Raw genomic sequence first — 72,089 nt, 5'->3', positions numbered from 1 at the left:
CAGTTTCCAGTTGAGAGTTAGATCTTATTTCGGCCTCTTGAGGCAGGTGGTCACTGAAGTCGCTCGTCCCTATTCTGAAAGTTGTTACCCAACAAAACATGTTTAAAGATATGAACATGTAATCAAGATGAGAGGATTGTTTGTAGGAATGGAAGGTGGCTACTGGTGGATCATCATCGACATAGCGACCGTTTAGGGCCCTTAAGTTAAGTTGCTCCAAATGTCGAAGTAAGTTTTTTGAGGGCTTCGTTGGTTTCTTGTTTTTTTATTGGGCCTTGTGTTGGCATGTCCCACGCAGCATTCAAATCTTGGATGAGGTCGGTGTCTTGATCTTTATTAATGAGGAGCATATTAAAGTCGCTGGCCAAGATGAATGAGTCGGACTCCCTTGCTTCCATTATTTTTTCCAGCACTTTTGCCAGGTCGTCCGATGCTTTTTGTTTCTGTTTAGGGTGAATGTGTATGTTACTTTTAATTACTTCCTGGAACTGCTACTTTAACCGGAGTGAGATCTTTACCACCTTTATGGCACTTGGGGGAGGTATATGAAAATCTATTGCATCAATTTCGCCTATTGTTGGTATTGAAGCAAAGAACATCAGACCTCCTGATCTTCATCCAAAGGTGGAGTTTTTATTTGCTGGAATGCAGCTAGACATGAACCCTTGGAGCTCAAATGCTTTTTCTTCCCAGGTTTCTTGGGGCAATAGAAGGTCAAATGTACTTAGGTGCTGAAGAAATTCGGGATCATTACTTGTACTGGCTAAGCCGTTGATGTTCCAGGAACAAATTCTGATTTCCCTGCGCTTAGCTGAGGGGTTGGTAAGTTCTTTCCTTTTTTGTCAGTTATCGACAGTCGTTGTGACGATTGTACGTTGAATTGACTTCCAATTGTGGACGGTTTTTGGCGAAAGGTAGCTACTGTGATTTTGATTTTGTCCAGATCACGGTCTTTTTGTTTCTCGGGGGTACATCCTGGGCAAGCTGCTCCTAGCTCCCTTTAGTATTGAGTTAGTACTTTTTTGTACCGGAGGTCTAATAAGTGGTAGCAGGGGTGTCGGATAGCGAGGTCGCTTTTCAAGTCTCAGTTCTATCTCCCATTGCTGGAACGTTGCTTCTTCTTCCATGATTTTGTGGCATGTCTCTAATGAGTGCCATGATGCTTTTGTTATATCTGGACGATGAGACTCGATGTTTGGCTGAAACTCTATTTGCATGAGGTCAGTGGAGCTGATGTTTGCTAGGTTAGTTACTGAGTGCAGGAGTCTTAGTATATTTCCCCTATTCAGTATGTCATCCCTACCTCGAGAAGTGTATTCAGGAATGAAGAGAATTGATGTTGGGCTATTCAAATGCTGGGGTATTGTTGAATCAGTTAGAGGTCTCTCGTAGCCCTGTTGAATCGGTTGAGGCGTATGACTTGGGCATACCTTGTCCAAGTAATTTGGTTGCTCACTTTGATCATTGTCTGTCCTCAGTTCCCGGGTTTTACTATTCAATTTACGTATAGGTTGCTGAGATGACTCCGCATTGGTGGCCATGACATTGTCTTCTCTTTCGGTTATTGGAACATTTTCAAATAGTGTTAATTCAGCATTATACGTATTATGTGCTGATTGAGTTGGTTAAAATTGTAAAAGTATCTGTTTGAGTTTTTTTGGTGCAAGTTTCTTAGTAACGCTGGTTGTCAGTTTTACACAACGTGATGGGGACACTGATGGTGTACTTTCAGAGACCTTGTGCAGGGGAGATGATTGTTCGTTATCTTTTGATATCCTGCCGTAGGTTGCTACTAAAGGAGAAGAGTTTGATTGTGCTTCTATGTTTTGTCTTGTGTCTATTAGTAGCCGATTTCTTCCTTTCCTTTTTTTCTTTCTGCGGGTCCTGCTAGAGGCCTGGTTATTTGTTAAAGATGGTTCAACTATGGTCGCAGTAGCAATCATTAACTCTGTTTCCAGTAATCTGGGCGATGATGTTTGCACTGAGGGCAAAATGATAATTGAGCTCTGCTCAGCCGGCTGCTCGGTCACTAGGCCTGTTGGTGCCACTGAGAGCTCTGGAGATAGGTCCGAGGTTTGCGGAATCAGGGTTTGTAGAACTGTTGATTTTAGGTCACTTATCAAGTCCCCTAACATAGATGGCAAAAATTATAATTTATCTAAAATTGGATCACAGGATAGTGATTGTGCTGGAATTATTTGAGCCACAGAAACAGCGTCTTGACCCCTCCTTATGAGACTGTTTAATTCCGAGATTTTCCAATCAATTCTTGAGATAGAATTGGCCATTGTCTGCAGAACAGAAAGCTGAAAGTCCATTTTTTGTGACTGAAATTCCAGGGCTGTGGCCGAGTGTTGCAGGGTGTTTAAGATTGTTATCCATATAGATTCGGGACTGGCTTTCCTGGGTTGCTGCTCCTCTCAAGTCTCGGCGATACATCAATGAGTTGTTTCCCTTCAGAAGGTTTGAGGCTATAAGTAGCAACTAATTCTTCCCACTCCTGTGCTGCTATGGAAGACATGTCATTATTTATGGAGTTGTTTATGGATTGGGAATCGTTGTACGGTAGTAAGGTGCAGCGTTGAGATGGCGTTTGCACTGCTAACCTATTATTTGGTGCTGTTTGTTCAGAAAAGCTGCTCAGGTTTAATTGGGGTGTCTTGATTTGAGTCAAGGGTGTGTTTGGCAATTGGGGTGGTTGAAATCCACTTCCTTGCTCTTCAGTTATCGTGGATGGTTCTGTTCGTGCATCTCGGGTTTCCTTCATTGAGTTTGGTGTGCTACTAAGTAGTTGAGGAGTAGATAGATCTTCTCTTTCCTCCTCTTTGTGGATCAGTACCTTAACTTCCACTAGCGTGTCTTGATTTCCAAAGTGTGGTGAGCTGAACTTCCTAGAATGAGTCTCACCCTGATTCACTGAATGTGGGTCAATTACTGTCTCTAGGGACACAGCTTTCTTTGGTAAACTCCTGTCTTTGATGGTAAATTTTCTAGTAGACGCCATTTCCAGAGTATTGTAATTGGTAGGTTCTTGGTCTACTAGGTAAGTGTGTGCTGCCGCTCTTCTTAATTCAGGCGATGTTGATATTGATGTGGCAGCGGCAACTTCGATACCGAATGAGTAGAGGACTTCGGCTAGTCGGGTGGGTCTTCTTGGTTATTATTCGTGCGGCTGCAGTCAGGTTCGCTTTGTAGAAGCGGTGTATGAAGACCTCTGATAGTCCCTGTCTTGGAGTAAATAACTGTCCCAAGGTCTTTTAGGAAGGAAAACTTTGTGTGAATCTTCGGTTGGTGGGAGCATATCCTGTTCTTTGCTGGCATTCCGTCAATGGTTACTAGATTATCTGAGTCCGTTGGTGGTGACTTTGACACTGGTGGTAATAAGGTTGGTGTTAATCTCTGTGGTTGCTGAAGGGCTGTAATTAGACAAGGTGATGCGGCAGAGGCCTTAACTGGGACTTTTTTGTTTATAGGTTGAGTTGAAGTTGAATTTTGATTTGCTACTAATGTCGACATTTCCATTACTGCCAAGATTGGGCCTTCTTTATTTTTATTTTTATTGCAGGCGTTTTGGCTGATTTCATGAGAGTTGTTTGGATATGGTGGAGATACTGGCTCCAGTTTCCCCAGTTTCCTTTTCCGTGATTTAGATTTAGAGTTGGATTTTGTTTTTGTTAATTGCCTAACTCTGCCTGATCTCATCGCTCTGCTTTTTTCCTGCTCTTTCCCTTGCTTTTTCCTTTTTGTGTACTTATTATGTTAGATCGCTGGTAGGTTTGGGAGCTAGACAAGCAAGGGCTTCTCCCTCTTTCGAAGCCCTCCTGGTGGGGTCTGTTACAGGAGTTCCTGCTTAAGCTTCAGTGTTTTTCCGTTTTTTAAATTTTTTTATTTCAATTGATACTCTGATTTTGATTGTGGTGCTGGAGGAGCAGAAAAACGCCTTTTTCCGCCCGCGAACTTACGTCCACCATACTAGTATAGTATAACATAGCTCATTTCCCGTCCGACACGGAGCGACGCGCACCGGCATTAAGGTGCGCCCGCCACCGCGGCGGTTGGAGCCAATCGAGACTCACCGCCGTGCGGAATGACGTCCGCACCGCTCCACAAATTAGGATGGCCCAAACAGGCAGACGCACCGCTGCGGAGACACCGCATAACCAGAGCCGGCGGAAAGTCGATAACAGAGCACTATAGCTGAGACCCGGCCCTGAACGCCATGGACCCAGCCCTCCACATGCATCCGGTCATGTACCTGCTACTGCACTACCATCAACAGGTCTGCCACTGACGACGCCGCAGGTACGCAAATACACCAATACAACACACAACACCCAGCCCAACACAGGGTCCAAGTCCACCACAGACACTCTGCTGGGGGTCACAACACATCCACAAGGGCCCCCCTATATTACTCACCTGCCAACAAGTCACCCATCTGCATCCGGGACACACATCGACTGCGAACTAGCAGCAACGTCCCACTCCTGGTCACGTCACCGCCACGGTCAACAAATGGCACAATGCAGAAGGCAGGGCCACTCCAAGGCATGGGCAGGGCACTGACACCACAGGGACACACCACCCCCAACTACACATCAACACACACCATCAAGTCACATGCCATGTGCCCATCCTGTACACCCCCATGCACATCAACAAGCACAGGTACAAGCAAGCACAATACACTCCATGCACCACACAACAGACAACCAGGGAGTCAGCCACTGCAGGAGTAGCTGACAAGGAACACACTACACCAGTGCCACACACACTCAAGGCTGACAATACTTCCCAGCACATACACACAACCTGGGTGTAACCACAAACAGAACACACACACACAGGGTAGCCTGAACAGATTCCTGCACAAAACTATACACAAACACCACAGGACATCAGGGGATGCACATCAGGCAATACCAAGCACACAGCATCACAACCCTGTATGCACAAAAGGCAGTGTGTGCACAACAAGCACAACAGATACACATAGACATGACTGGCACAACCACAACACACACCACAAAGCAGCACAGCACACAAAGAACAGCACACCCAGGAAGTGAAGCTACACCACAGCCAACACACAGACACCCAACACAAGAACAACAGGATGCACCACTCTGGAATACAACAGCACACCCAGCAATATCAGAGCACTGGGCAACACACACAGCTCAAGTGCACAAGGGCAAGCAACACTGATGAATACCACAAGAACATCGCACATTAAACAATGGAGCCATGTCCAGAGTGGAACAGCACACTTGGCCCAAAACCTCCACCACAAGGCACAGTCTCACAAATGAAGAGATGGGGAGGCACATACACATGGAAACAAAGGGGACAGCTGACATCAAAATCAACTGATTTGCATGTCAGTATCAGACATGTGAGGTGTGTCCAATACAAAAATAGAGTGAATGCAGACCCACAATGTCTACGCACAAGTGGCACACATAGGGGATGGCATCACACCACACACCATGCCTTACAGGAGGAGAATAGGCACCATGTGCCTGCAGTGCCTGCACACAGTCCACACAAACACACACAACACACATTGATAATCAAACAAACACAACAATGATGTGCAAGTCACACACTTTGCACACACATAAGTGACAAATACAACAAGGAGGAGTCACACAGAACTGCATTGGCATACCTACACACTGCACAGTGCACAACAGACAACTCACACAGAAGCATCAAATCATTTACACAGGGCAGGACAATCAAACCCCCAGGCACACAACTCCTGGCTGACACATGTGTGTCTATCACAATCCAGAGGCACACACACATACCCAACAACTACAAAATCACACCCTTCACACTGCACACCTCCTCACCACCCAAGAGCACACATCACATGTATGCCAGGGGACCAGGACTACGGGCCAACACAGGATGTCCATACACATACACAGCTGGGCATATATACAGGAATAACACATATACATCTTGACAGTGCGCGGCCAGCATCCTAACCTGTGCACAGCATCACACCCTGTGCTGGCAGTGTACCACAAACTGACATGGCAACCACGTAGCCAACAACAGAAAACCACTCAAAACATAACAGCATGACAGCTAAAAGAGCCAACACAGGTAACACAAGTATCAGTGTCAGAATGGACTGTAGCTCCTGTCACCCCTGTCTATAAATGTGATGTGGACAAAGAGCCTTGCAATGTCGAAGTGATACATAGAGCATGGGGCCCAGTCAACTTAATGCACACACAAAAAGAACTTTAATCAGCAAGGACACCGACAAAAGACACAACAGGAGTAACTGTATTTATTCACATATTGCACATATGTGAGCGTATAACAACTGTACACAACATCAAGGTACACAAACCAGCTCAAAAGCAAGTTATCCTGCACAGGCAAAGTACAAACAGGAAGGCCAGTGTCCATGGCACAGGGGAGACTCCAACACAGCAGACCAACAGGGTCAGTGTCCATGGCACAGGGGAGACTCCAACACAGCAGAGCAACAGGGTCAGTGTCCATGGCACTGGGGAGACTCCAACACAGCAGAGCAACAGGGTCAGTGTCCATGGCACAGGGAAACTCCAACACAGCAGAGCAACAGGGTCAGTGTCCATGGCACAGGTGAGAGTACAACACAGCAGAGCAACAGAGTCAGTGTCCATGGCACAGGGGAGACTCCAACACAGCAGAGCAACAGGATCAGTGTCCATGGCACAGGGGAAACTCCAACACAGCAGAGCAACAGGGTCAGTGTCCATGGCACAGGCGAGAGTACAACACAGCAGAGCAACAGGGTCAGTGTCCATGACACAGGGGAGACTCCAACACAGCAGAGCAACAGGGTCAGTGTCAATGGCACTGGGGAAACTCCAACACAGCCGAGCAACAGGGTCAGTGTCCATGGCACATAGGGAGACTCCAAAACAGCAGAGCAACAGGGTCAGTGTCCATGGCAGGTGGCCCAGCAAGTACATGAGAGGCTGCACAGGCAAGGCCAGAACAGCAGTGAACGACAAGGCCAGTGGGCAGGGACAAGGGCAGAGTCAGGGCATGAGAAGCTGCACAGTGAGTGTGTATGACTGTACCCTTTCATGGCCAGCAACACAACCAGGTGGCAAACCATGGTCAGGACTAGCAGGAGACAGGTGTATGAGGGGGACTAACACTCACATCTGGCTGTCATGTTGACTTGGAGCTGGCTGTGTTTCGGGCTCAGCAGGAACACCTGACTGGGGAGACAGAGAAACAGGTGGTGTAGGGCTATCAGTCGTCTGGCAAGCTGGAGGGCTGTTTGGACCAGGTGGTATAGTGGCACATGGAGGTAGAGTCATGCAGACCTGGGACACAGTGTGGGTGGGAGAAGTTGGTGGGGTGCCCTTCCACTTTTTGGGAATACGAAATGGCTTCCCTGTCTTGAGGTTAATGGGAACAGGTGATGACACAACAGGTACACCCACCGACTGGCCCGCAACTGGGTCAGACACTGGCACTCCTTCTGGTGATGTGCTGGATCCTGCAGGACGCTTTGTCTGGCTACACCTCGGGACCACCTTACCCTGCTTGCCAGGTGTTCCACTTACAGTGTCTTCCTTTGCTTGTCTGCTAGGTGTCCCACTTACAGTGTCCTCCTTTGCTTGTCTGCTAGGTGTCCCACTTACAGTGCCCTCCTTTGCTTGTCTGCTAGGTGTCCCACTTACAGTGCCCTCCTTTGCCTCTTTGCCTGGGGTGGCACCTTCAGTGCCCTCCTCCACCTGCTTCACTGGGCATGGAATTGGAGTTGATGTGGTGGGGGTAACTGGGCCTGTGCAATTCCTAGGTGTACCCTTGCTATGCAACACCTCCTCAGTGGACACAGACACTGCACGCCTAGCTCTACGTCCTTTGCTGGAGATGCTTCAGAGGTTTGTGAGGCTGATGTCTGCCTCATTGCTTTTTCAGCCTTGCTCTTCCTTGACGGGCTCTTGTCTATGCATTCTGGGCTGGCTCTGCTCTTCTGGGGGGATGGTGTCTGTGGGCGGGACCGCTTGGCTTGCGTCAGCTTTGTGCTCCTTGTGCTGTATCGATGCATGTGGACCGTGGTCACTGTCCTCTGATGTGGCCACTGACTGGGGGGTGGACAAAGGCACCTGAACAGGAATGTGAGGATGTGCCTGTTGAAGGGCAGACGTCACTGCAGCTGACAAACCCTGGCCTGTACGGTGGAGCCCACCCACGTCAGAGTGTATGCCCTCCATGTAGGCAACCACCTGCCCCAATTTTTTTTCATGGTCGCTGAAGGCATTGAGCAGGGCGGTCTGGCCCACACAAAGCTGGCACAGGAGCTCTACACACTCAGCATTGATGGCAGCAGGGGGGACAGGTACAGGCTCAGTGGTGCCAGGTGTGAATGTAACATGTCCCCTCTTACGGACACGGGCAGCACCAGAGGAAGTGGATGGGAGGCTGGGCACTGGCCATTGAGTGGCAGACGATGTAGCAGACTCCCCGTCCCCTGTGCCTGACAACATGGATGCATCCCCACTCGCATCATATGATGAAGTACTCTGTGTCTCTACTGACAGTGTAAGGAAAGTGTTTCCCACAATGGTGTGGGAGCACTTAGTGTTTTTTAAAATACCCCTCACACACCAAAAGGCCCCTTGGTGTCATGCTTCATCATAGGGGTCTTTGCACCCCTCTAGCGGGATGCGGCGTGCTACGACCTATGACTACGCGGGAGCACTTGTAGTAATGAATATGTGTGGTGTGTGTGAGGCAAGTGGTAGGGATATAAATGTGAGTGGTGGGATTTAGTGAAGAGTAAAAAGATACCTGGCTCGTGGGTATTATGGAAAAACTTTATTCACAACACTGAGCTGGTACTACTAAAAGAAGTGAAGTGCGAGGTTGGACCTGTCGTGTTAATAGACAGTACCTCGTGTGTGCGTCGACATGTTTCGGAGCTTACGCTCCTTCTTCAGGACGGGGGCACAACTTCCCCACCTTACTCACGTTTCACTAGTTTGTAAAAAAAAATTTGTGTAGATAACAAAAGAGTGAAAAATTCAATATGTGTATAAAAATACAGGCTATAATGTGCCTACAGCGGTTTAGCTCAAGTTCAATGCAAATTGCATCACCAAAACTCAGTGACATTGACATGCCTCCAGGGTACCGGATGGGAGAACACACACACCTATTAGGACATGACAGTCCACAATGCCAAGCAGGCCATACTAAGCAACATGTGCTACTCAGGGGCACCTTGTAGTCATACGTGTGAGCCATAACAATCATGTCGCATGAAAAGTAGGAATACATGAACTCACACTCAGATAGTGGACCCTTCTGTTCACCTCCTAATACATTTCCCACACCATCACAATGCAGAATGACCATGTGTATCCCAACACACATGGCTATGATAAAGCACAGCATGGATGATCAACCTTTACATGAGCTGTTAGGCACAATGCCTGACACTAGCACACATCCCTGCAGCCACTCACATGACACATCACTGCACCACACCGCAAACATTCAATGGCACACCGCTGCAACTGGCTCTGTACACATGCATTGGCTCCCAGGCAAAGTCACCCTCACCAAATACGCACCCCTGCCTTGCTGCCTATGCTCCTTCAGACGTGCATCCAACTTCGGATTAGTCACTGCCAATATGCGGTACATCAGTGGTGTTAAGTTTCGCCGTGCCAGACGCCCAGTGCGTGGTAGCAGCCCCAAGGTCATCTCGGCCACGTTTTTTGCCAGCCGGCTGATGTCGCGACTCGTCCCACCAATTGTGGCAGTGGGTGCGTCGTCTGTTGGATACCCCCAGGGCCAATACCTTGGCAGCAATAGCCCTCCACACGGCCTTACGCTGGTGTACCTTGAGATGCAGGTATGGGAGAAAAGTAGGGTAAGTTACCAGTTGCACAGTGTCATGTTCCCACATCTATTACTACAGTAGCATTATGCAGAGTCTCGACCTATTGGAATCCCACAAATACCCAAACTGGGGAAACCGCACAAGGGCACTCTGCATGGGCCGAATAGCGATCATAGCATGCAAACATGAGGGTGTACAGGCTACATGCCAAACACACACACATGCAGGATGACTGCAATGAAAGTCCTCTGTGTGTCGCACACATCACCAGTCCCATGCATGTATGACCCCCCCTGCCCAACAGCACACTAAATGATAACTTACCACTACATTGGGGCCACCATACAGCCCGGGTACTGTGCCAGCACCTCGTCCACTAGCACCTCCAGCTCCTCGCTTGTGAATGGGCTGGCACAGATCTTCTCTGTTCTTGCCATCCCTGTGGACAAGTGACACCTGTGGTTGAAGTGAGTGTTGATGAGTCCCAGGCGGCAGGCACTTCAGGCAGCAGCAGGAGAGGGTCCCAGGCAGCAGCAGGAGAGGGTCCCAGGCAGCAACAGGAGAGGGTCCCAGGCAGCAGCAGGAGAGGGTCCCAGGCCGCAGGCACTTCAGGCAGCAGCAGGAGAGGGTCCCAGGCAGCAGCAGGAGAGGGTCCCAGGCAGCAGGCACTTCAGGCAGCAGCAGGAGAGGGACTCGGGCAGCAGCAGGAGAGGGTCCCAGGCAGCAGGCACTTCAGGCAGCAGCAGGAGAGGGTCCCAGGCAGCAGCAGGAGAGGGTCCCAGGCAGCAGGCACTTTAGGCAGCAGCAGGAGAGGGTCCCAGGCAGCAGCAGGAGAGGGTCCCAGGCAGCAGGCACTTCAGGCAGCAGCAGGAGAGGGTCCCAGGCAGCAGGCTCTGTGAGCAGTGGAAATGTTGGGCTCACTCCCACAGATTTATAGCCCCATGGGCTCGTTTGTGAAGTGCAAAGCTGCAATTATTGGTTGTCCAAGTCTGCCTCATTCAAAAGCATCCAATGACTGGCTCCACGGTGACGGAGCACACCTTCCGCGATTTTCATACCTGCATCATGCCACCGCAATCGTCGCTACCATTGGCTGTAGGCTATGCCCCATGGCGGCGATGCACTGCCGTGGACAGGCGGTAGCAACTGCCATATGTGTGGCGCAGCATGCCCACCGCCAGCAACCCATGCCAATAGCTACCGCACCTCTGCCCCCTCCTGTTGTGCCGCAGGATGACAGTGCACCATCCTCCCCTGCGCCAATAGAGAGGGGCGAGTCCTCTGACGCCGCTGGCCAGTCAGCAGGCCCCCCACTGCCAAAAAGATCAAGGGGCGTCCAAAGAAGAGCCTAGGAGTCTCCGGAGGCAAAGCACCTGCCGCACGCCAGTCACGGAGCAAGCCCTGATGGCAACCCTCTTCCCCACTGCATTGACTGTTTGGACTGTCTTTCCCAACATTTCCTTGGCAATGGCACTTGTATGTTGGACTGGGACACCTGCCCTGCTGCCACGGACCTGTTGCCTTGCCACGGTGGGTCCTCGCACACTCTCCCTGCCCTCCACAGTTGGTGGTGTGTCCTGGTCGTCCCCTTGGACAGGGAGGGTGCTGGTGGTGGTGGTGGTGTCCGTGGCGTCCGAGGTGGCAGTGGTGGAGGCACATGCCGTGACTGCAGGGGTCTGCTGTGCAGTTGTTGGTGCAGCAGACATGGTGGTGGGGAGGATGGGGTCCTGGGTCCGGTTGGGCCTTGGCACACCAGATGGGCCGGCCTGGTGCTCATCGTCCAAACTGTCCTGGGAGTCTACATCCGAGAGTCCATGTTCCGGGGGGTGGAAACTGGCTCTGCTGTTTGATGTTGTCCGCAGCAGCAAGATCTTCATCACCTGTGGATTAGATGGAAAATGGTCAGTGTTGGGCAATGTGCAGGGATTCTGTTAGCTGCATGCCATCTGCAGTCTGTACACTACACAATTGAGGGAACTTTTGTATTCTTGTTACAGGCAATACTCGCTGTTATTACATGGTACATGCCAACATCATGATCTCATACATGTCCTGTGTCAGTGCATTGTAAATGTAAATGTAAATGTATACTTGTAAAGCGCACTGTTACTCCATCTCGGAGTGTCCTGGCGCTGTATACCGCTGGGGAACCCGTCCTGGCTTTCCCTGTGAGATGGTCCCTCCTGGGCACCCCCAAGGTGAAGCCAGGCATCCCCGGCACTGATAGGGCCGTTGTAGAGATTAAGCAAGCTATTGCCCAGAGTTGCAGAGTGGGACCCATGGTTAGCTAAGGCACCTAGGCGAGAAATTATCGAGTCCGCAGACATTGACCCAAGACCCTGCCACGACGGGAATTAAACCCTGGTCCCGGGCTGACCGCTGCATCAGGTTCTGCCGCTCTAGCCATTGAGCCACACTTCTCCACTGCATGCAATTGGTGCCCTGTGTAGTGTTGCAGGTCTCCCAGACAGAAACAGCTAGAGCTGGGAGGATGGCTACCTACCTGTTAGGTGAGAGTGGACAGTGCAATGGATGACACATGCTCCAGGGTGGGTGAGGCCTCCATGCTGCTGGAGTGTGGGACAAGGGGCATGCTGGGAGCAGTGATACAGGCCTCCCACCCCCAAACAGTCCTCCAATACAAGATGGCTACCTACCTGTTCGGTGAGGGTGGACAGTGCAATGGCTGACACATGCTCCAGGGTGGTTGAGGCCTCTATGCTGCTGGAGTGTGGGACAGGGGGCATGCTGGGAGTGGTAGTGATACTGTCCTCCCACCCCCACACAGTCCTCCAATACAAAATGGCTACCTACCTGTTAGGTGAGGGTGGACAGTGCAATGGCTGACACATGCTCCTGGGTGGGGGAGGCCTCCATGCTGCTGGGGTGTGGGACAGGGGGCATGCTGGGAGTAGTGATACAGGCCTCCCACCCCCAAACAGTCTTCCAATACAAGATGGCTACCTACCTGTTAGGTGAGGGTGGACAGTGCAATGGCTGACACATGCTCCAGGGTGGGTCAGGCCTCCATGCCGCTGGAGTGTGTGACAGGGGGCATGCTGGGAGTAGTGATACAGGCCTCCCACCCCCACACAGTCCTCCAATAAAAGATGGCTACCTACCTGTTAGGTGAGGGTGGACAGTGCAATGGCTGACACATGCTCCAGGGTGGGTGAGGCCTCCATGCTGCTGGAGTGTGGGACAGGGGGCATGCTGGGAGTGGTAGTGATACTGTCCTCCCACCCCCACACAGTCCTCCAATACAAAATGGCTACCTACCTGTTAGGTGAGGGTGGACAGTGCCATGGCTGACACATGCTCCAGGGTGGGTGAGGCCTCTATGCTGCTGGCGTGTGGGACAGGGGGCATGCTGGGAGTGGTAGTGATACTGTCCTCCCACCCGCACCCTGTCCTCCAATACAAGATGACTACCTACCTGTTAGGTGAGGGTGGACAGTGCAATGGCTGACACATGCTCCAGGGTGGGTGAGGCCTCCATGCTGCTGGAGTGTGGGACAGGGGGCATGCTGGGAGTGGTAGTGATACTGTCCTCCCACCCCCACACAGTCCTCCAATACAAGATGGCTACCTACCTGTTAGGTGAGGGTGGACAGTGCAAAGGCTGACACATGCTCCAGGGTAGATGAGGCGTCCATGCTGCTGGAGTGTGGGACAGGGGGCTTGCTGGGAGTAGTGATACAGGCCTCCCACCCCCACACAGTCCTCCAATACAAGATGGCTACCTACCTGTTAGGTGAGGGTAGACAGTGCAATGGCTGACACATGCTCCAGAGTGGGTGAGGCCTCCATGCTGCTGGAGTGTGAATAAGCGGCATACTGGGAGTGGTAGTGCAGGCCTCCCTCCCCCAAACAGGCCTCACAGTGAAGATGGCTGGCTATCTGTTAGGTGAGGGTGAACAGTACAATGGTGTTTGGGTTGTGAAAGGAAGTACTTATCAGTGTGTTGTTTGGCATTTGTTTGTACTTACCAGCCTCCGTTCCCCCGGATACTCCTGTGAGACTCTCAGGTTGCAGTATGGCAAGCACCTTCTCCTCCAATGGTGTGAATGTTTTCTGTAGGATGGGAGGGCCACTGCCAGTCACGTTCGCCAGCTCCCAGTACTTGCTCCTCTTCTCTTTGACAAGCCTCTTGAGATCATGCCACCGCTTCATGATCTCCTTCTTGGATCTTGGGGTGGTCCCTACTGCATTGACCCTTTGGACTATCCTTTCCCACATTTGTGTCCTTGTGGCTAATGGTGTCTGTTGGACCAGGCTACCAAATAGTTGTGGTTCCACTCTCACTATCTCATTGACCATGACTGTCAACTCACCCTCTGTGAATGTTGGCAGTTTCTGTGCTGCCATGGTGGTTGGTGTTTGCAGTGTGGGTGCAGGGGTGGGTGTGGTGGGTGAGGTGTTGAGGTGTGAGATGTGTTGTGTGCTAGGGAGTGTTTGGTGCTGGTGTGATGGTGGTGGTGGTGGTGGTGGTGATGTGTGTGTACTGTGTTATTTTGCCTCTCCTCTCAGATCTGGTGTATGCCCTTCTCTTATGGAGTGTTGCAAAGAATTGTGGTCAGTGAAGGACCTGTATTTACAGTCAGCTGTGTGGGTGTGTCTAATTGGGCCTTTGCTGTGAGGTGTATTGTGGGTGTTGTCCTGGGAGTATTTTTTTATTATTATTATTTTTTTACATTGGTATGTGTTTTGTGTATTTGCGTGGCATGGCTACTTTGATTTGTGCTCCGTTAGGCATCGTTGCGGTGTTTTGGCTTCGTCCGCCATGTTTTTCATGTACCGTCCGGGGCGGTGTCTATGCTGCAGCTCTTCCGCTGTCTCTCCCTTTCACTGCAGTGTGCGACTGCGGCGGTCGGAAACAGCGGTTCGTACCGCGGGACCATCGGGGAAATCTTAATTTCCTGTGCGGTGTCTCCGCTATGCTTGCGGCGGGGTGTAGCTTTTCCACTGCTTTTCCAACCGCAGGGGTCGGTTTTTATACGTGACTGGACGCATCGGACGGTTTTTGTTAGCCCGCTACCGCCGCGGTCAGTCTTTTTTGGTGGTTGATCCTAACTGGACTGCCTGGTTATCCGCGGTCCCGGCGGGCGGTTGTTTTCTGCCTTCATGGCGGTCGGGGTGATTTTCCGCCCGCTATCCTAATGGGGCCCATAGTAACCTATAAGTTACTCCTATGGCAGGCCTTGACAATCCTGAAGGCAGAGTGCTTGGTTTTGTGTGAGAGTGTGCCCTAGCATGAGCTAAGCCCCTCTGCAGCTTTTGGAAATATCTCCTTATAGCTGTTCTATGATATAGCAAAACCATATACGCTTAAGTGCATTATAATCCTCGCGGTTAATGCTTGGCTTTATCAAAACATGTCATGTTTGGTGTCAAACACTTTGGAATACTACCCTCCGGCCAGTTCTGTCGGCGGGGGTAGCATTCTACCCTTCTAGAGGGAGAAGACATGTACACACTGGTAAACCCGGTTAAAGTTTGACAGAGTCCCAGCATCACAAAATGGATGCTGCTGCCACAGACACGAGTCTGCCCTCCTGCTGCTGGACGAAACTCTGGCAGGGGAGGCCTGGACAATAGGTTTCCTGTTCAGGGAGGTGCTGGCACCTCCCCAGACAGGCTTTAGTGTATTGGGGCAAGGTGGGTTGCATTCAGTGAATGCTTTTCAGACACTGCCTGGGGCACACAAGGTGCTCCATGCATTTCCCAGTTCAAACCGGTTGCTGGGGCACTCAGCCCCAGCTCTGGCGCAAAACTGGACAAAGGGGAAGGGGTGTAACCACCCCCTCCCCAGGTCCACCCATAGGTGGGACCCTAGAGTTAGTCCAACCCCTAAACTTAGTATAACTATAGGAACCCAGTCCCTAGGACTTTAGATTACACTGGACGAAACTCTGCAACATATATCTTGGACCTTCCACATTCCATATCGACTAGAAGATGGAAGAAATCTCCCTTGTGGCCAAAGAGTGACCACCCTGTTCAAACAGGCACCAAAAACATCTATGCCAAGCTGCATTTTGGAGGCTCCCACCGGATCCCAGAAAATATGCGACACAGGACATGGACTTCCAGACATCTCTGAAGCTGAACCGAGATCCCAGCAAAGCTGAGACCCGTAGCTGACACAAGAGATGTGGGACCAGAACTCCTGGACATCCTGCATTTTTGCAACTGCACCTAATTCCTGAGGTATCATGAATGTGTGCATTGGAGTATCTGAAGCCCCTGCCCTGAGCACCATTTGCACTGAAATACAGAGGCCAGCACTCCACAAGTGACCCGTGGGTCCCCTTTCTTCACCGCAGCTTGAGGCTCCTTTGCGGTTCCTAGTCCATTGCTTAGTGAGCCCCCACGAAGGCCAACCCTTTGTTTCATGAGCTTTCCTGGTTGCTTCAGACATGTTCTGACTCCCCTCCAAAGGAGGAGTCCCCCAGACCTTGCTGGTCTGAACCAAAGCCAATCTTGTCATCTTGTGTGGGTTGCTGTTGCCAAGGCTTGTTGGGTCCAACCCAGATTTCGACACTGTAACACTCGACATCCTTTGTGGCACAGCTCGAATCCAGCTCCTGGTCATCATCGACGCCTCCTGGTCCTCGTGGCTGAAGAGTCAAGCTTCACCCCTTTCACCTGAAAACACCCAACATTGGTTTGCATCTTCCTATCGCCATCCTGGTCACTGGCTAGTGATCCAGACTCTGTCCCCTCTGCTTTCAGGTTCTTCACATCTCCAATCCATCCTTGGATTCACCCAGACACCTTTCCTCTAGTCGCCTGCAGCATTTCTTCGCAGCTCTCCATTGGAATTGACGACGAATCCCGACACCAAAAGACACCTATGCACCCGGCTTCCATGGGTGAGGTAACACGAGTACTCCGGTGGTCCCGTGGGTCTTGACTCTCGAAGTGTCCTAGTCTAAAAAGGTCCCATCGTAATTCTCCTCCAAGTGTCCTTAATCTTTAAAATTGTAACTTGTTTGTTCTCCATAGAAAGTCAATGGTGATCCACGGCTATGTTTAGACACTGCACGTGTCCCCCGTGGACCTCCTGCGTCCTTACCTCGGGTGGTTCCTGGTAGCCCCAGCGGTTCTATAGGCCCTAGGCCTGCTTTCTAAACCTCACGTGGTTCTTATACCACTATTTTAGTCTATGGTTTGTGAGGCCCCTAGGGCATAACGTATACTGTGCAACATATTGTATGCTAATTATGTTCCTTGTATTGTATTTTTACCTCTGACCTCATAAAGAGTCCAAAGGGGTTGTGTTTAGATTAAATACATATATATTTGATATATACCTTGTGTGGTGTGCTTTCATTTGATCATTCAAGAGATTATAACTGGTAAAGCAACTTGCTTAACTCGCCTCTAAGTCTTAGTCTGAAGGCTGCTCTCCACAGCTACCACTAGGATAGCTTTCTATAAAGGTTGACTTTAAACCTACCATCAATAGGGTCGTTTGGACTGGTGCAAGGGGCCCACTAGAATAGTGGACATCATATGCCAGGCCAACTTCTCACACTGGACCCAGCCTGAGTGAGTCCTGTCCTTCCAAGTGGTGCCAAGTATCTAGTCCTGGACCATAGGAAGTGGTACTAAAGGCGGCCAGATGGCCACAATTCAAAACTTGGGACTTAAAAATGTTGGCTAAAAAGTGCTCTGAGAACCGAGAGGAAGTAGACCTACCTGCTTATCAATCTGCCAAAGGTACATCGCCCTGTGCCCTGATTTCATGGCAGCTCCCACTACAGCCCTCTCTGTAGCTGCAAATCCAGTTCAGCAGTGCTTTTCAGAAGGGGTATCCGGCCTCATGAAGCACTCAGTGGCTACAGCTTGCAGCTTCATCCTGCTAGAGATTTTAGACTTCCTGAAAAGAGACTAGGTCCAGATGTAGAAATCTTCACTGCAAATTTGTCCGGGGGCTCCTCAACAATGACATCTCCCTATTCGGACTCCTGCTGCTTCGTCCCGCTGAAATTTACCTCCTCAGATATATTTCACAAAATTCCTTTTAAGTTTGAAGGTAAGGGCCCAATCCACCTCTTGTATCCAAGCTGCTCTACATCGCTGTTGTACAGATTTTTTTACTTTGACTCAGTCTCACATGACTAGAGGTCGGTGGTTGATGCTTTGATCTGTTAGGCACTAGTTTTTACTTTAAACTTTAAAAAACGAATTACTCTGGTTGTACTTATAACTGATTAAAATGGACTCTACATTTCTAAAGTGGGGTGGGAATTTTCTTGTACTATGTTTTCACTTTGTTACTGTTTGTGAATTTCATGCATACTTTACATATTGCCTATAAATTAAGCCTGACTGCTTTTGTGCCAAGCTACCAGAGGGTTAAGCACAAGTTAATTTAGTGACTTTAATTGTTCGGCCTGTCAGGGATTGTGGCTTTGAGACCATTTCCTCTGACATGTGAGTTACATAGACTATTTGTGGTCTTGGTGATAGAGCAGCATCAGATATTATCAAACCCTGGCATCTAATGGAGAATATTCAGCCTTCATTCATACCTTTCACATCTATCCTATCAGCTGCCAGATATTAGTAAGCAATCTAGCTCATGAAGACAGCAGCCCTTAACAGGATCCTAATAAATTAAAGACAGGTCTAGTCTACTGAGTATTAGTTCTTGTCACTGGCAATTCACGGTCCCAAAGAGTGGCACTATCAGTTCATGCCTGAACCAATAAACTGGAAAACCTTTCGTGCCAATCTTGAGAGAGAATACCTCCTGAGAAAATCTTCTGAAGGAATGCCTTTCCGATCCCCTAGGAGAAGCCTTTCCAAGGGCGCAGAGACAAAATATTGATGTAAAAATATTGATTTATGCAAGTATCAAGGGTAAAACTTTGTGGGTCAGAAAATCAACAGAAAAAAATATTGAAGTCACGATTTTAGGTAAGTAATATCGATTTAAAAAATATCAAAGTGTTAAATATCGTTTGTAGAACTATAATTGTTAAAAATATTGATTTTTTATTAATGTTATGTGTTTTAGTGTATATGTTATATGTGTGTGTGATGCTTGTTTTTTGTATAATTGTCTGTATTTTTATTATATGTGTTAAAATGTTAGTTGTTAAAAAAAAAATTCATTGAATTTGGCGTTTTTAGTTCCTTAGCTGGTTGTGGGTTTATAGGGGATTAGGGTGGGAAGAAATTTAATTATGTAAATGTTATTGATTATTAATAGTAGTTGTAAAAAAAAAAAATAGCATTTTGCGTTTTTAGTTCCGTAGCGGGTTGTGGGTTTACAGGGCAATACGGTGGGAAGTTATTTCATTATATAAAATGTATTGAATAATTTTCATTTATTAATATTTGTATAATTGTGATGTTATAATGTTAAATCTGTAAATTAATGTATTAATAATTGTTTGATAATTAGTTGTTAATTTAAATTAATTAATTAGTAATTAATTATGGTAATTGTGTAATAAATTTTAGGTGTGTGTTGTGGTGTTTATTTGTGTAAATGGTGGGAAGGGTAGGAAGTAATTATGGAGCTCATTAGGATGGCGTAACGATCGCCACCGCCGGGATGGCGGTGGCGATCATTACACAATCCTAATGTGAAATAACCCCCGCCATATTATGATAGCGGTGGGTATCGTGGTGGTGCAAAGTCCATCTGCCGCTTTTCTGCCGGTCGGCAATCATTACGATTGCTAGCCGGGCGGAGCTGGGCAATCAATATGGCTGTGGTGCCTAGCAGGCACCGCCAGCTATATTACAATGTGGGTGGTTCAAAGGACTTTCAATGGCCGCCCTGGAGTTCCATGCACCAAGTGGCAGGCCCCATGTGGTACCTGCCACCTGGTGCAGGGAAATGCTGTGTATGCCCTTTTACCATTGCGGATGGTGCTGGTAAAAGGCCAGGATGCGCCCCTCTGTATGGCGGGCGCATCCTAATTGGGTCGGTGGGACCTCCGCATGTCTGACGGTCGGTCCCATCACTGATATGATGGCAGGCGGACTGATGTCTGCCCACCATCATAATGAACCTCTTATTTTTTATTGATGAATTATTAAACAGTTGTTACTTAATTTTAATTAATTCATTAGTAATTAATTATGGTAATTGTGTAATTAATTTTAAGTGTGCGTTTTGGTGTTTATAGGTGTAAATTGTGGGAAGGGCGGGAGGTAATAAATGTTTTTGATGAATTATTAATTATTTGTTAATTTTTTTAAATTATCAATTAATTAGTAATTATTCATCGTAATTGTGTAAATAATTTTAGGTGTGTGTTGTGGATATTATAGTGTTAAAGAATAAGTAATCAAATAATGTTTAATATTATTTTTTAATAATAATATATTTAAAATAATGTATTAATTATGGTAATTATGGAAATACATTTTAATACAAATGTTGGTCTTTTTTATTAGTGTGGTGTTATAGGGTAGGAAATAAAATAAATACATTTATGTTTTAAACAATTGGTTTGTGAATATTTGTTTCTTTTAAATAAATATTGTTTATAAATGTATTTACAATTTTTTTAATATCATATTTATAGGTCTTTATTATATGTAATGAACATTATAATGTGTGTTTTTTTTATATGTTTAATATGTTTATTATTATATTTTTAAAATATTGTTTATGTTTTTTAAGAATGTATATTTTTTTTGATTGTTGAAATGTTATTAGTAATTTTTGTTTTTCTGCTATCCGATACTTTCCCTACTGTTGCACTCACTTTAGTGGGAATAGTAATTTTTACCCCTCCGCTATCCAGCACTTTCCCTTCTGTTGCACTCACTGGAGTGGGAATAGAAATTTTTACCCCTCCGCTATCCAGAACCTTCCCTACTGTTTCACTCACTGGAGTGGGAATAGGAATTTGAACCCCTCCGCTATCCAATACTTTCCTCACTGTTGCACTCACTGGAGTGGGAATAGTATTTTCTACCCTTCTGCTATCCAGAACTTTCCCTACTGTTTCACTCACAGGAGTGGGAATAGGAATTTTTACACCTCCGCTATCCAGAACTTTCCCTACTGTTTCACTCACTGGAGTGGGAATAGGAATTTTTACCCCTCCACTTTCCATACTTTCCCCACTGTTGCACTCACTGAGGTGGGAATAGTAATTTTTACCCTTCTCCCTAATGTTTCCCTAATGTTGCACTAACTGGAGTGGGAATAGTAATTTTTACTCCTCCGCTATTCAATACTTTTTCTACTGCTGCACTCACTGGAGTGGGAATGGCAATTTTTACTCCTTCACTATATAGCACTTTCCCTACTGTTGCACTCACTGGAGATGGAATAATAGTTTTTTACCCCTTCGATATGCAACAATTTCCTTACTGTTGACCTCACTGGAGTGGGAGTAGCAATTTTTACCCCTCCGCTATCCAATACTTTCCCTACTATTTCACTCGCTGGAGTGGGAATAGTAATTTTTACCCCTCCGCTAACCAACATTTTCCCTACTGTTGTATTTATTGTGATGCAAAATGTATGTTTTATTTTTGTTGTAATAGTTTAATGTTTTAAATGATTATAGACTTGTTTGTTTATTTTAAATTATTCATATCTGTATATATTTTATTTTTATATAATTTAGAAGTTTAAAAATTAAATAAAGATAACAGTTAATAAATTATTTTAAAGTAAATATATGTATATGTATAAATTATTATGTTTGTGTGTTTATATTTCTTTTAATTAAATGTATTTGTTATATTTAGTTGAAATGTATATTAAATGTAATTTATTTTGTTAAAGATAATATTAATATTTGTATTTTGAATATATATTATTTAATTTTATTTATATTTTTAAATCAATATTTTTTACATCTATGTTTTTAACTTCGATAGTTGCGATTCCATATTTTTGTACTTACCTGTGTAGGGAGTCAATATTTTTACTATCATTATTTTGACTTCGATATTTTTACTATCAATATTTTTACTTTTGATATTCTATCAGTAAACCCTCTGCCAAACTCGAACTTTCAACAACTCCCTATTCAAATCCACTCCTTTCTCCTCAGAGAAACCAGTTTCAACAGGTCCCAGCAAATAACTGCGGCACCACAGGTGCACAGGCCATTGTGGATGGGTCACATGATGAGCTCATTGTACGCTGCATCATGTTCATACATACTCGCGCTCCCACAAAAAGAAATTAGAGATTTAAGGTGCATGCTGGTGCCCTGTAAACCTGGATTTAGGCTACCGTTCTCTTTTGTATGAATGCAGCATGACAACACCGATGCCGCCATGGAAAGGCTGGTGGGGATTGCCCTTGGGGGCCTATTGCGGGCTCCCTGGGGGGGTGCATTGGGGGTACCCATGGTACCCCCTGCAGTTCCATGCACTAAGAGGCAGGCACCGCGTGGTGCCTGCCACGTGGTGCAGAAAATGTGCTGTGCATGCCCTTTTACCATTGCGGAGGGTGCAGCAGCCAGCTGCACCGTCCGCAATGGTCCGCAATGGTTAAACTGGCAGGCGCATCCTAATTGGGCTGGTGGGACCACCACACGTCTGGTGATCAGTACCATCACCGTTATGATGACATCATAATGGACCCCTAATTTCTATTGATGAATTATCATTTAGTTGTTAATTAATTTGAATTAATGAATTAGTAATTAATTATGGTAATTGTGTAATTATTTTTAGGTGTGCGTTTTGGTGTTTATAGGTGTAAATGGTGGCAAGGGTGGGAAGTAATTACATTTTTGTGATGAACTATTAATCATTTGTTAATTAATGTAACTTATTTATTAATTAGTAATTATTAATCGTGGTTGTGTAAATAACTTTGGGTGTGTGTTGTGAATAATATAGTGTTAAAGAATGTGTAATCAATGAATGTTTATTACTTTTTATATAATATATTTTTAATTTATTATTAATTATGTTAATTATGGAAATACATTTTAATAAAACTGTTGATGTCTTTTTTTTATTGGTCTGGTGTTATAGGGTAGGAAATAAAATGTATTCATTTATGTTTTAAATAATTTGTGAATATTTGTTTCTTTTAAATAAATATTGTCTATAAATGTATTTACTATTTTTTTAATCATAATTTTAGGTTTTTAGTATGTGTAATTAACGTTATAATATGTGTTATTTTTATATGTTTAATAGCATATTTTAAAAATATTGTTTATTTATTTTTAAGAAAATATATATTTTTTAATTGCTGAAATGTTATTTGTAATTTTTGTTTTTCTGCTATCCAATACTTCCCCTAATGTTGCACTCACTGGAATGGGAATAGTAATTTTAACCCCTCAGCTATCCAGCACTTTCCCTACTGTTGCACTCACTGGAGTGGGAATAGTAATTTTTACCCCTCCGCTATCCAGCACTTTCCCTGCTGTTTCACTCACTGGAGTGGGAATAGTAATTTTTACCCCTCTGCTATCCAGCACTTTCCCTACTGTTGCACTCACTGGAGTGGGGATAGTCATTTTTCCCCCTCCACTATCCAATACTTTGCCTACTGTTGCACTAACTGGAGTGGGAATAGTAATTTTTTCCCCCTTCGTTATCAAGCACTTTCCCTAATGTTGCACTCACTGGAGTGGGAATATTAATTTTTTACCCCTTCAATATTCAGTAATTTCCTTACTGTTGACCTCACTGGAGCGGGAATAGTAATTTTTACCCAAACGCTATCCAATACTTTCTCTACTGTTTCACTCACTGGAGTGGAAACAGTAATTTTTACCCCTCCCCTATCAAACATTTTCCCTACTGTTGTATTTATTGTGATGCAAAATGTATGTTTTATTTTTGTTTTAATAGTTTAATATTTTTTTAAAAATTATAGATATATGTGTACATTTTATTTGTATATAATTCAAAAGTTTAAAAATCAAAATAAGATAATAGTTAATAAATTATTTTTAAGTAAATATATGTTTGTGTGTTTATATTTTTTTAATAAGTCTATTTGTTATATTTAGTTGAAATGTGTATCAATGTAATTTATTTAGCTAAAGATAATATTAATATTTGCATTTGTAATATATAATATTTTATGTTATTTATATTTTTAAATCAATAATTTTTACATCTATATTATTTACTTCGATTGTTTTGATTCAATATTTTTGTACTTACCTGTATAGGGAGTCGATATTTTTACTCCCTATATTTTGACTTCGATATTATTACTATCGATATTTTTACTTTCGATATTCTATCAGTGAACCACGTTCATACATACCCGTGCTCCCATAAAAAGAAATTAAAGATTTAAGGTGCATGCTGGTGCCCTGAAAACCTGGAGTTAGGCTATCCTTCTTTTCTGTATGAATGCAGCATGACAACACCTTTCATGAGTAGTTGGTTACTTTACACCTTTTATAGATTGTAAGTACTTCCAGATTTAGCATTGATAACACCTTTATTTACATTTCCCTTCATGTCTGATTCATGCAAAGAGATTGGAAATAGTGACTTATTATTAGCCCTGGATGCCCCAGAAACGCATCTTTTTTGCTTGGGTGCACTAAAATGCAAAGAAGGTAAACATGTGACTGTAGTCAGATTTGTGAAAGAAAATGTGTGACACTGAAGTATTGAATACTCTAAGTTGAAAATGTATATACTTAAGACCCCCCTCAGACAATTGATGTTTGCGGCTCATATACATTTATTTTCGCATGTGAAAAAAGCTGATGGACATTTTTTGCATTATTGTTAGTTTGAACACCAATTTATTGAACTTAATTCAAAGTAATGAAGCATTCACTTTGAACGTGAGCATAAAAATCAATCCCAAACGTTCCATATGGTTTTTTTTTTGTACAATGGTTTCATCGTATTGCTTAGCGGGTCTCACTTTGTTCTGACGGGTCCTTGCTGGATATTGTAATAGATGATCGTGTTCTGATGGTTCTGCACTGAAGGGGGTAGGATTCAAGAATTTTGATAAAATCAAATATGACTTTGTATTTTGGGGAGATGTGGATACATTATTTGTGTTGCAGTTTCCACTCAAGAGAATCCTAAAAAATATACTTTGCATCAAGTGCCACATAATTCCTCAAAATGTATAGTGATAATTCCTCCCCAGAACAACTACTGATTTCATTCACATGCCAAATAGCCGGGAAAAGGTTAATCATCTTTATTTTTAAGGTTCTTGGGCTAGCCCTCCTTGATTTGGGGGTCCCACCACAGAGTGTGGTGCTCTATCAATTGGTAGAGCAGTCTAGTGGGAAGGTGCAGCCTGTGTTGTCAGTTGACTCGTCAGTTTGTGTGTGCTGAGCTCAGACATTTTAACGTAAGCCATTTTCATGATCACACTCAAAAACCACCCTCAGCTGGCAATTACTAGTGACAACAGGCCATTGTCACTCTGCAAGATCTGCAAAGTAAATGTTGTTTCCGAACTTCAAACTACTAGGTCACCACCTCTCTCTCAGCCCACTGCAATCAGTCTGTTTTCTGACATGGGTATGATCCCGAAACAGTCTTCCTCAAAATTTGGAAAGATGCATAGAAGTAGCCAGCAAGATGAAGCCACTCTTGCTAGAACTAAGGGCCCCATTAGGATGACCCGCCACCCTATCGATAAACGGGACCGCCCGCCATAAGGGCGGTGGTCCCATGGGGGCAATTAGGATGCACCTGCCACAGTGGCGGGTGCATCCTGCATTCCTGTCATTGTGGTGGGCGGTGCACTCAGCACCGCCTGCCATGTTGTGCATTGAACTGCTGTGCACCCCCCACCCTCCAGAGTCCCTGGGGGCCTGCAACGGGCCCCCAATGTCGAACACCGCATGCCTCAACGCCGCCACCATATTAAACCCTTTTCCACCCGGTCATATCGTTGAACAGGCGGAAAAGTGGCGGACGGTCTTTCCGTCCGCCGCGGTCCCCCTGCCATAGTAATATGGCGGGGGGAATTGGGTGGAGGGCGGGATAGGATCACTGGCTGATCGCCACCGCTATGCGGGTGGTGGCGATCCACTCGTGATCCTAATGGGCCCCTAAGGCACTTCTATATGTATTTGATATGTGTAGTGTGAACCTAGCCAAAAAGCTCCTGGCACTGAATACCAAAAGACACAGCTCCCACATTGGAGGAGTGAAAAATGTAACTTCCTGCTATTCCAGGTCTAGATGAAGCTTCTAAAGCTAACAGTCCTCTGCTGGAGAGCTGACGGAGAAAGCACTTCCATGTAAGGCCCAGTCACATAATAAGAGCACCTTTGGGGTACCCTTGAGTGTGTACACAAGGAAGCTGTCTTGTTTACTACTCTGCATGCATCATCGTGTGCATTGGTTCTCTGCCTTTGAAGGGAACGTCTGCATCTCCCACAAAAGCATGGGGTTCCTGCAGCTTCACGACATAAAGGTGTGACATAAAGTACAACATTGTTAGTCTTCAACTGCACTGGTGTGGCAGTATGTGAATTCTGCGAGCAAGTCCATTGCTGCATCATATGAATGACATTTCTCTCTGAGGTAAGTGCACTTATTATGTAATTAAACTGGTGCTCTAACAGTCTAAGGGATTCTTTCAAACAAATGCCCTCTTAGGTACTCTAATGTAAATTGTTCAAATTAATAATTTATTTTCCAGCATAAGTAACATCATTACACAGGCATGTATTTGGAAGTTATCTGTTGTATTTCATCTAAATCCTTCATATGTAGTTTAGTCTCTGTTACAACAAAAGATAGGGGTGATGATTCGCAACTTTTCGGCATACACGTGTAACTTTTGTGACAGCAAAGTGGCCAGTGTGTCTACAAAATTCAGATACAAAACCACAAAGTTGGATCTGCAGATTTTTGCCTGCATGGATATCACATATTACTGCAGAAAATCCACAAAATTGTCTGCAGCTGTAATAGATATTGAGGCTCTTATTACAAGTTAAGTCCTACATCCAAACATGTGTTTGCACATTGATGATCAAAATTACATATTGTGGGATAACTGTCATACCCTCGCAAGTTTCCTATGATAAATTCTGGCAAGTCAAACCTGCAGAAATATATCAGGGGAAAAAGGCTCGAAAAAAAGGCAAAAAATGTGGAATTTGGTGTGTTAAAATCTGATTCTCCAAGTTTTGCCGCATTTTTCTGTTGAAAACTAGAAATAGGAGGGGGGTTTTTGCACACGTGGTAAATACGATCACACTGGTGTGATGACATTTACTTCAAGTGGTAAATAATCTACCCTATTCTAACAAATGTGTAATGAGAGTCACAGACATATTTAGTTGCTATTCCGAGGGGACTGGCCATTGCAACAATAGCTTTGCTTTGTGGGTATTAAAAAAAATCTACACAGGTTCTCTGATGAATATTTATCTGCACTCATGCTTAAATCAACCAGGCTTAAGTGGTGTGGGAGTGCATGCCTCACCCAAGTTTTGTTGGATGCTTTGAGGAAGGGAAACTTTTGCGTGAAAATGTAGGGGCATATTTATGTCTTTTGTGATGCAGGGCAGTGCAGCAACTCACCTTGCTGCACTTTCCTGCATCACAGAGAAAGGGCAGGAATGCGCCCTATTTATCCATTACAGCATCTTCTTGTCTTTTTCTCCCACGCTTGTGCCATTTTGGAAGCCTAGCGCCAGCACAGGCACCCTTGCACCAATGTGCAATGATGTCTCTGTTGCATGCAGGATTGTTTTTGCGCAGGAAGGGTCACCTTCCAGAATGCAGCACACATGGAAAGAGATAAAAAACGAAGAGAAATAAACATATTTCTCGTTGTTACTTTCCTCCTGGGAAGGTTTAAGATTTTGGCGCATTACCAGGATTACAAATCCTTGTAAATCTGGGAATGTGTCAAAAACCATGGGAATTGCATGGGAACAACCACCGCAACCCCCACGGAACTCCTCCTTTGCACAGACTAAAGAAATGCAGCCATTTGCACTGTGTTTGTTTGCTCCAGATATTTGAAGGCAATCAAAGTCACATAAAGTGGCTTTGCGTGACTTCGAAATCTGACTTAAAGGTTTGCGCCATGCATGTACACATTGCGAGTTGCAAGCTTGACTCGATGTTCTCATCAATATGCCCCTTAGATTTCATGTGAGAACATCCAGATTCCGCACTTTTTGTGGATCAACTTCAAGAAGACTAGCCATACTGTTTGTGAGAGAAAGGCCTTTTCATTTGCCAGATGCACATTTGTGTGTCAATGTAGGATTAATTACAACAGCATTGATACATGGTCTGACATACAAGCACAAGTTGCTTGATTTGTGAGTTTAGGGTAGTCACAAAAGATAACCCTGCACTGGTAAATCTTTTTAGTCATGTGCACCATTACCCAATGGTAGTGTAGCACTGTCTGATAAATACCCCTCAAGGGGTGCAGAGTGCGCATTTCTGGTCAAGATTTTCTTGCTGAGTTTAGGAACACCCTCAAACGGATCACTGAAAGAATATCGACAGACAGAATATCGACCATCAAAAATATCGTTGAGAAAATATCGACAGTCAAAATATCGAGTTTCTATCTACAAACAGGTAAGTACAAAAATATCGAGTTAAAAATATCGTTTACAAAAATATAGTTGTAAAAAATATCGTATTTACTAAAAACAGTGTTAAATTAAATTAATATTAATAATTAATTACTAAAATATACTTTAAATTACTTAAATTAACTTATAATAATTAAATAATTAATGAAAGTTAAATAAATATTTTTTTATTTCATATTTATTAAACATATATATATAGTAATAAAATATAATAAAATAATACCCAAAAACTGAAAACTGACCCTGAACCCTAAAAATACCCCTTTACCCAAAAACTGAAAACTGACCCTGAACCCTAAAAATACCCCTTTACCCAAAAACTGAAAACTGACCCTGAACCCTAAAAATACCCCTTTACCCAAAAACTGAAAACTGACCCTGAACCCTAAAAATACCCCTTTGCCCAAAAACTGAAAACTGACCCTGAACCCTAAAAATACCCCTTTGCCCAAAAACTGAAAACTGACCCTGAACCCTAAAAATACCCCTTTACCCAAAAACCCAAAACTGACCCTGAACCCTAAAAATACCCCTTTACCCAAAAACCCAAAACTGACCCTGAACCCTAAAAATAAAAACGATATTACTTCACTTACCTTAAAAACGATATTACTTCACTTACCTTAAAAACTATATTTTGGCTGTCTATATTCTGTCCTGTCGATATTTTCTCCAAACGATATTTTGGAGTCGATATTATGTCCAAACGATATTTTGGAGTCGATATTATGTCTGTGCACCCCCTCAAACGCAGGAATATTTGGATATTCGCCAACTCCCCTCAATCTGTTCTCTGGCCCTTTTCCATCCAGAAGCAGGTAAGAGATTTACTCTTGCCAACGACAGGAGTAATCCCTTGTGTACAACCTTTTCAAAGAGAGAAGGGAACCCCCAAGAACTATTGGTGGTGTAGGAGGAGGGATTTCCTCCTGATAAATAAAAGAATTCTTGTGGAGAAATAAATGTGCCATTGCAGAAAGGCAATAACACGTCACTATGTGTAATCGTACAACTACAGTAGCAGGAATACCTCCTTAGAGACCCCCAAAAAATTCCCAATAGTTTTAGGGTGCACCTGAAAGCCTGCAATTATCTAGGTTTAGTTGTAATTGTGGAAAGCACCCATGGTAGGAAGTAAATCAGCAGGTGCTGGTTTATGGTTTAGTTCATGCATTGGGCAAACCATTTAATAAAAAAGGAAAAGCATGCAAAGACATGTTTCCTCGTGCCCTTGATAAATTAGCATGCTGACTATTGCTTCAGCAAATCATCTCGCGCAAAGGTCACCGAGCAAAAATGTAAACACGCAACATTCTCCTTATAGCATTAAGATTATTTTTCGAAATTCCAAAAAAACGCTGTAGATAAGATAGCTGGTGGTACGCCCAATTAGGGCAGCGAAGTGGAACAATGTGCACTTCAGGCCTCACTGGATTTCCCAAGACCAACATACAGATAATTCTCTCTGGAATGGAACAGCAGAGTGGTACGGCGGTATCTGGAACATTCCACTAGCTTCCCTCCCTTTCAACCCATGAACATCTGTAACCAGCTGTTTTTAGAAGGGCTTCTCTTCCTTTTTAAGTTGTACAGTTCTTCTTTACGGGTACTTTAAAATCTATTGGCATATTATTGCAAGTATTAAATTCAAAATATATACTTATGTTTTCTTTTTTAATTTTACCGGTTGGTTTGTATCTTATTTTATTTATACAATCCACGTTAGCTCGTCCTACATTTAAATTTCCTTGCTGGAATTACTTAATACAGTCAAGTTTGGCGTGAAATATTTCGATCACAGAGCCACATTCCTTTCCGCATATCAACAGGCACAATCTATTGCAGTGTGCTAAATTAGCTGCTCGTGAGCCATTACATAGTTTACATATGATGTATCAAATGTAGACATCTGTTAAATGTTACATTTTGCACACATTCTTAACAACCGAAATGCACACAATTATGGAGACTCGTAGGGAAATGTCGAAGACAGTAAATGTGTTGTAGCTCAAATTGCTTTTAAGGAAAACCATGTGTTTAGATCTGGCCTGAAAGACAGCTTTACCGTCTCACTAGATTGTTGTTTTTCTCCAAAATCATACGTAATAGACATGCATACAGTGGCTTTTGGTCAGCAGGAGTCACATATTAATGTAATTATCATTCACGTTTTTCTTTTGCCCAACTCAGTATACAGCAAGGGGCAATGGGTCATTCCACTTTAGCCACTGACACCAGTCACTCCTCACTTTAAGTAACTGTGCAAATTGTTCACATCTGTCTAAAATTAGTTCCTTTCCCTCCATTTGTAAAGGTGGTTCAAAGAATGCATTTTTATTTAATTCATTCTTTATGTTACGTTTAAATACTAGGGGGCAGATTTACAAGCCCCTTGCGCCACCCGTATGTCAATTTTGCATGTTGAAAATGATGCAAAATTGGCGCAAGAGGATTGTAAATGAGCCCCAAGCTTTTTATTTTGCCTATAATCTTTTTTGTTTATTTGTATTTATACTTATATAGCGCCTATCACCCAAGGTCTCTAAGCGCTAAGATGTTAACATAGTTCAAAATACATATGCACTGCAGTGTCTAGCAGAGAAAGATAAACTCAAGAACCAAGAGAGGCGAACGGAGACCATAGAAAGAGGCTAGCCATAGGCCTCTCTAAATAGTACAGTTTTCAGGCACTTCCTAAAAGGTAAGAGCCTAGTTTCTTTGCGAAGAGTCTCTGGTAATTTATTCCAGAGTTTAGGAGCCACTACGGAGAAGGTTCGGCCACCCAGTCTAGCTCCCGTAAACCGTGGACAGACTAAAAGACTATAGAGTCTGATGAACGGAGCAGACGGCTGGGTGCATAAGCCTTCAGGCGGTCTCTGATATATTCTGGGGCCATGCCATGCTGTGATTTATGTGTAATACATAAAACCTTAAATTCAATACGTTGTTTCATTGGGAGCCAATGCAGCTGCTTCAATACTGGGGTAGTATGGGCACTTCTAGACAACATATAGATTAACCTTGCAGCATCATTCATAACAACCTGCAGCTTTTTGATGAGTACAACAGGAAGCCCAAGATAGACTGCACTCCCATAATCTAAACGGGAAAGAATAAGTGCAGTCACCACAATCTGTCTAGTTGAAACACACAACAGATGTACCACCTTCCAAAGTTGCCTCATTAAACCAACACAGCTCCCAACTACTGCTGAAACTTGCTGCTTTAATGAGAGGTCAGTGTCCAGTGTGATGACCACCGCGCTCCGCCCCTACTTAGGAGTGGCTTCCCCCTTCACTCGCTATTGGAAGCAGGCGACCCCGGTGGCAGAGGGTTCGCGCCTGCAGTCAGGAACGAGACTGTGTTTGGCGGAATTGATCGCTACGCCCTGCTGATTGAGAGCTGTGGCGCTGGACTGCATCATTGTTTTTAAAACATCTCCCAGTCAACAGGAGTTGAACTTTTAACTTAAGGCATTACCTTGTCAGGGCTCGGTGGAGTGTGGGCGCCATCTTCCTTTGGGCTCGTCAGGCGACCCAGTTCGGCGCCACACCCACCGCGCTCCGCCCCTACTTAGGAGTGGCTTCCCCCTTCACTCGCTATTGGAAGCAGGCGACCCCGGTGGCAGAGGGTTCGCGCCTGCAGTCAGGAACGAGACTGTGTTTGGCGGAATTGATCGCTACGCCCTGCTGATTGAGAGCTGTGGCGCTGGACTGCATCATTGTTTTTAAAACATCTCCCAGTCAACAGGAGTTGAACTTTTAACTTAAGGCATTACCTTGTCAGGGCTCGGTGGAGTGTGGGCGCCATCTTCCTTTGGGCTCGTCAGGTGACCCAGTTCGGCGCCACACCCACCGCGCTCCGCCCCTACTTAAACGTACCCAATGAGGAAGCGCAGCGGACGAGCGCAGCGGGCGCGCCGAAGGCGCGCCGAAGTGGCGCCTAAGTCAAGCCCGTCTGTGCCCGTCCGCGGCCGACTGGGGCTTGGGGCGCGTCCTAATGCCCTTTTTTATTCATCTGAGGTACTACGCTCTCTTCAGGGTGATTGGCCTCTGTCTGTGCCTATTATTCGGCACATTTCTGCTCTTGGCCTTAATTCTACCCCTCATCACACCATCCCTTCCCACACAACTCCTCCATTATCCTCTGCTCCCGACCCAGGTTCTTCATCCCTTCCCCCCGCCCTGTCTGTTATTCTACTTAACACCAGGTCGGCTGTAAAGCATCACCAGGAGTTATTTGTGCTGCTTGATACCCACCAGCCTGACATGTTACTTTTAACAGAAACATGGTTTTGTGAGTCCTCCCTGCCTTCCCTTTTGGCCGCTCTTCCTTCATCTTATGTGGCCCTCCGTGCTGATCGGTCTGCGGGTAAGGAAGGGGTGGCGTGGCCCTTATAACTCGAACTGAGCACAATTTTCAACTCCTGTCCTCCTCTCCCATTACCCCCACCGAGCACCTTGTGGCTCGCTCCCATGCTTTTTCTCCCCGCTTACCTGCTTATTAATGTATCGCCCTCCCCAGCCATCCCACTTGTTTCTACCAGCATTTCAGGACTTATTGGCCACTTTAGCGATTAATCACGCCTCAGTTTTAGTACTAGGGGATTTTAATTATTGGCCCCTAGACCCTCATGAATGTTCTGCTTCTAAGCAATTTTCCGATTCACTTGTATCCCTGAACTTTGTCCCTCACTCGCAGATTCCTACACACATTCACGGTCATGTACTAGACCAGGTCTGGTCTCTTAATATCTCGGTCTCTTCCATGTCCGTGTCCCCATGTCCCTGGTCAGATCATGCTTTGATCTCCTTCTCCCTTCGCCTTAAGCCGACAGCAAAGATTCCGCTTGCCAAAAACACCTGGGCGCGGAACTGGAACAGGGTAGACCTCCCTGCAATGTCTTCCTCCCTCTTGAACTCTGCACCTAACCTAGAGGGATTACCTTCCATCTCTCAAGCCGCTGCCATCGATATTTGGCTTGCTGGAGGCTGCGACACGGTAGCCCCATTACGTCGGATCTCAATCCGAAGACCCAAGGAGTCTAATCGGTGGTTTGGCGATGACTTAAAGATAAAAAAGCTGACCCTCAGGCGGGCCGAGAGGCAATGGAGAAAGGATTACTGCCCCCTATTAAAAACTCACTATATGACTCTACTGAGTGATTATAAAAGGGCCATATTAGGCGCCAAAACTGCATACTTTTCAGCCAAAATTCTGGTGGCGGAAAACAAACCTAGGGAGATTTTCTCCATCGTTCATGACTTGGCCTATTCTGACAGGGCCACACTTAAGCCCCCCCCCACCCAGTCCCTCTGTCATTCTTTGAATGCCTACTTTCTGGAAAAAATTAGCAACATTAAAGCCAACATCCCACTTCCCTCCCCTACTTTTGTTGAGCCCCACCCCCCGGTTGCTCACGGTTGTCTCTCTTCTATTCCCCCGCTTACCGAAGAAGTGTTTCTTGCAATACTTCCAAAAGTAAAGTCTGGATCCCCGGCAGACATCTGCCCAGCTCACATCCTGCAACAAATTTATACTATTTGCCCCAAACCGCCAATTTCCTTCCTCAATAGCTCGCTGGCTCAGGGTGTGGTAATCCCAGCTCTCAAATCTGCCACCATAGTGCCCATTTTGAAGAAGCCTGGCGTGGATCCTTCTGCGCCAGCTAATTATCGCCCCATCTCCCTCTTGCCCTATTTGGGCAAGGTGCTGGAGCGACATGTAACATCGGTCCTCAGTGCCCATGTAGAAGCCAATGGAGGCCTAGCATCTCGCCAGGCAGGCTTTCGACCTAGGCACTCCACCGAGTCCGTCGTGGTGTCGGTCCTGAACAACCTCAGGGAGGGTATGGACCAAAACAACTACCAGGCCCTGGTGCTCCTCGATCTCTCCGCCGCCTTCGACACGGTGGATCATTCCATCTTACTTCCCCGTGTCGGAGCGGCGGGGGTCGGGGGCTCAGCCCTGGTTTGGCTATCATCCTTCCTGAGGGACCGCACCCAGGCGGTTCGGTTGGGGGACTTTGCAGCCACCCAACTTAAGGTCACTTGTGGTGTTCCCCAGGGTTCTTCTTTATCCCCTCTCTTGTTCAACCTCTATATCTATCCTCTGATCTTTGCACTTCAACAACTGGAGGTCACCGTTTATAATTATGCGGATGACCTCCAGCTTATCTTTTCTCTCTCCCCTTCTTCCCACTCTGTTTCTAACTTTCAGACTACTATGATTTTCATCAGGGACTGGATGGACCACAACCATCTGAAGTTGAACCCTGATAAAACAGAACTGGTCCTTACGGGTGGTCCCTCCAGTCTCCTTCTCTAGGATCCCCTCCCACCTCTTCTCCCTCAGTTAAAACCTTGGGCATTAAAATCAACAACCAACTTCATCTTCATTCACAAATTAACTCTGTTGTTTCTTCTTGTTTTCTCGCTCTTCGAACTATTCGCTCTGTCTCTCGTTCCTTTTCTCCCCTTGCACTTAAACTAATCATGTCCGCTCTGGTGATCTCCCGGCTGGACTACACCAACGCTCTATACAACGGTATACCGGCGTATAGTTTGCGGAAGCTCCAGCTGGTCCAAAACCAGGCAGCCAGATTGGTGTATGGTCTCTCTCGTTCCCATCACTCCACCCCCTTACTGAAGGCATTACATTGGCTACCGGTTAGGGAGCGATCCCTTTTTAAAACTGGCTGCATGGTTTTCCAGGCGCGCCAGGGCACGGCTCCTGCCTTCATTTCTTCTTTGCTAAAAGAGTATACCCCTGCCCGTGAGCTCCGCTCATCCACCCAATCTCTTCTCCATGTACCCCGCTACCGACGTAAGAAATGGGGCGGAACCAATTTCTCATTTTTGGCTCCATCCTTTTGGAACTCCCTCCCCGATCACCTACGTCTGGCCAGACATTATTCCCATTTCCGAAAAGATCTTAAGACTTTTTTGTTCACCCAGGCTTTTCCTAACGCAATCTGATTTTAATTTTCCCCTCACTGGTTTTCTTGTTCCGACTGCTAAATTAGTTTCCACAAGCGCCAAGAAACCGTATGGTGAATGTAGCGCTATACAAATATTTTAAATTCAATTCTTAACGGCAGATACTGGCGAGGGCACTGTGCCTAGCTCTAAAGGTCAGCAGCAACTAGATCAAAGTGAAACCGCGGCGGACAGAACCAGGACCTCCGTCTTATCTGGGTTTAACTCCAAAGAATTAAAGGTCATCCAGTTAGTGATGAACCGGAGGATGTTCTGGACATTAACCTGGGAGGGAGCAGTGTTATCAATGTGGATGATCAATTGCGTGTCGTCTGCATAGTTAAAAACTTGACAGTCCAGTTTGGATAGTGCGTCAATCAGTGGATGCAGATAAATGTTAAATAGGAGGGGGGATTAAGCTGCACATCCCAGCCTAACCTACCGGCTTTGGAAGTATACTCTCCCATCTGATCTCTCTGAAAGCGGTCAGCCAAGAAAGAGGAGATACATTGGAGGGCATTCCCCGAAACTCCCAGCCGGCCGACACGGGAAACCAATTTACCATGGTCCACCGTGTCGAACGCGGCTGAGAGATCTAAGAGGATAAGGGCAGATGGAATCTTCTTATCTGCTGCACATCACAGATCATCTAGCACTGAAAGCATCACCAATTCCGTGCTATTATGTGCTCGGAAGCCAGCTTGTCTAGGGTGGAGGAGATTATTGTCTCCTACATAAGATGAGAGAGCGCAGCGCACATGTTGCTCCAAGATCTTAGCCATGAAGTGGAGCTGAGAGATCGGTCAATAATTTTTGGGATTTTTTGCATCTGCTCCCACCTTCTTAAGGAGGGTGATAGCTGAAGCTTCCTTCAGTTTAAGTGGGACCTTCCCACTAGCTAAGGATGTGTTCAGTATAGATAGTATATCCCCTTTCAGAACGGGCATGATAGATTGAAACACTTTCGGGGGACAAGGATCATCCAGCGAACCAGACTTACTTTTCGGTGCAATACGAAGTAGACTGTGAGGCTCAAGAGGGGGGAAGTCCAACAAAGAATTGTTTGGTGGCATTAGTAGTTCCTCTTCTAGCGGTGGAACAGAGGTGAGGCAGTAGCTGTTAATGCTTGAAATAATGTCCTTGACTTTGGTCAGAAAAAACTCTTGCATCTTCTCACGCTCAGCTTGATCAAAGTCTGGACTGGGTATTTTAGGACAGCTTAACTCTCTAAGGACTTTAAAGGATTCCCTTTGGATATCAACTGCCTCCTTTATCTTGGTTTCATAATAACTAGACTTGGCTACAGCCACAGATGTTTTATAGAGCACCAATTTAGCATTGTATATAGATTTGGAAGCAGAGTCCAAAAGATGCCTCCAAAGACACTCAGATTTACGGAGAGCTTGTTTTTCCATTCTCAAGGCAGGAGTATACCAAGGGGCTCCCTTACTATTTCCTGACAGCCTAATCCTTGCTAGCGGCACAGCATGGTAAATCGCGACCAGCACATCAGATGTAATTTCTTTATACATTAAGTCCACATTAGTGGACTGGGCCGTTAGATGTGTCGCACCTACCCGGACTCTGCTAAGTCTGCCTTCAACAAATGCTTCCTTAAATTTAGTTTCATCAAGTTTTAACCATTTACAACTTATTTTCCATCGGGCCGATCTGTGTTTCAACCGTTTTTCCAAAGACAATGTACCGTTGATTAAAAAATGATCAGACCAGCTACAAGGTCTATTAACAAGATGGATGGAATTTAACGAGTTTGAGGTCCAGATCAAATCCAAAATATGGCCTTTAACATGAGTAGGATGGCTTAAGATCTGGTGAAGCCCCATCGTTGCCATAAGGTCATCAAGATTCCTGGCTGGCAGGTCTCTTGGGTTTTGGTCCCAGTGATAATTAAAATCGCCAAGGACCAGAATTTGCTGATACCTGGAGCAAATATTAAACATAATTTCATAAAACTGATGATGAAAGTGGGGAGTCGGCTGTGGAGGACGATAAACAATGATCACAACTAAACAGGCAGAAGAAAATCCTAGCCTAATCCCCAGAACTTCTGCTCCATCGAGGCTTTCCTCAATGATTGTCTCTGTGCTGTAAGTGTCACGGAGAAGGAGAGCTACTCCTCCCCCTCTTTTGTTCTCCAGGCGATTGTATGTCAAGGCTCTAAATTGGGGGGGAGGGAAGCTACAATGTCAGGTCCTGACCTCCCATTGATCGAGGTTTCTGTAAGAGCCAGAAAATCGAGTTTCTCGTCCTGTAGGAGTGAGAACACCTCGAGAGAATGTTTCGCAAGTGATCGGGTGTTTAGTAGAGCGAAATGAAGATTAGGCCTGGTCTCGACACAGGTCTTCCCGACCTTGCTATCTGGACTTGACATCGACACACAGCTCAATGGGAGGCTGAGGCCATTCCTCAGCAAATTCTCCTGGTACAGTAGTTCCGTCACTGAGTCCTTTAGAGAGGAGGGGGGTGAGGTAAGGTATAATTGACATAATTTCTCCCGATTGTAGGTGATAATTTTGCCAGGGATTCTGGCCACTGGGCACGGGGGGGGGCGCAGATGGGCACAGGCGGGCTTACCTTTGGTGAACCTTCGGTGTGCCATCGGTGTGCCCGCTGCGCGTGTCCGCTGCGCGTCCAGGAAAGCATCAAAATAAATAGTAGTAGAAAGTGGGAGGATCCGCGTCCCTCCACACAATCGGCACGGCAGCCGTGGTGGACCGGGGAGCGGGGACAAACTGTGCAAGTAAGCGGTAAGCATTTATGGAACAAATTTTAAAACCCCCGGTTGATATCCCCACAGCGTTCTATATCGGAAAGTGAACAGCAATGCTCTAAAATAGCTAACATCAGGTTAAAAGCTTTAACAGTTCTTGAGCGAAAATTATTGCCAGCACTCAGTGCACGAGTAGGCTATGTCTGAGCCACTCGCTCATGGGTGCCTGCCCCTAAATAGCAGAAGTGGGAGGAGCCGCGTCCTTCCGCACAATCGGCACGGCAGCTGTGGTGGACCGGGGAGCGGGGACAAACTGTGCAAGTAAGCGGTAAGCGTTTATGGAACAAATTTTAAAACCCCCGGTTGATATCCCCACAGCGTTCTATATCGGAAAGTGAACAGCAATGCTCTAAAATAGCTAAAATCAGGTTAAAAGCTCTAACAGTTCTTGAGTGAAAATTATTGTCAGAACTCAGTGCACGAGTAGGCTATGTCTTTTTAAAGTTTATATTATCGTAAGTGTCATAGTAACTTTGTAACTGCTTACATTTTCAATGTGTGGTTATTTATTCTCATCGTCACAAAAAACATTAATGAAATGTATTGTTTAACTGAAAAGCTTGCACTATAAGAAAGCATCACAATGTAAGCATCTGAATCAGTGAATATTTTTTACATTTCACATTCTTATTGGAAGCATAAAAGGGGCCATTATGATGTCAGGCAGATCGCCACTGCTTGACCAGAGGTGGCAATCCGCCCGACATCTTTGCCCGCCCGCCCGCCCGTCAATTACCCTGCCTCAATTACACCCGCAATATGCCGCCATGGAAAGGCATGCAGTCTTTTGCATTGGGGGCCCTGTGGTGCTGGGGGTGCACTTGGGGAATACCCATGGTACCCCCCTACATTGGCATGCACAGGTGGCAGGCACCGCGCGGTGCCTGTCACGTTGTGCATATCAACGCACAACATGCCACTTTTACATTGTGGCGGGTGCTACTTGCAGCACCGCCCGCTGCAATGCAAAAGATGCGGAATGCGACCGCCAGGGTGGCCGTCGCATCCTGATTGCTTCCGTGGGACTGCCGTTTCACCTCTATCAGTAGGTCCCATTTTCCGTAACGGTGGCAGGCGGGCAAAGTCTGCCGCCATCATAATGGGGCCCTACGTGTGAATGCTTTTCTTTTTTTTTCTTTTTATTTTTGTGGCATTTGTTAATGTTAGACCTGGCATCCTTGGCGTGGTTTCCCCTGGCTTTTTGCCTCTATCTCCTGTATTTTTGACTGTATGTTGGACTTGTTTTTGCTGGTATGTGTATTCTTGATCTTTTACCACGGCTGATCAGTGCTAAAGACCCAGTGCTCCCTGTGTAAATTTTGATTATGTTTGGTTATCCATGATTGACATATTTGATTTACTGATAAGTCCTTAGTAAAGTGCACTGTGTGTGCCCAGGCACTGTAAAGCAAATGCTGCTATTGCACCTGCAGCACTGATTGTGCCACCCACATGAGTAGCCCTGTAAACATTTCTCAGGCCTGCCACTGCCATGTCAGCAAGTGCAGTTTTAAACTGCCATGTCAACCTGCACCCACTTGCCAGGCCCAAACCTTCCCTTTTCTTACATGTAAGGCACCCCTATGATAGGCCCATGTTAGCCCAATGGGCAGGGTGTAGTGTATGTGAAAGGTATGACATGTGCTGGTGTGTTTTACATGTCCTAATAGTGAAATACTGCCAATTTTGTTTCTCACTATTGTACAGCTGGGCTGTTTGTACATTCACTCTATACAGTCACACATAGGGAACTGAGGTTTGCCCTGCATGTCCTGATGGCCCATCATGAGGCTGATGGGTCTTCCTGAGCTATAGTGGTAGGAGGAGTTGTCACTGACGCCTGAATAGGACTGTGCCTAGCCTTTCACAATGCTGTGTCCGCCGCTCGTGGTGTCTATTGAGCCAAGGCCGGATCTTTTGGACAAAAAAGACTTTCCTTTGAAGTATGCCTACTTTAAAGGCCTAAAGGGGTATAAGTATTGGACCTATATTCTCATATCTTCAGAACACTTCTGGACTGAGGACCCTGCCAGGAAGAAGAGCTGCAGAGGTGTGAGCTTGCCTCCTGTTGGAAGTCTCAAGGCCATCAAAGAGTTCATCAGCAGCATCCCTGAACTCCTCTGATGGGAGTTCTGAACTGCAAAATGGTGCCCCTTTCAGTTATGGGCCCTTGGAGGGGGTTCTGCTGCTTTAAGACACGAAAATCCATGCATCCCCTTTCAACGTCGTTTTTGCTGCCTCAAGCTTACTGTTTCGTTGAAAAGCCATTGCATTGCCACGCTGAGGCTGAACATTGACACAGCGCCTGTTCATAGCCCAAAAAAACGCCGCAGACCGAGACCAGAGCACCGAGCCACCAACGTTTGAGACTCCCGCTCTGACTTCGATGCAGGCCCTGCTGTGTGACTGGGAGAACCGATACATCACCTGTCTGTACGAGTGGAAATCGATGCAGCACCTGCTTTGCTGCTGCATTGACCCGCAGTGCCTGAATTTTCTCATGGATTGCACCTGTGTGCCTAAGTTTGCAACGCATCACCCACTAAAAAGGATTTGCCTCTGGAAATTGATGCATCGCTTCTCCTCGCAGTAAGGAATCAACGCAATACTTCTCCTGTTTGCAGCTGAACTGACGCATCTATTCCCCTAGGACTCAAGAAATAACGCTTTGCTGTATTTTGTTTACTCTTTCCTCTTTTGTAGCTGTGTTTGACTTTGATTTTGATGCTTCAAATGTATTTTGTGCTTAAATCAATGCATCCATAGAGTTCTAAAGACAGAATTGCTTAAACCTTTTAATAGTGATATTTTGAGCAATGTATGTAGGACTTTTGTTACTTTGATCTTGTTTGGTTTAGATAAAGATTATTTATTTTCCTAAACTGGTGTGGTGTCCATTTGTAATATTTACACTGTGTTCATTTGTGTCTTATGTACAAATACTTTACACATTGCCTCTGAGATAGGCCTGATTGCTCATGTCACGCTATCAAGTGGGTGAGCAGGAGTTTATCATGGGTAAAAAACTCCCTTACCCTGACTGGAATGAAGGGTCCCTACTTGGAAAGGATGCAAACCACTGCCAACCAGTGACCCCCATTTCTAACAGTTCACAAGAAACATAAAAACACAAATAACTATTGCACCAGGTTGCCAAGGCCAGACCTATTGATGTTGCCAATCCTTGTTCATATGTGTCATGAGACACCCACTTCTGAAGCATTAGATTTGCATTTGCAGTCTTTTGTAATGTTTGGTGATCTCCTAACTCTCTCTCAAAGTTTTATCCCGAGTTCACAACATACTGAAAATCATTAGCATGCTTGTAAGAGCCTGCTTAAGAGTGCCCCATATGGGCTGCTAAATGTACACCACCTAGTTAATTCCTAACATCAGGTTTTGGAATGTACTAGGTGTGATAAATACTGCCCTCGTAGAGGCAGAATAACATGCAGTTTTTGATGCTATCTGCTCCAAAATTCATATTTACCAATACCTAAGGTACGTTCTCGAGTACATTTCATGAGGATTGACCTGGCAAAATTGAAATGCGGAAAATTGTGGGTGAGATTTTCACTCCCTCTATCATTCTATTCGTATTATGGATGAATTTAACCGGGTGGATTCTGCTATGTATTTAAATCTTTTTCTAAAGGTTAAAGGTCCAGATGTATTATTGTTTTAACAAAGGAGCCCTACCTGAAAAAATACTGCGCTGCATTGCACAAACAAGAAGAAATTGTTTAGTTCCAGATCTTCAGAGATTTGTCCATTGATGTTACCATCTGTTGTATTCCTGTAAAAGCCTTTTGTTTAGTGCGATGCTAAGTGTTGCACAAGAGTCCAAAGGTAAGATATAAGTGACTTGCAAGGTACAACTTCGATTATAAAGTTCTAAGCAATGATAACTGGCAATGAGTAAACCATGCAAAATGTGTAATTTCACATAAATTACATGTTAAGTGTGATCACGTGATATTTAGCTTGCTGCTTGTTTGTGCAAGCTTGTATTTATCATTGGATTTCATGCATAAGCCACGTCAAGCTTTTTTAGTTGAAATCCTTGGGCTTCTGGTGCTTGCCTCTCTCTGTTACGTCTCCATTGCATAGACATCAACGGGAAGTGAGGGAGGCTCCCGGTCTGTGCCAGTGTCCTGAGCGCATATATGCCCTAAAACTCACCAAACCGGCTACAGAGGCTGTGAAACTGTGACCGATCCAGTGGAGGCTGAGCGAATGCCGTCTCACATTAGGAAAAGACCCATTTTGTGACTCGCTGGGGTCCGTGAGAGCTGCTGCAGCGCGAGACAAAATGGTGGCCGCCGTTTATGGGGGATGGAGGAGCCGCTGATGCCAAGGCGCCTTACCGGAGCAGAAGGGAAGGACTTGAGGCGTTCACGCTCACACCGCGACCTCTATAGGAGTGGGGTGCAGGAGGTTTCGCAACACTCTGGAGCAGCTGCAGCCCGTGACTGGAGGAGCTCGTGGAGGGTCTTTACTGTGCACGTGTGACCCCTGGGATGGTGCTTTCTGTGCAACTGGTGAGACGGGGACGCCGTGCTTCGGTGTGATGGGATCAAGGGGCAGCGGGAGCTTTTGTTTCATAATCTTCACACAAGTAAGGCTGCCTACGAGTCTTGAAAATACGGGCTGATGACTTTGCTAATTACAGCCAGCGCGTGTCTGCCTGACTGACCCTAACATGGCGGCTGATCATGATCTCTAGATGTGCGGCCGTATGAGGAAAGCCAGTCACTTCAGCTAAAACTTAAGATCACCACGATCTGCTATTAAATAGGCTTAATTGGATCTGATTTTTAACTGCCAACCACATATTTCGGCCAACGTTTACCTGCCTGCCGGACCCTAACATGGCGGCCGATCGAGAGAGAAGCAGTGACCGCAGCTCCGTTCATGGTTCGCGCGAGATACTCACGTCTAACATGGGATGGAGACCAGCATGACCTCAGGATCGGCCCGGGGATCCAGTGTGCTGCTTCCCCCACCACGATCCGGCCATCTAACCCTATGGACATCTCCAACTCGGGGATCCCTCCAGACCCAGGACCACCACCCTTGAATGCAACACCACCTGAACACCTGGCTGAACGATGGCAAGCATTGCCTGCTCTGTAAATATGTAATGTATATTTGTCCAAGCCTAATCGCTGTTAAATGTAATCCTGAGTGAATTTGCAATTTGTATATATAACTCAATACACTAGCATATGTAGTAGACCTTTGTACTTACTACAATTCCTAAGTGATTTTAGAGTTTATCTGTTTATGTCTCTTCCTTGAGTGACTTTACAACTTGCACATTTGCAATTTTTTTCTGTTTGTATCTCTTATGTAACTCATGTAATCCAAACTCCTTATGTAACACAACTGCTTCTTTAGCAAAGTGCTCTGACACCTTCGGGTAATGTTTGCGCTATATAAAATCGCATTAAATAAAAATAAATCAAATTAAAAATTCAGCACTAAGTAGCTTGTGTGTGAGAAAGTTGGTTGGTTCTGTTATTTGCTCTTGTTTGTGCTGCCCCCCAGAGCATACCATCACATGAACGCCAGTGATGTAGTTATTTAGGGCTGAATGATCTTCAGTTATTGCAAGTTCTAAATCAAGACCTAATTCTCCTTGATAGCTTCTTAATGCAGTCATCCTGACCCCGCGTGCATCGTCCTTCCAAACTATTGTGATATTATAGGTTGTGAAATGCTTTGTTGTTACATGTCCACCACCTTCTGTGGTCAAACTTATAGTGATCATGATCAGAGTACCTACGTCTCCGACCTGACCTCTGTAAAGTAGAACACATAGGGCCATATTATCAAGAAAGAGCGATACATTATCACCGCTTTTATCGGCAGGAAACTGCCGCTAAAGCGGCGCTAATGGGCTTGATAATATGCCCTTGTGAATTCCCATAGAAGCCCAGGTTAACACCAGAACCTGGGCTTCTATGGGAATTCACAAGGACATATTATCAAGCCCATTATCGCCACTTTAGCAGCAGTTTCCTGCCGATAAAAGTGGCGATAATGTATCGCCCTTTCTTGATAATATGGCCCAGAGTTTCTTTAGCTCTATTTAGTGACAACAACATCCGAACTAGAGGGTCACTGGAATTGCTTCTGTGTTTTAGTGGTTGTTAAAATGTGACTGTGTTTTTCAGGAAAAGGTTATGTGAGGGTGTGCAGTGTTTACTTGAGTCTCACTGCGCATTAAAATAATAGTTTATCAATAACGTTCTTGCATTTGACACGTACTCCATGTATTATAATTAGTGGGCTCTTTGATATATTTGAATATTTTCATGTTTAACATTAATAAAGGCTAGCTCTAGTTCTGGAATATTTAGGGAAAGTGCAAGTTTGGCCAAAATAGTCTAGGAGGCATACTTACTATTCCAGCTCTAGTTTTAGAATATTTGGGGACAGTTAGACATTCCCCAAGTATATTAGGAGAGGGTTTAAAAGTGGTAATTTTGCATTGATGGAAGTGCTGCCCGGAGGGTGCGGCTCAAGACGAAAACCGGGAATACCATGCATCACTAACCTGAAACCATGTTGTAAAGCATGATTAAAAGGAAGTTGTAAAGTGTAGCCAATTGCAATTCTGTGTACTCATGAATTAAAAAAAGATTGGACGAGTTGAACAAAAGTATGACGGATTTTGAAATAAGTCTAAAAGATTCAAAATATATCAAACTTGCGAAGGATAAGAAATCCTTTTCCCATGAGAAGGTGTATCCGTATACTAGGGACGACTATAAACTCAGCAACAGGAACCCGGGATACAACACTGATAGTGATGGCACAGATTCAGGATCCGATAGCTCAGGAACCTCAGGTAATTACAACACCACCCCCAATAGAAGAGCGAGAAGAGGAAGGGGAAATACGGGGAATTATCGAGGAAATCCAGCCTCCATGTGGCCAATATATCAGGACCCCTATACTTATGGCCCACCGCCACCACCCTGTTTCTATGGCCCTCCTATGCACCATCAACAAAACTATCAAAATTGGGGTGGTAACCAAGGAAATCAAGGGAGGCCTTTTTTAGGCAGAGGTCGACCCACACAACGGGCAAGAAGCAAATCCAACCAGAGTGTGCAATGGGCCGAACCAGTGGCGACAACAGGACGACACACACGCAGCAAAGGCCCACCGGAACAAGCAATGAGCAGCAATCCAATCTAGTGGTCAATTTATCCTCTTTAAATCTTTCAGAAATACAGACACAAGTTCTCAACAAGGGTTTGGGCTTTTTACCAACCCCCCTTACAGACAAATTTAAACTCTGCTGTGAGTTGAAGGAATTCCTCAGAAAACTGAAACTTCAGATCTTTTTTCAAGACAGACAATCCAAAGAACCTACTAGGAGTGACACTGGACTAAAGAAGAAATCAACTTTTGTCCCACCAGCAAACAACTTACCAGTTGAATTACTGGCCTTCGAAAAAGCAGTAATGAAGGAGGTGCAAGATCTGGATCCTCGCACTGTGAAAGTTTTTCATAACACAAGTAAGGTGGAATTAACAGCAATACAGGAACTTTCTAAGAATGACAAGATCGTAATCAAACCAGCCGATAAGGGCGGGGCGATCGTCCTACAAAACACTACAGATTACAGGAAAGAATGCTTACGCCTCCTGGCGGACACAAGAAATTACATTATCCTGAAGGAAAACCCAACAGAACGTCTAAGAATTTCCATTGCATACCTCATCGAGGAATCTCTTGCCAACGACTGGCTAAGCAAAAAGGAAGCAGATTTTCTGGTTAACAAGAAACCAACAACCCCCTATTTCTATACAATCCCCAAAATTCATAAAAGACTTGAGAACCCTCCAGGTAGACCGATAGTCTCAGGGACTGGATCGATTCTGGAACCGCTATCAAAATTTGCGGATGCTTTTCTGAGACCGCTGGTACAAGGCACCGATACGTACCTCAAAGATACTAAGGACGTTCTCTGCTTACTTAAGGAATTACATTTTGGCCCCACATCCAGCATTCTTATCAGTCTGGATGTGGAAAAGTTTATACACGAGTCTTCCACATAGGGAGACTCTACAAATACTAGAGGAGGTCCTCTTTGAGAACGTTTGGGAATATCATACTCCTCGACATGTGGTGATGGAGTGCTGTCAATTGGCACTCTCTGACGACAACACGGGACCAGCATGGGCAGCACATTTGCGCCGAGCGTAGCCGGGTTGTATGTCCATCATTTGGAGAACAACAAGATCCTAAAAGACATCAATCCATACAGACATCATATACTAACATGGAAGCGTTATATAGACGATGTCTTTCTAATTTGGCAGGGAACGGAAGAGGAAGCAGAATCTTTCTTGACCTGGCTCAACGAATAAGACAGGTTCTTGAAGTTCACCAGTTCCATGAGCAGATCACATTTGGTGTTCTTAGACTTGAACATTTGGGCCGATTCAGGGGACTTGACCACAACTACACACTTTAAAGAAACAGCTCGGAATTGTTTATTGACCTATGACAGTTTCCATCCGCGACACCTTAGACAAAACCTTCCTTTCGGTCAATTTTTAAGATTGCGGAGAAATTGTAGTAACAAACAGGACTATCTTGCACAGGCGGAAGAACTAAGCAAAAAACTGCAATCCAGAAAGTATCCTAAGAAACTGGTAAAGGATGCAAAAAAACGTGCAAGTAACAATGACAGAGATGCCTTGCTGGAACCAAAAGAAAAAAACCATACAGAAAACAAAAGACCAATCTGCATCACGACTTTCAACCAAGTATCAGACAAGGTATCTAAGATAGTCAAGAAGCATTGGCCTATGATCAATAGCGGTGGATTAAACATACCAACCCCCATGTTCAGTCATCGACGGGGAAAAAACCTGAAAGACTATTTGGTACACACTCGACCTGCACCTGTCACCTCCACTGTGCGATCACAACCACTACCCAGTGGGCATTATCCCTGCAATAATTGCAGTGTTTGTCATTTGACATCAGTAACAAAATCTGTCATCTTTAACAACAATACGAAATGGGAACTACGGAATTTTTCAAATTGTAATACCTGTGGGGTGATCTACTTAATTACCTGCACCTGCAATTTACACTATGTGGGCATGACAGCCAGGAAGGTGAGCACGTGCATCGTAGAACACAGAAGTACTATCCGCTGCAAACGAGCCACCACCAGGATGACAAGTCACTTTATCGAGCAGAACCACACACCTAATGATCTGACATGGGTAGTGTTGGAAAGTGTAAGAAACAAAGAGAACCTCGAAAAGATATTACATGAGCAAGAACAAAGACGGGTTTTCAAATTACACACAGACACCCATGGATTAAACGATGACATTCCCTGGGGTGCGTTTGGTGACTAACTGCAACTAGGAACAAAGGTAAACTTTTGATGTCCCTATAGGCACCTGCCTTATGAACCTAAATTGCAACCAGCTTTTGTAAGATCAGAAATGACCTGCAATTAAGCATGGGCGTAAAATCCGCTCCGCTCGCGGATTTTTCGGATTTTCGGCAAATTCGCAATCCGCGAACTCTGGCGAATTTGTCGAAAATCCGTGAATCCGCTCGCGGCGGATTTTTTGCTTGGTTGCGGCGCGCGGCGTGGTGCACGGCGTTCACTTTCCGTCATTTTAGCGTTTGCCGAGTTGTTTTTCTTTGCGAGTGACGCGCCATTTTAGATCTTGCTGCGTGTTCCCGCGGGAGTTTGTCGCCCGCGAATACGTACTCGCGGCTTGCCACCTTGCACAGCACACCTCGCGAGAGTTCGCAATTGCGAACACGTAGTTGCGGCGGAAAGGAACAATCTCGCACTTGCGAAATAGAGATTTTGCAATTTCGCACAAGAAAATCACCAGCAAACAGGATAAACCTTCAGAAAATTATGATTTTTATCAGAATCACTCCTCAGGTTGACATTTGCATGGCCTTTTTTTTTGCAAGGAGTCCATTTTGGGGGGGGGGGGAGGAAGGAAGTGCCCCACAGTCTCCAACTTCCTGTTCCTGTCCAGCAGGCTCCTCCCAGTGCTTTGTCCATCTCCTGGTCACTTTCATTTGGATCTGGAGCTGGAAGGATTACTTTTTGTGGGTGCTGCTGGATATTTGGATTTGAGGCCTTTTTGACTGTCTTTGGATCACTTTTGGATTAGAAATCAACTTTCACAAGTAAGTTTGTTTGGGGCATTACAGTTGCTGCAAGTACAATTTTTGAACTTTTTCAGAAAATTAAATAAATTATATTGTGGGTAGCCACAGTATCCAGTAGGACCAGGGTTGGTTATGGGTGCATGATACAACTGTTTTGTTGAATTTAAACGGATTTTGGAAAAGGGGGGTGGTGATGGACAGAGATTCTGAATGATGCAGAATACTCTTACCAAGTCAAGAGATCATGGTTTTAATCCATCACCGTTTTTTAGCTCACTGCACCATCCCAGCTCAGAACCTGGCTATATGCAAATTAGTCTGTTCCTGTCCCAGTGCATGATGGGAACAGGGCAAACCAAACTACCAAGCCAATTCTTATACTGGGAAGGAAACAAGCTTCCGGGGACCAGTTTCTGGCATCACAGCCTTCTTCGGCCCGGCTTGCTTGAATCCTGATGGTGCAATGAGCAAGGGACTCACGTCTGAGTATACCCTCCCACACATAGTGTGGATAAAACCGATTTTGGAAAAGGGGGGTGGTGATGGACAGAGATTCTGAATGATGCAGAATACTCTTACCAAGTCAAGAGATCATGGTTTTAATCCATCACCGTTTTTTAGCTCACTGCACCATCCCAGCTCAGAACCTGGCTATATGCAAATTAGTCTGTTCCTGTCCCAGTGCATGATGGGAACAGGGCAAACCAAACTACCAAGCCAATTCTTATACTGGGAAGGAAACAAGCTTCCGGGGACCAGTTTCTGGCATCACAGCCTTCTTCGGCCCGGCTTGCTTGAATCCTGATGGTGCAATGAGCAAGGGACTCACGTCTGAGTATACCCTCCCACACATAGTGTGGATAAAACCGATTTTGGAAAAGGGGGGTGGTGATGGACAGAGATTCTGAATGATGCAGAATACTCTTACCAAGTCAAGAGATCATGGTTTTAATCCATCACCGTTTTTTAGCTCACTGCACCATCCCAGCTCAGAACCTGGCTATATGCAAATTAGTCTGTTCCTGTCCCAGTGCATGATGGGAACAGGGCAAACCAAACTACCAAGCCAATTCTTATACTGGGAAGGAAACAAGCTTCCGGGGACCAGTTTCTGGCATCACAGCCTTCTTCGGCCCGGCTTGCTTGAATCCTGATGGTGCAATGAGCAAGGGACTCACGTCTGAGTATACCCTCCCACACATAGTGTGGATAAAACCGATTTTGGAAAAGGGGGGTGGTGATGGACAGAGATTCTGAATGATGCAGAATACTCTTACCAAGTCAAGAGATCATGGTTTTAATCCATCACCGTTTTTTAGCTCACTGCACCATCCCAGCTCAGAACCTGGCTATATGCAAATTAGTCTGTTCCTGTCCCAGTGCATGATGGGAACAGGGCAAACCAAACTACCAAGCCAATTCTTATACTGGGAAGGAAACAAGCTTCCGGGGACCAGTTTCTGGCATCACAGCCTTCTTCGGCCCGGCTTGCTTGAATCCTGATGGTGCAATGAGCAAGGGACTCACGTCTGAGTATACCCTCCCACACATAGTGTGGATAAAACCGATTTTGGAAAAGGGGGGTGGTGATGGACAGAGATTCTGAATGATGCAGAATACTCTTACCAAGTCAAGAGATCATGGTTTTAATCCATCACCGTTTTTTAGCTCACTGCACCATCCCAGCTCAGAACCTGGCTATATGCAAATTAGTCTGTTCCTGTCCCAGTGCATGATGGGAACAGGGCAAACCAAACTACCAAGCCAATTCTTATACTGGGAAGGAAACAAGCTTCCGGGGACCAGTTTCTGGCATCACAGCCTTCTTCGGCCCGGCTTGCTTGAATCCTGATGGTGCAATGAGCAAGGGACTCACGTCTGAGTATACCCCCCCACACATAGTGTGGATAAAACCGATTTTGGAAAAGGGGGGTGGTGATGGACAGAGATTCTGAATGATGCAGAATACTCTTACCAAGTCAAGAGATCATGGTTTTAATCCATCACCGTTTTTTAGCTCACTGCACCATCCCAGCTCAGAACCTGGCTATATGCAAATTAGTCTGTTCCTGTCCCAGTGCATGATGGGAACAGGGCAAACCAAACTACCAAGCCAATTCTTATACTGGGAAGGAAACAAGCTTCCGGGGACCAGTTTCTGGCATCACAGCCTTCTTCGGCCCGGCTTGCTTGAATCCTGATGGTGCAATGAGCAAGGGACTCACGTCTGAGTATACCCTCCCACACATAGTGTGGATAAAACCGATTATGGAAAAGGGGGGTGGTGATGGACAGAGATTCTGAATGATGCAGAATACTCTTACCAAGTCAAGAGATCATGGTTTTAATCCATCACCGTTTTTTAGCTCACTGCACCATCCCAGCTCAGAACCTGGCTATATGCAAATTAGTCTGTTCCTGTCCCAGTGCATGATGGGAACAGGGCAAACCAAACTACCAAGCCAATTCTTATACTGGGAAGGAAACAAGCTTCCGGGGACCAGTTTCTGGCATCACAGCCTTCTTCGGCCCGGCTTGCTTGAATCCAAAATCGATTTTATCCACACTATGTGTGGGAGGGTATACTCAGACGTGAGTCCCTTGCTCATTGCACCATCAGGATTCAAGCAAGCCGGGCCGAAGAAGGCTGTGATGCCAGAAACCGGTCCCCGGAAGCTTGTTTCCTTCCCAGTATAAGAATTGGCTTGGTAGTTTGGTTTGCTGGGACAGGAACAGACTAATTTGCATATAGCCAGGTTCTGAGCTGGGATGGTGCAGTGAGCTAAAAAACAGTGATGGATTAAAACCATGATCTATTGACTTGGTAAGAGTATTCTGCATCATTCAGAAACTCTGTCCATCACCTTTTCCAAAATCAATTGTTGAATTTAAACACCATTGAGGCCATGGATGGGCTGGGATTGTGCAGATTTTATTGTTTTTTGTCGTTTTTTTGGGCCTGCTGGTGTGGCCCTTTGCCCAGGGGTGGTGAGTGAGTGTTGCATGGGCCTAGTCTTTCTGTGGGGTGTCTTCTTGAATTTAAACATAATTGAGGCCATGGATGGGCTGGGATTGTGCAGATTTTATTGTTTTTTGTCGTTTTTGGGGGGCTGCTGGTGTGGCCTTTTGCTTGCCCAGGGGTGGTGGTGGTGCATGGACTGAGTGTGCCTGTGGTGTGGTCTCACTCTCTTTGATGTAAACATCATGGATGGCATTGGATTGTGGTGATTTCTGGCTGTTTTTCTGTTTTTTGGGGGTGTACTGTTGATGTGGACTGGCCATGTGGGTGGTGGTGGTGGCCATCTTGAGTGCTGGCTGGTACAGGCAACATGTGCTTGGGGTGTAAGGGGGCCATTTTGAGGAGAGGCAGTGTCTGAGGCCTGCACTTATTTTGCCTACTTTTCATCCCTTATGCCCAGGGGTAGTGAGTGTTGCATACTTGCATGTCCCTAGTCTTTCTGTGGGGTGTCTTCAATGTAAACATCATGGATGGCATGGGATTGTGCTCATTTTTCTGTGTTTTGTCGATTTTTTGGGGTGTATAACTGAACTGATGTTCCTCTGTCTTCCATTGCTTTTAGGTGCACAAGAAGACTCAATAGAACCACCAGTGCCAGGAAGAAGTCCTGCAGCGGTGTGTGCAGCATAACGTCACGCGACGTCACGTCTGGACACAGAACCCTCTGCAACTCGTGCAACTGCTGCCTGCTGACCTGCTCTGAAGAAGATGGCCCCAAAAAAAGTAACCCGTAGCTCCTCTAGCAAGAAAGGTGCCAGTAAGGAGCAGAAGAAGCAAGTTACCAAGGACACTGGTGTGCCGCCCGCCCCTTTTTTTGGGAGTAAAAAAAAAAGTATGCCTGCAGCAGCTGCAGCGGGATCTGCTGGGGACCAAGCTGGCAGCAGCACCCCCGCTCCATTGGGCTCAGTGCCACCACCACCACCACGCCAACTTAAGTCCAAGCCCTTGAGTGCTGCAGAGGCAGCCAGTATACTTCTTCAATCACCATCGACCAGTGATGTTGGCTCATCGCAAGAAAGCAGCAGCAATGTCCCTCAATCAACACAGGTTGTTGTAGCTCATCTGACGAGTGTTGAACAATCACAGCCGCAACAACAATCACATGTGCAAGTACAAGCCCAAGTACATGTGGAAGGAGAGGCAGCGCAAGGAGATGCGCAAGCAGAGGTGCATGGAGGGTCACAACAAGTGCCCACAATAGTTGTTCCTCCCGAAGTAGGGGCACATCAGGAAATCGACAATCAAGGCGAGGTATCATTTGAGGAAGCCACTCCTCCTGATGATCCTTCATTGTCTTCCACACCCCTAGCAAGGAAGAGATCAAGGGTGGTGTCTACATCCTCTTCAAGCACACCTCCTTCTGATGATACGGATCAAACTTGGGAACAAACAAAGGTAGTTAAGCGTAAAAGGAAGCTCGTCCAAAGTCTCAGAGTTATGGAGTGTGATGAGTCTCAACAAGAAGTGGCGGATACTGCTGCTGATGAAGACTCTGCCAACGACGACCCAGTCATCATAAAGGTCACTGCAGCCCCAGCGGGCATGCAGCAAACAGACATTTTGACCCTAGCCCGAAGAGCTGCTGAGCGTGATGATGATGTTGTCGATGAGGAGGCAGTGGAAACACCACAATCATTGGAGTTAAGTAGTACACCAACTCGTCCCGCTTCCATATTTCTTTCTGGCAAGAAGAGACCTCCGTCAACCTCGACCTTAATTAGTGGCGGTGAAAGTGCAAAACGTACAAAAGTTGGGCAATCCACATCCTCCACTTCATCTGGCATTAGCTTCATGACCACCACCACCAGTATCGCCGCCTCCTCCATGTCCCACAGACACTTGAAGTCCCCAGTTTGGGACTTCTTTACTGTTTGTCCAAAAAATCCAAAGTTTGGCATTTGTACCCTTTGTAAGCTTGCAGTTAGTCGTGGTAAGTCAGGTACCAACTATGGTACCGGCGGCCAGAGAGGTCATCTTGAGAGAAAGCACACTGTCAGATGGTTTGCGCACCTAGATGCGATCAAGAAAGGCCAAATTCAAGGAAACGTTGATGTTTCATCTGATGATGACGAGCAGGAAGAAGACGTGTCAAACACTTCCCTTACACCCAGTACCCCTGTCAGCAGCACACCCAATGTGAGGCACACTAAGAGTGTTGGAGCGAGTGAGACACCAACGCACAAAAGTTCACCAGCGAGCAAAATTGGGTCAACAAAGTCATTATCAGCCCGTAAATGCTTGGTCCAGGGCAACATTAGAACAATGCTTACTTCAGACGTGCCATATGAACGCAACCACCCACTGACGCGTCTGTATAACACTAAGCTGGCTAAAATGCTAGCTGTGGACCTTCTACCTTTTTCTTTTGTAGAAGCGGTAGGTTTTCTTGAATTAGTGGCAACGCTCTGCCCTAAATGGAAGGTTCCGAGCCGGTTCTATTTTGCCAGAGTTGCGGTTCCAGCACTACATGAAAATGTGCTGCAGGCGATTGGGGCAGCTTTGCAGAAGAGTGCTGTTCACACAATACATCTGACAACAGACATGTGGACCAGTGGCCCAGGCGATGATTACATGTGCATCACTGCACACTGGGTCTCTTTTTCAGGTGTTAAAGCAAAGCTAAACGCAGGTGTTGACCCGGACCAAGTTTTCAAAGCTGCTCGGAAACATGCAACACTAGCCATGTTTGGCTTGGAGAAAAGTCACACAGCAGAAAACCTTTTGGAAGAGTTTAACAAAAAGGTCTTGACAATGCTATCCCCCCTAAAACGCAAGATTGGTTATGTTTCCACGGATAATGGCGCCAATGTAGTTAAGGCCATGTTCATTGGTGACCATGTTAGAGTGCCGTGTTTGGCGCACTGTATCAACCTGGTAGTTCAAAAATTCTTGAGTGATAAAGAGAGTCCAGCGTTCGAGGTAATGGCCACCTGCCGCAAAATGTGCAACCATTTCAGCCATTCTTTTAAGGCCCGGAAGCATCTGCGGAGACTGCTACTTCAACGTAGAATGCCAGTGAAAGCACTCATCCAGGAGGTGGCAACACGTTGGAACTCAACCTTCTACATGCTTGAGCGTCTGTATGAGCAGTATACGGTACTCGATCACTATTTCTTGACAGAGGCTACATCTCAGAAGGAGGACCTGCGGATGAGTAAGGCGCAATGGGACATAGTTAAAAGCCTGACAGACATGCTTCGTCCTTTTGAGTTCTTCACGCGTGCAGTCAGCCAGGAGGACTGTAATTTGGGAAAAGCTATCCCATTGTTTTGCATACTGGAGCACCAACTGATGGCGGTTTCTTCTGAGTTTGAAAAAGATGAAAAAAAAAAAAAACATTTCATTTTGTCTGAGAAATTATTACATCGCCTACGTGGTGATGAACGTCTTCAAAACATCAACTCAGATCAGCATTACATTTGTGCTACTATTCTGGATCCACGCTACAAAAAGGCGCTGGCAGACAACGCATTCTTTCCTTTCGCTGATGCAGATGTTCAAAAGTACAAACATTGGTTAGCCTGGTCAGCCAAGAGGTTTGAAAAAGAACGGCAGGTTATTGAAGGAGAAGCCAGTACATCAGCATCAGCATCAGCAGGCCATCCGCAGTCACAAGAATCCACTTCTGCACCTGTGGCTGGGGCACAAGTGACCTCTCAGCCGTTAAAGACACCGGCAACTGGATCATCTGCACCACACACAATGACAACACTAACAGTGGCTGGGGAGGAGGATTGGCTAAGTTTGATGGGGTATGGTTCTCGAAAAAATGTCACAGGCACAGCAAAAAGTAAGCAAAGTGGAGGAACAGTTGATGACCTTGAGTCGATGGTGCAGGACTATCTGAATGACTCAACAGAGGTCTTCCTTAATGATGAGCCATTGCAGTATTGGCATGGCAAAAAACAATTGTGGCCACAGCTCTTCAACCTGGCTATAAACTATTTGTCTTGCCCACTCGCAAGTGTGTCTTCTGAACGTGTTTTCAGTGCTGCTGGTGGCATTGTAACTCCCAAACGGAGCCGCCTCTCGCCCAAAAATGTGGAGCGGCTGACAATGATCAAGATGAATCAGCACCTCATACCACCAGATTACAAAGTACGAGAAAGCACGCCGCATGAAGACGAGGAGGACAGCAACGTAGATGAGGGGATTTTTTCTCTGTTCGGTGCCACTGACCTCATCCAGCCTGAATTCGCAGAGTATGATGACGAAATCTTGTTCTTATTCCCTGACACCGAGCCCTGAAAATGAGACAATCAATCAAGAACTTTCTTTTTCGTCCTTATTCACTTTTATTCCTGTGTGCTTTGTGTCTCTCTTTCTTTGTTTTGCACAGTTAATTTAATTCAAACTTTAATCACCTAATCCCAAAAACAAGACCATCATCAGAACTGTCTTCACTTGTTTGCTTATTGATTTGAAGGTGCCGCAGTCTACATTCCTCAGGTTCACAAGTTCTGAAGAACATGCTCCTCTATCCTCCTCCTCCAGACTGCGATTTCCCTCCAAGCAGAGTGCTGGATTACGCCCAATGAAGAAAGACTCAGCACTTGTGGGGGTGTTGTACTTCTTTGCGGGTGAGTTGACGGATTTGGGCCCATTGCTGTGAAGCTCTAATAATGGACAAAAGTGTTTTGGACCAAATATGAGGTGGAAATTTCTTGCCGTTTTTGCTGACTTGCTTGCCTTTGAGGTGCTCTTTGGCGGGGTTCCGGGGGTTTGTGTGTAATTTTTGGTGTCTGTCGAAGCACTGCTGCGACAGTCTAATCTTGATTGCATTTGCTTTTCAGGAAATCCGTGGTGGAAAACAGGAGTTATGATGATTGATGATGATGACCTAGCTGAACAGCGCCGCATTTGGAACGAAGGCCGAGAGATATTGTAAGTATGAGATTTAGCTTTTTCGCTGTTTGGGGGTGTTGTCGGGTGGTTTTTTGCGGGTGGGTTGGCGGGTCTTGCCTGGGGCATTCCTGGGAAGGTCTAATACCGGATAGAAGTGTTTTGGACAAAATCCATAAGGAACAGCCTTTTTTTTGCCATTTCTTCAGACATCTTGCTCAATGTAGCGTTTTGGGGGGCTTCCTGCTGTTCGTGGGTGGGTTGCGGCCGGGGTCTCTGTCGAAGCACTGCTGCGACAGTCTAATCTTGATTGCATTTGCTTTTCAGGAAATCCGTGGTGGAAAACAGGAGTTATGATGATTGATGATGATGACCTAGCTGAACAGCGCCGCATTTGGAACGAAGGCCGAGGGATATTGTAAGTATGAGATTTAGCTTTTTCGCTGTTTGGGGGTGTTGTCGGGTGGTTTTTTGCGGGTGGGTTGGCGGGTCTTGCCTGGGGCATTCCTGGGAAGGTCTAATACCGGATAGAAGTGTTTTGGACAAAATCCATAAGGAACAGCCTTTTTTTTGCCATTTCTTCAGACATCTTGCTCAATGTAGCGTTTTGGGGGGCTTCCTGCTGTTCGTGGGTGGGTTGCGGCCGGGGTCTCTGTCGAAGCACTGCTGCGACAGTCTAATCTTGATTGCATTTGCTTTTCAGGAAATCCGTGGTGGAAAACAGGAGTTATGATGATTGATGATGATGACCTAGCTGAACAGCGCCACATTTGGAACGAAGGCCGAGGGATATTGTAAGTATGAGATTTAGCTTTTTCGCTGTTTGGGGGTGTTGTCGGGTGGTTTTTTGCGGGTGGGTTGGCGGGTCTTGCCTGGGGCATTCCTGGGAAGGTCTAATACCGGATAGAAGTGTTTTGGACAAAATCCATAAGGAACAGCCTTTTTTTTGCCATTTCTTCAGACATCTTGCTCAATGTAGCGTTTTGGGGGGCTTCCTGCTGTTCGTGGGTGGGTTGCGGCCGGGGTCTCTGTCGAAGCACTGCTGCGACAGTCTAATCTTGATTGCATTTGCTTTTCAGGAAATCCGTGGTGGAAAACAGGAGTTATGATGATTGATGATGATGACGACCTAGCTGCACAGCGCCGCGTTTGGACCGAAGGCCGAGAGACATTGTAAGTATGAGATTTAGCTTTTTCGCTGTTTGGGGGTGTTGTGTCGGGTGTTTTTTTGCGGGTGGGTTGGCGGGTCTTGCCTGGGGCATTCCTGGGAAGGTCTAATACCGGCTAGAAGTTTGTTGGACAAAATCCATAAGGAAACACCAGTTTTGGCACTTTTTGTAAGTTAGGGTTCGTTAGGGTTAGCCCTAGCGGCAGGATTGCATGTGTTTCGGGGGGTTCTATTGCAACGCGGTTCTGTTGTTGTAGAGCACTGTTGGAGCGATGCTGGCTATGGATACTTTTGCTTGCTTGCAAGTGGTTTGAATACAATCCACGGTCTGTATTTGGGCCTACTGTTACTTTCAAAGTACGTTTTGTAACCATTTTTCTGCTAGGCATCGTTTTTGGAGATATGATTGGGGTTCTTCTACATTTTTGCGACTGGCTTTAGTAAGGGTCTTGGTGGGAGCATTGCTGGGAAGGTCAAATTTTGTTCTAAAACACAGTAGTACACCTACCTTGAGGGGAAAGATCCGCTATAATATTTTGGCCATACTTATTGATCCTTAAAAAGGTGACTCAGACAGAGCACGCAATTTCAAAAATATTGTACTGTCTATTAGGGAAATCAAAGTGTCACTTTTTGAACCACACAGCGTACATACCTTTTATTTATTTATCAGTGGTATTGTAATAGCACTTCCTGTTTTCCGTTCAATAATTACAGGCCGGGTTTCAGTCAACATCCGCCAGGCAGGCAGTGGACAGGGTGTCTTCTGTCAGTGGTCACCACATTGATGGACGAAGCGTCAGCTGGAATGGAGGAGTGCCGCCAATAAGAGGAATTGTTTGCTGCATGCAACTTACTTACCAAATTCAACAGGACAACTCCAACAACATACGCAATACAGATACAGTATCCATTGTTGTCTTTTATTCTATGAGTGTGACTGCATGTGCTTACCTTTAGTTTGTAACCAAAGATTGTCTGTATCTTCAATTATTGTTTGTCCATGCTCTGCTTTTTTTTTCTTCTCTCAACAAAACCTACCCAAAAAGAAACCCCCATTCCCATCCATTTTACAAACCCTAACCCTCTTCCCCCGGGCTGTGTTGTTTTGCTTGATGTCTGACTAAAATGACATCAATAATTCCACACACTTGCTGGGGAGGATAAGGTCATAGCAGCAACAGGCTGGTGAAGGAATACGAGGATATCTTCTAGACTTACTCAGCTTCAGTACTATATCTTCTAGTAGTAGTAGCCAATGTCAAATAAATTCAACGCAAGTACTAGTTATACTTGCAAGCAAATACTTTACCATTTGTTAGGCTACATTATGGCACTGTTCTAGTGTACTGTCACCTGCTATTTTCTCGATCGTACCGTAACCGTTGTAATACTACAGTAAGGAGGACAAACAAGGTTTCGTTTTCTTTTTTTCCATAGGCATGCAACTGCCACTGTGTCACACCACTAGTACCACCGCAATGAGGAAATGTCACCCGCCCAGGATTGACAACGTTAATCCCCATTTCACCTGGAGCCAGCCCTGGGCCTAGCCCTAATTTCTAACACAAATTACAGGTAAGATAAGCGTTTGGTGGGAGGTAGTATAATGGAGTATTATTTCGGAGTAGACAAGAGATTGACGGTTGTACTACTAAAGTCCTACGACTGTTCAGGAAAACAAAGTTACTGTTACACCCCCGCCCCCCACCCACCAGACTGAAAAGCAGTAAAAAACAGGTATGGTCAGATAAAGTTGAAAAATATATTTATTTAGCCCTAACAAAATAATCTCCCTCACCCACCCTAACCCCAACGATTGTCTCTGAAACGTCCCAAAACGATCCCAACTCCCAAATCCCACCCCCCAAAAGTCTATAAAAAAAGGGCAAGGGACACTCCACTACTGGAGGGTGCTGGTGCTGGTGCATGATGCGGCATGGGCATCATACTCCTTGCGGAGGGTGGCAAGCTCGGAGCGGAGGCCCTTAACCAAGTTCTTATACCTCAGGACCTCCTGCTCCAGGTTGGACATGCGGACTCGTAGGCGGCGTTGGCGTTCCTTGCAGCTCCTGTGGGGGGCAGCTGGTATTTCGGTTGCTTGGCGGTGGCGGTCGTCTTTCTTAGCCCGGCTCGGTCCCGCTGGCTTAGTCACGGAGGAGGATGCAGTGGTCACAGTCGAGGATGTTGCCCCGCTCGACTGCCTGTCCTCCTCCTCCTCCAGGGCCACCAGCCGCCGATATTCGGCGACTGTGGCCTCCAGCCTCCGTTGCCGGGCCAATCTAGCCTGCTCCCTCCTTGTTGTTGATTTGGAAGGAGCAACTATATGAAGAAAGAAAGACATAGTCTGTAACCAATGCTCCTTATTAATAACACAAAGTGATTGAGCCGAAAGTTGGGTCACAGAGTACAAGTAGCAAATTGAAAGCACAGTACATAACTATTGAGGACAGTATCTATGTAACCTCCCACTTCTGCATCCTTGCTCTAACAGTAGTGGTAGTTTAATGAACTAATTCTACGACCACTATGGACTTCCATTACAGTCGACTATGACAGTACACCAGTCTTATTCTTCTTCTTCTCTCTTGTTTAGGGAAATGGGTACGTTATCTTATGCAAGCCGGCAGAATGACATGGACACAGCACAGTGAACTTGCACCCGAGAAAAAAAGTTGCACACCATGATGAGTGAGACAGACTTGCGTTACTGTACCGGTCCAGTACATGCAGGTGGTGAAGCTATTACTTTTCTATTACGGGTGGCACTGAGAATACTCTGTTACAAGGGCTACTGCTTAATTAATTTACCTTTCACCCTACAGTGCAAATGAGTACTAGAAAAGGAAACTGAAGAAGCTAACTAATTTGATTATCTATCACTTCACATGGGACGTATTTAATGACAGATGAGATGACTTTAGGTGCTTTGCTTAATATTGAGTGAACAGTGATACACCCACACATGAATGACGTACTACAAGTAAACTAAAGTTATTAAGAGAGGTACGGAGTGTCCACCGTAATAACCAGATATATGCTGTGAATGCAAACGCAATACAAAGTACTGCTACTATTCATGGTAGTATTGGACACATTTACAATTTCTTTTCCTTGCCTTCCCTGCACTGGAACGGACGTGCGGGTGCGGTGGTACATGCTCTTCAAGGTAACACTTACTTCACCTGGCGACCATCTACTCTCTCTAGATACACATGTGCTATCTAAGAGTCAGAGAATACCATGCTCCAGGCATCCATTCAGTCAAAGTATACGCACACATACAGTTTCTGTTTCACCCACCCAGGCTGCTGTCCTTCCACCCATCCTTGCTTCATCATTGACCCAGCCATGCACCATACCATATTCTTTCCTTCCCAGCCACCTCGGGGGCCAAGCAAACACATATCGTTCTTCTTTGCCAGCCATCATACAAGTTCGCGTCCCACTTACTTACACCCTTCTTTCGCTTTTCGTTCATCCCATCCATCACGTTCGTCTAAGAACTTATTGGGATTCTTCTCACCAAAAACTTCACAGCTAAGTCGAAGTACATTTCGAGGAGGCTACTACCTGGTTGATTTGTAATTGTAATACACCCGTGCAGAAAGCACACTATGCAGTCTTCAATCTCAATAAGTAAGGAATATATAGCTTACCTGTTTCCGCCACCACCGTTTGATCCCCCACAGGAACGTCCGCCAGCTCTTCTACCGCCGCCTCCTCCCCAGAGGCCTCCGAGTCCTGGTCCAACACAGCCACCTCCGCGCTGGCCCCGTCACCAGATGTTACACCTACAAAGTACATTTAAGAATGTTAGAATACACCACTCACTACTATATAATATTTGGTCTAGGAGAAATGTTAAAAAAACAGAATACAATGTAATAATTTGTGACTGTCTACTCCATAGTAAAAATGTCCCATTTTCCAGGGAAGGCTGTTGTCTTGCTGCACTTTTATGCACAACTGATGAATGCTTGCTTTTGATTTTTAACACGCACCACTTTTTCTCCTAACAGACAGAAGCTTGACTCCTGAGTCCTAAGAACACGACCAGGATCAAGTTCAAACTAGGTGAGAGTTCGGCTCGACCACAAGAAATGTGTCCAATTAATCGTCAGCACTAACCACTTTTCCGTTTACAGTTAAATAGTTTTATGACAAAGTAGATTTTAATAAATGTGTTTACTTTTAATAAAGCTTTTAGGTTTAAGTATTTTTATTGAGGAAGTACAGAGACATAGCATCGTAAAGCATGAAAGAGGTCGGGCAATAATAAACAATTCCCAGAGAGCAAATTAACTGCCAATACAGACTTCAAAATTCACCGCCACCGTCGTGGTCCAATAGTCTAAATCAAGCAAGAGCGGTTACAGGTGTCATCCTCAAGCATGGCGGTCGAACGTCGACCGGGAAGCAAACACCAAGCTCTCCGTACTTCACTAAAAACTTAATAAACTTCCCCAACAACCCCCCCGACCCGCCCCTTCCCCCCACCCCCCAACTCTCAGTCCGGTACCGCGCAAGAAAGGTTCACAGACACTCACAAGCCTTCTCTCTTCACGTATCCAACCCACTGGTCTATCCCCTACCTTCCTCCCATCCATTCAGGTGATCGGTGGTGTAAGCCTAAGGAGTCTCAGATACCTGGGGCATGTAAGCTCCCTGAATTCAGTAGCCAATAAAGTATGGAATGGTTGCCACAGCTCAGTGAATTGGTCGACCTCCCCAGCTAGTGTAAGTGAAATTTTTTCCATACCTAGGACATGCCACAGCCTGTGCAACCAGCCCGTGATCGAGGGGATCGTGGAGGTGCGCCAGTGTACTAGAATGTTCTGCACGGCAGAGCCCAAGGCAATGGCTATGTGTCTCCCTCTCCGGGATTTCAACGGAAACATTAGGGCGTTAGGTAGGCCCAGCAAGGTATAGGCCGGGAGGCGAGGTAATTCGATGCCAAAACATTTATCAATTTCATCGAGCACCTCCCTCCAATAGTCCTGTATTAGTGGGCAGTCCCATAGGATATGTGTTAAAGTCCCAATGTGCCCGCAAGCGCGCCAACATGTATTGTCTATGAGCCTGTGCATTTCGTGCAAGCGTTCAGGAGTGCGGTACCAGTATGTCGAAACCTTCGTGAATGTTTCCGTAAGCCCCACATGATATGCAGAATGTCGCGCCCTGTATGAGATCTGCTCCCATTCTTTGTGGCTTAGTGTTCTTCCAAGTTCCCTGTTCCACCTCTCCCTCCCGGGGTTATAGATATGTGCGGACGGAGGCTGCAGCATTTTGTATAGATCCGATATGAGTTTCGCGTCTGAAGTGCGCGTCGCCAACCAACGCTCATAAGGGAGCAGGTTCCTATCCGCCGCGTCCCGTACTTGGGGGTGTAGTGCCCAGTGTCTAACCTGCCAGTATCGCATCCTATCCGCCTCGAGCAGCTGGTAACTCTCCTTAAGGGCCGCAAAGGGGAGGACTCCGCCCTCCCCGTACACATGAAAAAGCGCCCTGCAGCCGTTCTCTCGCCAACGCGCAAAAGCACCCGGTTCCACCCCTGGCGTGAAGTCTGGGTTATCCACAATAGGGGTAAACGGGGAGGGGAATGTGGTTAGCTCGAACCGTTCGCAGGTAGCGTCCCACACCCGCAGCGGAACCCTAGTAACACATGAGGCGTAAAGGTTCGGGGGTCTGTGTTGTCTGCGCAGGAATGGCAGCTCCTGCAGCGGACGGCCCGCCACCGCCTGATCTTGGAAGAGCCAGTGCTTGTCCGACTCCCATCTGCTCCACTCCACCAAGTATCTCAGTTGGGACGCCTGGAAGTACTTGTGAAGGTCAGGGACACCCAGTCCACCTGCCTCCGGCGCCAGGGTCGTCAGTGATCTCTTCATCCGAGGCACCCGGCCCTGCCAGACAAATTGGGATAGGGCTGTCTGCATCATCCGCATCCAGCCCTTAGGGGGCTGTAGCGGGAGTGCTCGGAAAAGATATAGGATCTGTGGTAGCACGGTCATCTTCAGCGCTGCTATCCTGCCTAGCCATGATATCGTCCCCTTACTCCACCTCCCCAGCTCCTCCTTCACTTTCCGGCCCAACGCCTCATAATTAACCGCTACCGTCGCCGACAGTGTGGGGGCCAGTAGGATGCCCAGATAAGGCACATGGTCTCGTGACCACCTCAGCGGGTAGCGCCTCTGCAAATCGAGTCTCGTCCCGGGTGTCAGGGAGAGATCCAACGCTGTGGATTTCCCCATGTTCATCCTGAACCCGGCCGTTGTCGCAAAAGCCCTCAGCTCTTCCATACATGCGGGCAAGGACCTCCGCGGATCTTCTAGCGCAAAAATGACATCGTCTGCGTACAAGCTCACTGTGTGGGTATAACCCCCCATCCGCACTCCCGTGGCATCTGCATTTTGTCTCACTCTCTGGGCAAAGGGCTCCATGTAGAGGGCAAAAAGTAAAGGGGACAACGGACACCCCTGTCTCGTGCCGCGCTCGATCTTAAAAAGCCTTGAGCCACAGCCATTGACTCGTACTGCCGCCGACGGGAATTTATAACAATTAAAGACCATGCACCTAAATTTCTCCCCTATGCCCATTCGAGCCATCACCCGTTCTAGATATGGCCAGTGCACCCGGTCAAACGCTTTCTCGGCGTCGACTGAGAGGAGCATCCTTTCCCCCGGGATCCGGGAGGCCTTTTCCAGTACGTGCACCAACCGTTTGGTATTGTCTACCGTTTGCCTGCCAGGTATAAAGCCTGACTGGTCCGCTTCAACTAGTCCAGGGAGATATTGCGCCAATCTCGCAGCCAAGATCCCAGTGTAGATCTTCAGGTCCACGTTTAGGAGGGAGATCGGTCTGTACGAGCCACACTGAGCCCTGTCCTTCCCGGGTTTGGGTATGACCGAAACTGTGGCATGCAGAAGATCCGACGGGATAGCGCCGGGACAGCGAAAGGAGTTAAACAATTTGGCCAATATCGGAGCTAGGACGGTGCAAAACGTCTTATAAAAGAGGGTGGTGTAACCATCTGGTCCCGGAGCCTTCCCGAGTTTCAGCCTGGCGATCGCCGAGATAACCTCCTCTATCCTAATCTCTCGGTCCAAGTAGTCAGTCTGAATTCGAGCTAGGGACGGAAGAGTCACCGAGTCCAGGTAGTCATCTGGGTCCCCAGTAGCCGCCCCGTCCTCCGCGTAGAGCTTGGAGTAAAACTGCCGGAACGCCTCAGCTATATCGGCGTCGTCCGTAACTATGCGCCCATCAGGCACCGCGAGTTCCTTGACCCGACGACATTGGTGTGCAACTCTAAGCTTAGCCGCCAATAACCGGCCACAGCGATCCCCTCCTGTGTAAAAAGCGTGTTTCAAGCGGAGCGCCGCATACTCAGCCCTGTCCAGATCTAGAGACGACAGGAGCTTCCTCGCCGCTTTCAGCTGTTTCCAGATTCTGGGAGCCCCCGTGCGCCGATGCACCTGTTCCAGTTCCCTGACGTTTTGCGTGAGTTCTTCCCGTTTAATTTTCCTCTCCCTATTTTCGGCTGCCGATATTGATATGAATTCCCCCCGTAGGACCGACTTAAGAGCCCCCCACTGGGTCGCCAGGGTGGTGTCAGAGTTAGCGTTATGCAACTGAAAGTCATGCACAGCCTCGGTAACTCGCTGCACCACAGGTTTTTTGTGTAAAAGGGCGTCTCGCAGGCGCCAGACTCCGCGTTGAACAGGGACCGACGGGGGTAGAAAGGTTCCCGAGACCGGAGCGTGGTCCGAGAGGGAGATGACCCCGACCTCCGAGGCAGTGGCCATGTCCCTAACCGGGCCCGAGACCAGCAAGTAATCCAGCCGTGCATACGTTTTGTGCGCGTGTGAGAAGTATGAGTAGTCCCTAACTGTGGGGTGGAGCCCTCTCCATAGGTCGTGCAGGTCGAGGTCGGCCAACTGCGTTTTCATAGTGTCCGAGAGTTCCCCAGTCTGTGGAAAGCGCTGTGCTGATCTGTCTAGTGAGGAGTCTAATACCATGTTGAGGTCCCCCCCCAGAATGAGATGTCGATCGGGGGATGCAGTGAAATCTATCAGCGCGGTGTGGAGGAAGTGTTCCTGACGCTCGTTTGGGCAGTAAATCGACCCCACCGTGAGATGTAGGGGCCCCAGCTTGAATCTGTACACCAGCAGTCTCCCCTTCTGTTCAGCTATTTTGTGCAGCGCCTCACCCCTAAAGGATTTAGATACCAATATAGCAACTCCCGCCGTTTTAGTGGAGTGGGAAGAAAAAAACTGAGTGGGGAAGGCACGGGACCGCATTCTATGGCAATCACCCACCAACAAGTGCGTTTCTTGTAACAGACAGATGTCCGCCTGCGAGGCTTCTAATAGGGATAGAACTGCCCTTCGCTTCGTGGGGTTGTTTAGGCCTTTCACATTCAAAGTTACCACTTTCAAGCCCGCCATACCAGATCAATGTAACCTTTCAGCACTAGGCAGGCGAAGGCGGCCAGTGCCAATCCCGGCCATGAATCGGCCCGTAAGGTCCGGTTCAGCTGAACACACATAACACCGACACCGGACTGAGTCGCCCCTAACTCCCCCCTCCCGGATCCCCAGACCCCCAAACTCCAACTCCCCAACCCCTGCCTCCCCTTCTCCCTTCCCCCAACTTGAGCCTCCCAACCCACCCCCTCCCAACAGTTCGTAGTCCAAAGAGTCCCAGGCCTGCCCCGTAAGGACAGGTCTGTGGTGAGGTACCTTCATGGGCGATCAGCCACCCGCATCCCGCCTTCGCATTCCCGCACCCACCTCCACCCCAAGCCCGCTTTAACAGCAATGCACTGTCAATCTCCCCCCGGAGACCTATTAGGCCGTCAGCGCTACTTCTCCTTCGATCATCGAGGTCTCAGTAGCAGTTCGAAGTGCGTCCGCCATGCCAGATCTCACTGTCGGCGAGTCCGGTCTCCGCGTGGCTCTCTGCGGCCTGTGTCTCGAGACTCTCCGCCAGCCACCGTCAGTTGAAGCTCTCCGTCGTCGAGGCGTGGACGACTCCTCTTCTTCTGCCGTGATTCCTAGGACCTCGCAGACATCTTGAAGAGATCTCAGCTGGTGCAACTCGTCATTCCAACGGAAAATGAGGCGGAAGGGGTGCCCCCACGAATAGGGCGTGTCGTGCTGTCTTAGGAAGTCAGTTGCGATCTTGAATGCCCTGCGTTTTTGGAGCGTTGTTGCAGCCAGGTCTTGGAAAAGTGCCACCTGGTGATCTCTGAATACTATCGTCTGCTTCTTCCGCGCTTCATACATGATCCTCTCTTTCAGCGGGAAGTCAGGAAGAAAAGCCAGTATGTCCGGCGGAGGTCCATTCGCCCGTCGTCGCGGGCCTACTCTGTGAGCCCTGTCAATCCTGATAGGGAATTCCGCAGGCTCGCCGAGGACAGTGCGGAACAGTTCTTGCAGATAGACCACAATGCCGGAAGTCTCTTCCGTGGACGGCACCCCCCGGACTCGTATGTTGTTCCGTCTTGCTCTGTTTTCCAGATCCTCGTTATGCAGTTGTAGGTCAATGTGTTGGTCCCTGAGGCGGAGGACCTCCTGCTGCAAGTGTGTTATCTCATCGTCCTGCCTTTGCGTGGAGGTCTCAACCGCTTCCACCCTCTCCCCAAGACCGTCCACCTCCCTGCGCAGTTCTCGTACTTCACCGGCCACTTCCTTCTTCAACTCTAGAAAGTCGTCCCGCAAGGTCCCAAACAAGGACTCCAAAAAGGATCTGGTGACCGGTGGCTCACCGCTGTTCCCTCCTTGCGATCCGCTTGCACCTCCTGACTGAGTCGGGGGCTTGTCCCCTTTGCTGGCTGGTTTATTGAGCATGTCTGCGAGCGTCCGATTGCCTCCTTTGCCGCCTTTCTGCCCGGCCATCTTCTCCCCTGCGCCGCAGTTCACGTGTGCGTTCTGGCAGTCCCCAGCTGATCTGTTACCTCGGGGTAGGCCCGTATCTTCGGCCTGCACCCTCGGGAGCCTGCGCTATGCGGGTCGTGCCTCGACAAGTCCAGCGACCCACGTTCAGGCCCCCGGCTTCCGGCTACTCAGGAAGAACTCAATGGCGCTCGGCGCTTTTCCCAGGTTGCCCTTCTGCCGTCCCAGCCGGTAACAGGCGTAGCTCCGGTTCCCCTGCCTCTATGGTATGAAATGTCTCAGACTCCCAACCTCCTCAGGGCAACCCGGGGCTCCCACGGGGGCCCGGCGCTGCGGTACACACTCCCAGCTCACTCCTCACCTCTGGTGTCGAGTCCGTGGCGGAAAGGGGGGGGGGGGGCCCCTCGACCGATGTCCCGCTCTTGGCCGGCGTCGCGGCTTACTACCGCCCCTCAATTCCCGGTATCGGTCACAGTCACTCCGTGATGCACCGGGGCAGTCTGCGCCCCTCCCGCGCCTGACCCAGCAACGGCGTCTCAGTGCTGTCCAGCCACTGCGTTCCGGGCCTCAATCCGGCCCTCCAGCCGGGCCCTAGGGGGTAGGTGTCGCGAAAATCGTAGGATCACCCCTGCGAGGTGCACCACGAGTCCTCACTTCCCCGGATACCCACTCTCGCTCACCCGGTCACTCCCTCTCCACTTCCGGTCATGGTGGCTCGGAGCCAGGGCCCTGCTCCGTCCCCGTGCAAGCGTCCCCCTTCGCGGCCTGCCGAGTCAGCCGTCTGGCCCGCGCCCAAGCCCCGAGGTCCAAGAAGTCCGCTCCGGGCCGTGCTCTATCTCCGTCCGGTCCTGGCACCGGACCGCCGCCGACTAGGCCACAGCCGCGGCCTCAGGTAGATTTGGGGGCGGGAACGAAGCCAGGGCACCCCTTCTTACCAGAGTGCCATCCTGCGCGCTCCCGGTGCCGGTCCGCCGACCACTGTCCTGCGAGCGCCTGGCTCTCTTGCACCTCTCGCCGACGGTGTCCCGGGCCTCTGTTCGTCTCTCGCTGGGCCGCAGCCGCGGCCTCGCGTAATTCCGGGGTGGGGCCGGGGTCCTCCGCGACTCCAGACGTCGGGCACCACTAGTCCCGGGGGCCGGCGCAGCAAAAGCCACCAACTCGCGGCCGTTCACCTCCGGGCCCGTGTCTCAGCAGTTCGGAGGTCCGTCACTTTGCCCTCCGGGCCGGCGCCGCCTCAGGTGGGTCCTCAATGCGGGCTGCTTCGTCACCACCGCTGCGCGTGCAAGCGGCCGAGACCTCCGCTGTCTGCGCTGTGGCTCCCTAAGGGACCGGAGCTTCGCTCTGCCGCACCTGGGGATCTCCTCGCCCACACCCGGCCACCAGGCTCGGCTAGGGGGGAGAGAAGCTGCGATTAGGGCTTAGGGCCTTGGCGGGCGCAGGAGCTCCGGCAGAACACGTCCGTTCACTCCGCCATCTTGGCCACGCCCCCCTTAATAAAGCTTTTAAACTTAAATAGACTCTGTGGTTTTTGTTCCTCTAGACTAGAGTGGATGAGCTAAAGGTTTTGGAATTTTTGCAAGCATGAGTGCCTCTGACACTTCTTGACTGTGCTGTGACTCCGTACTACTCTCTTGTCCTGCGTACGATAATCTAGAGATCATTGGGGATCTATAATCGGTGACTTCGGGAGCTGAATGACTCTGCCACACTATCTAGTCAGTAAGGAGACAGTGCATAGAGGTATTGCTGAATATAATGGGAGTCCAATGGAATTGCCAAATGTCCAATCTTAGTTAGCTACACAGACAGACTAATAAGAATAGTCTAGTAATACCACAGGGAGTCATATTCGAGGCAGGATAAGAATTTATATCCAGTCTACAAGAAGATCAAAGACGATTTAGAAAAAATCGAATGAGGAACGCTAGGAAAAAATAGGTACTGTTTATTAAAATGTAAACTTACTGGGGCCAGCAAAGGAGCCCTCGCCTGCCCGATCCTGGCCTGCATCCTCAGCACCCTCCTCCTGTGTCCTCTTGCCCTTGGGGGGAGCTGATGTACAACATGAAAGAAAGAAAAACCAGAAAACATGGATGAGATTTTTCAACCAAATCAAACATTTCAAAAGAACAATAACAACATATTTTGCAAAAATAGCAAATAGATAGACAACTATTCCACGGGATCTATCTCATGTGGTATACTACGTTATTCGTATTGCCTGATTTGCGGAACGTTGACTTAGAAAGTTCCTATGTAACTCAATAAACAGACTACTAAAGAGGTTTGCCTAGGCCTGGCACTGCAGGCAGCAGTGCGCAACACGTGACAGACAAAGTCCATCCTGCTTGCAGATCAGTGAATACTCAAACTATCAATCCACCCGCCACCACCGCCACTATTTATTCTTATAGCCATGTGACTGTCTAAAGGAAGGACTGGACTTCAGTCTGTTGGGGCTGATTTAGAAGTCCCTTGCGGAAGTTGCGGCTGATTTTCCTCCATTGTTGCGTGCCTTTTCTGACGCAGCGGCAGAACAAAAGACTCGCCATGGTGTTGGTGCGGCGTATATATTAAAAAAAACCACATATGGGCATATGGGCGATGCATCACGTTGTAAAGCCCTGCGCCATCAGGGGGCGTTCCGGCGCAAGGGAGGGCGTACCTGCACAGGAACGAATCCTAAAAGTGGCTGAGGGAAATCTACAAGATGTCAATCAGTCACTTTTAGGACAATGATGCATGACTCAAACCCTGCGCGCTTGAAGCCGACGTACGGCTTGATGCAGCATTGGGGAGATAGGGTACCCCAGAGCATTGCTGGAGCTGCGCCATCGTTGGCACGCAACTCCAGCAATGCGCTGCCTTTACGGCACAGATGCATAAGGCTTCTGTGACGTTTTGGGCCAATGGGTGGTGGTGGCATGGCACACAATTACTGCCGCATCCCTGCTACTTTGCAGGGATGCGCCGGTAATTGAAAATATGACCCTTACTGTCTAGCATTACGCAGTTCTTTTCTTTACAGTACACTCATACATAATTTCTCAGGCCAATGAAATGCTTCTGAACACAACATACAAAACAAAGAAGCATAGTAGCAAGCAAGGCTACTGAGAAGGAGAGCAGTGCACCTGAAATGCATAGAAGATTTTGAAATATAATTTACCTCAATGTAATCGGCAGCATTATTGCTCTTGGTAAAGAACAAAGATTTGCAAATAACAGAGCAGGATAAAACAGAGTAGTAAATGTACTACTACTACTACTCACCAAGCCCGGGGACCTCTACGCCGAGCGCGTCCAGCAAGTCCCGCTCCCGGTCCATGACATCGGTCCAGCGGTGGGTGGCCTGGTTATATGTGCGCCGGACCCCAGAGATCTTGTACATGGCCCGGCACACCTTCTCCCACCGCTTGCGACGCTCCCGGATGCCATAGCCGGTCGCGATCTTGCCGCCTCCCAGGATCGTCTTGGGGAGGCGGCGCTGGACGTGGAAGATCAGTGCCGCCACTTCCTCCGCGCTGAAGATCTCCCTCGGGACCACTTGCTCCCCCCTTAAACGCCCGCACGGGAGCCGGGCACGGGGTGCGGGACCCTTCCCCTTCTCAGGGTGCTTCCCGGCTCCCTTTACCATGGTCTGGGCAGAAATAAACTTAAATGATAAAGAAGAAATAGAATAGTGAAGAAGAAAAGAAAAGAGTTTAAAAAAGTAGTTTAAAAGTAACTAAAAGCTGCAGAAAACACAAAAATATAGAGGTAGAAAAATAGAGGGATAGATAATAAGTAAAATTAGATCAAAAAAACTTCAAACAAGCAAAGGATGGCAGAGATTGAGAGAGGATAGAGAAAGCATGCCCAGAACCATAGCAATGAATGAGAAACAAGATGGCCGCGCCCGTTCACGACCGCGTGGGTAAGTTCGCGCGAGATTTTCCTTGCGAGTACGCGCGAAATTGTACTAGCGAGCAGCACACTTTGCGAGATTACACATAGCGGGCGGAAACGGAATTACGTCACGCCAACAAGATGGCCGCGCCCGTGTACGACCGATAGGGTAACTTGGCAAACGTATAGCTAGAAGCGCCTCGCGAACACGCGCAAGATCACGCGAACATACACGTCGCAACAAAAACAATTTTGTATTCGCACGTATTCGCGGCTTCCGAAATCGATCTCGCACGGATTCGCGCCCCAAAAAACGCGCGAAATTGCAGAAAAAACGATTTTAGCTAAACTGAAAGCAATGAGCAGGTGCAAAAGTTCAAACTTAACATTAGTAACATTCAAGGTAGTGCTTCCTGATGGGCCCCTCCAGAGTTTGCAACTATTCTATGACCCTGCTATGACCCAAACAGCAGGCTCATAGAATAGCACCATCATCCCATAAAGGTCCTGTGAAAAAAAAATTTCACTGCAACAAAAAGCAAATTACAGATAAGGAAGGAAGCAGGTGCCAGCCAGACTGGAACTTTCAAAATTACTGACACATTAATGAAACACAAATTAATTGATGGCAGTTGAAGAAGGGCAGGTGTGCTTGCTTTTTTCAACCACCATAATCTACAGTGATAAATAAACCTAATAGGTGCCAGTGAGGATGTACCAGAGGGTGGCATGGGTGTCCCAGAGGGTGGCAGTGGTGAAACAGAGGGTGCTGTGAACCTGTGATGATAAACCAGACGTAGAAACAACATAGTCGCGGCCGTTGCGAGCCGAAAAGTAAGTTCGCAATTGCGAACTTGTCCCAAAATCGGCGCGAACACGCGCCAACACAAAAAACGGAAAAATCCGCAAATCCGCTAGAGTTCGCGGATCT

The sequence above is a fragment of the Lissotriton helveticus genome, chromosome 11 (assembly GCF_964261635.1).
Source record: "Lissotriton helveticus chromosome 11, aLisHel1.1, whole genome shotgun sequence".
NCBI lineage: Eukaryota > Metazoa > Chordata > Amphibia > Caudata > Salamandridae > Lissotriton > Lissotriton helveticus.
This window is presented reverse-complemented; position numbering follows the sequence as displayed.